The following is a 72,089-nucleotide window of genomic DNA, read 5'->3' as shown; positions in this document are numbered from 1 at the left end:
TGTCGCTAGTCCGCGTGAGTATGCAGACTAGCGACAGCAACATAATAGAAAATGTACGTCGCTTCAGTAATAGAAAATGTTCGTCGCTTCAGTAATCCCTCTTCGGCGTGTGTACGCGGAGGGACATGGCGACGAGCTGTCGCCGAACCTGTCGCGCACACGCTCCCGTGTGCTGGCGACAGGACAAAAAGTAGCCTGTGATTATGGGCCATTAGTTTAGACCATTGTCTGGCAAAGTCCAGCCTGGCAGCCTTGGCCACATGCAGGGCCAGTCGATGATGAGGAAACTTCTACCCCCTGGGTTTATCTCCTAGTAGCAGAAGAAGCGGGTCTGGCGTCATGGATGTTCCTAAAAGGAAATCCATAAGGGAGGAGGAAATGCTAGCCCAAAACAGCTGAGCTACAGGGCTTAACCACTTCACCACTGAGGGGGTTTTACCCCTTGAGCACCAGAGCAATTTTCACCTTTCAGCGCTCCTTTCATTCATTCGCCAATAACTTTATCACTACTTATCACAATTAAATTAACTATACCTTGTTTTTTTCACCACCAATTGGCCTTTCTTTGGTGGTACATTATGCCAAGAAGTATTTCATTCTAAATGTTTTTTAACAGGAAAATAAGAAAAAAATTGGAAAAAAAATATATTTTTTCAGATTTGGGCCATTATAATTTTTAAATAATATATGCTACCATAATAAAAATCCACAAATTTTATTTGTATATTTGTACCGGTTATTACACCATTTAAATTATGTCTCTATACATAATGTCTGGTGCCAATATTTTATTTGGAAATAAAGGTGCATTTTTTCAGTTTTGCGTCCGTCACTATTTACAAGCCCACAATTTAAAAAATAACAGTAATATACCCTCTTGACATGAATATTTAAAAAAAAGTTCAGTCTCAAAGGTAACTATTTATGTTTTTTTTTTATTGTCATTTTTTTTTATTATACAAAAACATTTTTGGGGTACCTTGGGGAGAGTGTGGCAGGGATGGAGTTAATTTTACATGTAATTCTGGGTCTGTGTATAAAAATCAATGTATGTCGGTGTAATTTTATTATTTGGCCTCAAGATGTCCTCAGTAATTTTTTTTCATGCGTCCTGTACGTGTACTAATACACTTAAAGGAAGTGAAGAGTGGATGGGAAACTTTTTTTTCACAATGATCGCAGCTTCTCGTAGAAGCCACCAATCATTGCAACGGGAACTTAGATCAATGAATGGGAACTGTGTTCCCATTCATTGATCTCCAGGAGAGTGGGCAGCCACGTGAACAAGCATGGGAGAGCAGCAGTGAAGGTGGGGATACGTCTATCTACTCCACAGGAGTGGAAGTGAAGTTTGGCGGGGCGTAGATATACTGTCCTCAGGTGCCGAAATGGTTAAGATACCTTTTAACTTTAATAAGATGCTGAGTAGTTATGATGACAATGTTAGCTTGGAGGACTATAGATTTGTAAGCCACTGATTTGCTGATCACAATAATGAGCTTAAGCAGGAAGAGATCACAAAAAAATCAATATCTTGAAAATCTATGCTGATCAAACTGATCACGCGCTTCTTATACAGAGAAGGAGCACCACTAATCTTTACCTATTTATATAACTTGTATTACTTGTTTTACTTTTACAAAATTTGTTCATTCATTGCTATGAAGTACTTTTATTCTGATTTTTTTTTATCTCCTAGATGTCAGCAACCCTGAACACAGATGTTGTCCTCCTGGACTAAGAACGAGAAAAGTTGTCCAATTTGCAATAACAGAATACAATACAACAGAATACAAGGCTTTAGTACTGATTTAAAGTACACTTTAAAGTGTACCTGAAATGAGGATTGATAAAAGTTATACATATCTGGGGCTTCCTCCAGCCCCCTCTGCGCAGACCGCTCCCTCACCTCGGTCTAAAGCCTCCTTGATCCTTCGGTATCAGCTCCGTTCTCCACGGCGCAGGTCGGCCAAGTGCGCTCACCCGTCTTGCTCCCACGGCTGAGAGCATTCTGCGCCTGTGCAATAGTACTGGCAGCAGAGAACAGGGCTGATACCGGATGATCTAGAAGGCTTTAGACCACGTTGAGAAAAGGGGGCAAATTTTTTTTTATCAACCCTCGTCTCAGGGCCACTTTAAGTGAGAAGGATATGGTGATTGTTACTTGCTCTACTTACATAACAGATGTATTGCTCTGTCCACGTTTTAATTTCAGTGATTTTATAAAATGAGTAAAGATAATTCTGTTCCTGGAAGGGGCCATCTTGGGTCCCACAGGCTGAAGCATCCCAACTCGGTGTCTCCCCTCCTTCCCGCTCTATTGCAGAGCACAGTGGGGAGAAATAAAGGCAGTGGGCACAGACTCACCTACTTATGGTTCCAAGCGCTGGAGTGCCTGTCTATACTCTGCACTATCCCCGGCAGTAGCACAGTTTATAGACGGGAACTCCAGCACCTGGAACCATTAGTAGGTGAGTCTGTGTGCACTGCTTTTACCCTTCCCCGCTGTGCTCTGTAATAGTGCGGGGAGGAGAGGAGATGCCGAGGGTAGATGTGGAAGCAGCGGGAGTGTGGAGAGGGGGCACACATGGCACACTACAGAAGGGAGACCAAGGACAGTGAAAGAGGACAGCTTCAGCCCCCCCTCCCTACGCCCTAGCAGCTGCGACCACACAGAGCCATTGAGAAACCAGGTGGCCAATCAAAGAGGAACAGAGGCTTCAGCCAATTAGGTTGAATTAGCATGCCTTGCAACTTCTCTTTTGCTGTAGATGTAGCAAATAGGAGCCAGGGCACCTGGCAAATTATATTCTATAAAGAATAACAGTAAGAGTGAATTTTAATTTTTGGATTGCCTGGTTAGCATCCGTATTACTTGTTTACCAGATAAAAAAGCGATTTTCTAAGCACAAATTGCAGGGAAAAAGCACAGAAAAAAAATGTATGATGTGAACAAAGCTTTACTGAAAGATGCCTCCTAGCAATTAGTCATATGCATTGCTTGGGTGTAGTGATGGTCATGTCTAGGAGACCTTATGGGGAAGCATGTGATCAGTTTGGTCAGGTGATAAGTATGTAAGTCCCTGATTTGCTAGTTACGATCATGTGCTAAAGCAGGGTGAGGTCACAGCAAATCAAAGCTTTGCAAATCGATCAGCTGATCAAACAAATCACAGGCTTCTCTGGGTTCTCCTAAACATGACCATCACTACCCTGGTGTGATTTTGGCCCATTCGTTCACATAATTGTAGTTAAAGCAAATCTGAAGTGAATTTAAAATAATAAAAACAGATACTCACCTATGGAGAGGGAAGGCCCTGGGTCCTATAGAGTCTTCCCATTCCTCTCACAGCCCTGTCACTCCTGTGGAGGTATTTAAGCAATTAGTCGAATACTGTGTCTAATACTTCAGGAACCCGAGTGCTCCAGAAGACAGGCAGCTCTGTACTGCACATGTGTAAGCCCACTCTCTCCCCTATGCGCAGTACAGAGCCACCCGTCTTCAGTAGCCCTCGGGCACCCAAAGCCTTCTAAAGCTTCCTGTAATGGCATATTTGAACAGGGGTGACAGGGCTGTGAAAGGAATGGGAAAGCTCTATAGGACCCAGAGCCTTCCTTCTCCATATGTATCTTTTTTTTTTTTTGTAATTCACTGAAAATTTGCTTTAAGGCTAATCCTCTATAATAAAACCTGTGTCCCTGCGTCACGCTGTCCCTGTGTAGCTGGGTCTGTGCTTTTTGCTACTGCGCATGTGTGCAGCACAGAGCCAGCCTCACAGAGACAGGAGGACAGGGCCAGGAAACCAGGCGGTGTGAGATGGGCGGCCGGGTGTGTGGCGGGTGCGCGCGTGGCGGGTGCGTGCGCATGCGCAGTAACAGGCGGCGGCGAGAAAACATAGACCTAGAGCCCGTTTTTAAACGGGCTTGGGTCTGCTAGTACAGTAATATGAGGATATTGGGCTCTATTCACAAAACTTCTCATAAATGACTTATTTTTCACCTATTTGATAAAAATAACCTTTCAGCACATTTACAAGCAAAATAATTACTCAAAGGATGTTGTTCCAGAGTAACATCATTTCAATATTAGTTTTCTTACCATAATTATATTACATTTTTGCTCTTTGGGAGCTTAAAAAAGTAACATGGATAAGGTGAAAGCAGAGGAAAACAGCTTTGTGATTTATGCCCATTGTGTAAAAAAAATAAACCTATGTCTCTACAAATTGTGTGGTTGTTTTTACCCTAGTTAACATTGTTTGTAATAAATCGTGTTAGCATCTATTTTATACATTTTTTTTACTGCATAAGCGTGCATGTATAGCGTAACAACAAATCAATAAAATTATGTTAATTAGATTTGTTTTATGTGCTTTGCTTGATTGTAATTGTTGACTAAATTGAAATTTGTGATCGTTTTTAAGGGACTCCGAGCTCAAATAAAAAAAGAAAGTTGTACTCACCCGGGGCTTTTTCCAGCCCAGTGCTGGTAGGGAGGTCCCACGACGGCAACCTGGCTCCTCTCCTAGTCCCCGCTCCGGAATGGCTGACCGGCCGCAGCCCGGGCGACACTCTGCTGAGTGTCGGGCTGTTCCTTCCGCGTATGACGCGGCTGACGTCACACGCCGGCCGCCTCGCGTCATCACGGCGGCCGGCGTGGCAGTACGGCGCATACGCGCTTTAATAGCGCATGCGCAGTACTTTCACGCCGGCCGCCGTGATGACGCGAGGCGGCCGGCGTGTGACGTCAGCCGCGTCATACGCGGAAGGAACAGCCCGACACTCAGCAGAGTGTCGCCCGGGCTGCGGCCGGTCCGCCTTTCCGGAGCGGGACTAGGAGAGGAGCCAGGACGCCGTCGTGGGACCTCCCGACCAGCACTGGGCTGGAAAAAGCCCCGGGTGAGTACAACTTTCTTTTTTTACTTGAGCTCGGAGTCCCTTTAAGTTAACAATCTACTAAGTGTGCAGGCGCCCAATGACAATGGTTTCTATGCATAATGAGTTACCGCATGAGGTGTTTTAGGTAGTGATAAATACCGACCAAAATATCTCCATTTTGAAATTCACAATTTCTTTATCCCTAAATTGCCTCTTGTGGTAAAAGTGTGGTAATTACCTCAAAATGTATATCCAATTTGAGATTCTCAATTGAATAGTTGGTGTTAAAGATTGGTAGGTGATAATTTTCACTTCTCTGCTGTTGGCCTTTAGGATGGAGCCTTTTGAGCCTTGTTTTCTTGAGTTTATGTCAATTTTACAGAGAAGCAGAGAAGACGACTGTCTCTAATCTCAAGGCACACTTTCAGACCTCGTATAGTCTTTTAGATGATTTTATAGATGCCAAGGAGGAAATTCCTCTCTGCTCTAAAAGATAAGCAACAGCATATTAACCTTTCAAGAAAAAACATTTCTTTGTTACAGCTGATACAAATCCAGCAAAAAATCTCCAGTGTGTGTACTTCCTGCTCTCATGGAAGCAGACATAGGGTTAACATCCTGTGTTTCCAAATTAACTGCTCTGCTGAGGCAGCCAGCTGGCACAGCTAAGAGCTCAAATTACAGTTGTTATTAATCACAGATGAGGGGGAATTAAACAGACTAAACTATATACATACAGGGTGCATTTTTATATGTTTTCCTTCTGTCCTGCACAAGAGTTGAGGTCCCACTTTAAAGAGAAACTCCAACCAAGAATTTAACTTTATCCCAATCAGTGGCTGATACCCCCTTTTACATGAGAAATCTTTTGCTTTTCACAAACAGACCATCAGGGGGCGCTGTATGACTGATATTGTGGTGAAATCACTCCCACAAGAAGCTCTGAGGACTGCGGTACTTTTGACAGTTTGCCACAATGTAACAAGGTTCAAAGACAGGAAATAGCTGTTTACAGCTGTCTTCAATGACCAAAACAGCTAGGAGCAGCTACATCACCTGCCCACAGTAAAAATGTCACCATGTAATACATGTCAAAATGTAAATCGGGGAGAGGAAAGATTTTACAATGGGCAAACACTGACTAAATCATTTATACATATTTATTGTAAAAATGAAGCACTTTTTTAATTACATTATTTTCACTGGAGTTCCTCTTTAAATGTGACAGGCTTTCCTGGGTTGTCACTGTGTAATGGGTAACAAGCATATGGGCTGCCCTACAGTGGTCAACAAAAGCTTTTTCCATACATATAACCGACCAATTACCGACTGTTTATCACCTGTTTTATCACCCGTTTTACCGCACTTTTATCAAACATTTATCACACTGTAAATTTTTAGTGAATACTCAAAAAAAAAAATTGGTAATTATCACTGGAGTCATTTTTCACCCAAAAAAGGTTTAGTTAGCGCAGATGTTATTGTGAATAGAGCCCAGTATCTTCATCTTTAGTAGTCTGGTGAAGGTAAACCTTCAGGATAGGAACACACTAGGCAGAATCGCATATGCTTTTCCACTATGTGCTATGGAAAACGCATGTGCGATTCTGCCTTGTATGTTCCTATCCTAAAGCAACCACTGCTGTGCAGGAGAGGGCACTGAATGAAGCAGTAGCAATCACAGTGGACTGGAAAGCTACCACTGGGTTTGATGGCATGTTACACAGAAGGGTTTTGCAGTATTTAAGTTAGGATACCGGAGTGCCAGGAAGAAACCCACACAGACACGGGAAGAACATACAAACTCCGTAAAGATAGTGCTATGGCTGGGATTTGAACCAGGGACACAGTGCTGCAAGATGAGTGTTCTAACTATTACGCCTGGTGGCATGCATAACTAAACAGCCTAGGCCATACATGTCAAACTCAGTTTCCCCACCTCGCATTATGTTTGGCCCTTTCTAGACCACCAGGGAAGCTATATTGGAAGTGAAGTCCTAGAACACCAGGGAAGCCATATGAGGGAGTTAGGAGAAAAGCACTTAACACTATGGAACTGTGTAGGGGGAGGGAGGACCACTAACCACCAGGGAACTGCATAGGAGTAGGAGGGGGGCTATTTAGGCACCAGGGAACTTTATAAGGGAGAGAATTGGCCACTAAACATTGAGGTTGACCACCGAATTGGTCCCAGTGTACAATTTTTGCCTACTTTGTATTTGAGTTTGACACCCCTGGCCTAGGCTAAACATCACTGGGAGCGCAGCACTACATACCAACGTACAGCAAAATAAAGATACAAAAAGTGTTTATGCTAAAATCAGGATAATTAACATAAAATTGGGTATCCTGAATAATGTAGTACATTCTGCTATATGCCATTGCAGTGCCATTTAAATATTATCAATATTTCGTGTTAAATCAGAGGAAAGATGAATCCTGAGGTGGAAAGATGGCCATTTCTGTTTTTTTAATGGTCATACAAGAGATATCATATATTGGCTTGCACTGCTAATTTAAGCCAGCTCTGGTTATACGTATTTTTTTTCAGCTACAGTTTTGTTACATTGTCCATATTAAACACTTGCCCTTCTATCCTACAGTCAGCAGTGAAGATGGCAAACTTTATAGACATCATAACCATGGTTATCATTCAAAAAGATAGATATTTTAAAGTGACACTGAAGCAAAAACACCCTATGAGATAATGCATTGTATGTGTGGTACGGATAATTAATAGAACATTTGCAGCAAAGAATAGAGTGTCATATCTTGGAGGAAAACCGTTTTAGCCATTTATTTAGGAAAGGTTTCTTTACAGTAAGAGTGATCAAGATGTGGAATGCTTTGCCACATGAAGTAGTTATGGCAAATTCTATATCTGAATTTAAAGGGGGCTTAGATGCTTTCCTAGCATTGAAAGACATCCATGGCTTTAATTACTAGGTAATGCCAGTGGTGTTGATCCAGGGATTTTATCTGATTGCCATCTGGAGTCGGGAAGGCATTTTTTCCCTTTTGGGACTAATTGGACCATGCCTTGTAAGGGTTTTTCCCCTTCCTCTGGATCAACAGGGATATGTGAGGGAGCAGGCTGGAGTTGTACTTTTTTTTTTTTTTTCTGGTTGAACTCCATTGACGTAGGTCTTTTTTCAACCCAAATAACTATGTAACTATATTTTTATTTTCAGGTATATAGCTTTTTTATTTTTTTTATTTCAACATTGCATCATTCTATAATATTTGCAGTTTATAAATTATGCTCTGTATTTTAAATGATGAAACAGGGCAGAGATAATGACCTTTTGAACTTCCTGGCAGAAATAAACCTTAAATAAACAAGAAACAGTGAGAGGGCTGTTGCACACCAGAGCGGTTCTGAAGCGGTTTTTAAAACACTTGCAGGGGGGGAAACTGCTTGGCTAATGAAAGTGAATGGGATGGTGCACACCAGAGCGGCTCGTTTTTTCCACAAGCGCAAACTCGGGGGCTGCAGAATTTTTTAGATTTCTGAGGAGTTTCTGCCTCAATGTTAAAGTATAGGAAAGTGGAAAACCGCTCTGAAAAATGCTACATCTGAGTGTTTTTCCAGGTGTTTTTGTTACAGAAGCTGTTCAGTAACAGCTTTACTGTAACAATATTTGTAATCTGCTACTTTGTAAAACGCTACAAAAACGCTAGGCATGTTTAGAAAAACTCTCTTCACATGCCTAGAATCACTCTTAAAATCTGCTTCAAAAACCTCTAGAGTTTTGCAGATCTGCTAGAGGTTTTTGTTGTGCACTGGGCCAGACAGGTTGAGATAAGTGCTTCAGAAAACAGCACTGTACAGTACATAGCCGACCCAATTTGCGTCAAAAGAGGTTTGAGAGCTGCAGTCACTAGAGCACGCTCAGTAGGCAGTAGCAGGGTTAGGGAGTCCTGCCCAAGGACTCCTTACTGAATAGGTAACCAATACACTATCCAGCAACTAATTAATTGTAACTAGTATTTTAATGGATTTTCTACTTTAAAAGATTGTAACGAAAGTAATGTTAATTTTGTTGCAATGTGACAATAAAACTTAAAGAGACACTGAAGCGAAAAAAAAATATATGATATAGTAAATTGGTTGTGTACTATGAATAATTACTAGAAGATTAGCAGCAAAGAAAATATTCTCATACTTTTATTTTCAGGTATATAGTGTTTTTTCTAACATTGCATCATTCTATAATATGTGCACATTACACAACACTCAGCATTCAAAATGAGTCTTTCAGAGCAGTCTGTGAAGTAATGACCTCTCCTCTAGCAGAGGAAAAGTAAATAGTCCAGGAACAGTTGAGATAATAAAAGTCAGATAACAGCCCTCTCCACGACTAACTTATGCTGGATACACACCATGCGTTTCCGCGTCGAATGCGTCCGTCGATACGCGTCGATTTGATTATTTCCGAGCATTTCCGAACGAATTTCGATGATTTTTAGGTTGATTGCCATGTAAAGTATGGCAAATCGACCTAACGATCCATCGAAGCTTGAATCGGACATGTCGGAAATAATCGAATCGATGCGTATCGACGGACGCATCGAATGCGGAAACGCATGGTGTGTATCCAGCATTAGTCGGAGAGCTTAATGGCTTGTTTGCATAGAGATAACAACTGGAGTTTCTCAACTCTTCCTGTACTGGAAACAATTACACTGATGTATCTGATCTTAATGTTTTATTTCTTAGCTGTGCTACACATACAAATCATAATATCATCATTTTTTTTTCCGCTTCAGTGTCTCTTTAAGAGAAAAAAAGCTAAACAAGCAGAGTGTTAATGCACCCAAAAAGATGGTTATGAAGGAAACTCAGTCCACTCATCAACATCAGCAAGGACACCATCGGCAAGAATATGGTGGAGAAGATGTAGCTAAAGGCACTTTTCACCTACCAGTGTTTTGCGATCAGATTCCAATCACACAAAACGCTGATGGAAACCACAGCACATTTTTCAATCTGTGTGATCCGTTTGTGATGCAATTTGTAATTTTCTCCCCAGCGCATTTCCTGTCCTGCTGCATTTTTCGTGTGACTGAGTTCCTTAACCACTTAACATCTCAGTCGTTTTCAGCTTATGCATCCGAGCAATGTTCACCTCCCATTCATTAGCCTATAACTTTATCACTACTTATCACAATGAACTGATCTATAGCTTGTTTTTTCCGCCACCAATTAGGCTTTCTTTGGGGGGTACATTTTGCTAAGAGCCACTTTATTGTAAATGCATTTTAACAGGAAGAATAAGAAAAAAAATGAAAAAATTCATTATTTGTCAGTTTTCGGCCATTATAGTTTTAAAATAATACATGCCTCCATAATTAAAACCCACGTATTGTTATTGCCCATTTGTCACGGTTATTTCACCAATTATGTCCCTATCACAATGTATCGCGACAATATTTTATTTGGAAATAAAAGAGCATTTTTTCCGTTTTGCATACATCACTATTTACAAGCTTATAAAAAAAAAATAGAGAGAAATATTTCATCTTTACATAGATATTTAAAAAGTTTAGACCCTTAGGTAAATATTTTTATGTGTTTTTTTTTTTTTTATTAAACATTTTATGTGGGCATTTTTGGGAGGGTGGAATATAAAAGTGTTTTATTTGGGGAAATATTGGTGTAGTGTAATCTTTTTGGGTATTTACTTGTAGTTTTACTTTTTGGCCACAAGATGGCAATCTCGATTTTTTTTACATGACGTCACTCTAAGCGTACAATGTACGCTTAGACGGACACAGCTTCAGAAAGAGCGAAGCTTCCGAGAGAAGCTGTCGCTTTTTCAGCGGGGGAGAGGAATCAATGATCGGGCTCCATAGCCCGACACATTGATTCCGTGGCTACCGACTCCGCGGCCGGGAGTGCGCATGCACGCGCGCGATCGGCCGCGGGAGCGCGCGGGAGCGCGCCTGTCCTCCTTGACGTTTTTATACGTCAAGGAGGACAAAGTGGTTAAAGAGAATCTGTATTGTTAAAATCGCACAAAAGTAAACATACCAGTGTGTTAGGGGACATCTCCTATTACCCTCTGTCACAATTTCACCGCTCCCCGCCGCATTAAAAGTAGTCAAAAACAGTTTTAAAAAGTTTGTTTATAAACAAACAAAATGGCCACCAAAACAGGAAGTAGGTTGATGTACAGCATGTCCACACATAGAAAATACATCCATACACAAGCAGGCTGTATCTGAATCTCAAGAGATCACTTGTGTGTGTTTACCTTCTGTCCCCAGCTTCTCTCATGCACTGAACATTACAGGCTTCCTGCAGTCAGCTCTGCCTATGTCGTTAATTCCTCAGTATGTGACAGACCAGCTCCTTTCACAGCCTCCAGAGGAGGATTTTTATCCAGCTCTCTTCTATCACTGATAAGATAGCAGAGAAGCTGCTGGCTTATGTAAATAAAACACACACTGGAGTGTGCATAGAGGAACAGTTCAACACTAAGGGCCCATTCACACTTGTGCGTTTTCAGAGCGATTTCAGCTTTGCTGAAAATCGCTAGCGATTTGAAAAACGTGTGCACAATGAAAGTGTATGGAAGTGTTCTCATCTAAGCGTTTAGCGATTTGCTGAAACGCAAACGCGTTGCATGCAGCGTTTTCTGAGCGATTCTGGAGCGATTAGCGTTTTAATAAAAGTATTTGAATTGAACTAGAAATCGCAAAACGCTAATCGCTGGAAAAACGCTCTCTATACAGTGAAAAATCGCTAGGAAAAACCGCCAGAAAAACGCTCAGCGTTCTGCGTTAGCGTTTAGCGATTTCTAGTGTGAATGGGACCTGAAGAACTTGGCAGCCTTCCAGACACAGGCCAACAAGTCTGACAGGGGAAAGATACATTGATTTATTACAGAGATGGTTATAGTAAAAGTGCTGCAGTAAGCCAGAACAGATTAGAATAGGTTTAGGAACTTGTAGGATGGTAGAAAAAACGTTGTAATTTTTGTTACAGAGTCACTTTAAAGGAATACAGGAAAATCACATTGCAATCACACCGCTCTGACTTTCCCCATGATATGGCAATATTTTCCCCCTCATTTTTCCTGACACAAATCGCAAAAGCACGTCACGCACTCGACAGATCACAGCGGATATGTGGTAGTGGCAGTTGAGAAAAAGATGCAATCGAAGCAGGATTCTCAGTGGAAGAGGTCCCCAACATAGTAGGAGAAGCCAAAATAAAAAGAGAGAGAATTCATTTTATATGACAGAAGTGAAAGGGCCTTTTTTTACACTACAGTATAATCTTGCTATAGTAAACTCTGATATAGTTAACACTTGGGTAGAGTAAACAACCTCCTCCAGTCCCAGCCAATCTCCATTATAAATCTACTAGCTGGTGGCCCGGCATTGCCCAGGTATTTATTTTTCCGGTGTTGGCTCCACCCACTTTCCTAAACACACAATTACTCAATCACTTAAAGCGGACCCAAACCAAACATTTTTTTTATTAAAAATATTTAGTTGCACCACTCTGACACATACAAAGATAAATAAACACTCCTTCAAACATATGATCATTTCAGTGCATGCGTTTCATCCTTCTCTTTTTATAACTAGGGTTATACTGGGGGCAGCCATTAGCAATTCCTCCATTGCTGGACACCATCTACTCCACCAGTTTGCCGGAAAAATCCCGGCAATTTGAAAAGAAGGGAGGAGTTCCTCCAATAAATGTAAAATATTTTACATGTGTCATCATGCAGCTGAAAAAAGGCTGCTATTTATTATTATAATTTAGAAAATAGGTTTTATTTCTGAAATCTTGTATTTTTAATTTGGGTCCACTTTAATGACCAAGTGTGTGAGCTGTGCATTCTTTGGCATCAATAATTTGCATTTAAATAAAATAAATCTGATTGGCTGTGGCTCCACCCTTTTTCTGAATTTGAACCCCAATCACCCAATGGGCAACTGTACCAGCTACAGGTGATGAATATTGCAAGAGGCTTGTGCCATTAACAGTGCAGGAATGGCAGCAATGAAATATTCCCACTTGAAAATCAATAGGTGGATTTTGATTGGCTTTTGTAGGCTCCACTCACTTTTCCGAATATATTAACCACTTGAGGACCGTGGGCTTTACCCCCCCTTAAGGACCAGGCACTTTTTTTCCATTCAGACCACTGCAGCTTTCACGGTTTATTGCTCGCTCATACAACCTACCACCTAAATGAATTTTGGCTCCTTTTCTTCTCACTAATAAAGCTTTCTTTTGGTGCTATTTGATTGCTGCTGCGATTTTTACTTTTTATTATATGCATCAAAAAAAGACATGAATTTTGGCAAAAAAATGATTTTTTTAACTTTCTGTGCTGACATTTTTCAAATAAAGTAACATTTAAGTATACATGCAGCGCGAAAAATGTGGACAAACATGTTTTTGATTAAAAAAAACCCATTCAGTGTATATTTATTGGTTTGGGTAAAAGTTATAGCGTTTACAAACTATGGTGCAAAAAGTGAATTTTCCCATTTTCAAGCATCTATGACTTTTCTGACCCCCTGTCATGTTTCATGAGGGGCTAGAATTCCAGGATAGTATAAATACCCCCCAAATGACCCCATTTTGGAAAGAAGACATCCCAAAGTATTCACTGAGAGGCATAGTGAGTTCATAGAATATATTATTTTTTTGTCACAAGTAAACGGAAAATGACACTTTGTGACAAAAAAAAAAGTTTCCATTTCTTCTAACTTGCGACAAAAAAAAAAATGAAATCTGCCACGGACTCACCATGCCCCTCTCTGAATACCTTGAAGTGTCTACTTTCCAAAATGGGGTCATTTGTGGGGTGTGTTTACTGTCCTGACATTTTGGGGGGTGCTAAATTCTAAGCACCCCTGTAAAGCCTAAAGGTGCTCATTGGACTTTGGGCCCCTTAGCGCAGTTAGGCTGCAAAAAAGTGCCACACATGTGGTATTGCCGTACTCAGTAGAAGTAGTATAATGTGTTTTGGGGTGTATTTTTACACATACCCATGCTGGGTGGGAAAAATATCTCTGTAAATGACAATTTTTTCATTTTTTTTTACACACAATTGTCCATTTACAGAGAGATTTCTCCCACTCAGCATGCGTATGTGTAAAAATACACCCCAAAACACATTATACTACTTCTCCTGAGTACGGCGGTACCACGTGTGGCACTTTTTTGCACCCTAACTGCGCTAAGGGGCCCAAAGTCCAATGAGTACCTTTAGGATTTCACAGGTCATTTTTGTTTCAAGACTACTCCTCAAGGCTTAGGGCCCCTAAAATGCCAGGGCAGTATAGGAACCCCACTAATGACCCCATTTTAGAAAGAAGACACCCCAAGGTATTCCGTTAGGAGTATGGCGAGTTCATAGAAGATTTTATTTTTTTGTCGCAAGTTATTGGAAATTGATTTTAATTGTTTTTTTTCACAAAGTGTCATTTTCCGCTAATTTGTGACAAAAAATAAAATCTTCTATGAACTCACCATACTCCTAACGGAATACCTTTGGGTGTCTTCTTTCTAAAATGGGGTCATTTGTGGGGTTCCTATACTGCCCTGGCATTTTAGGGGCCCTACCATATGTGTGGCACTTTTTTGCACCCTAACTGCACTAAGGGGCCCAAAGTCCAATGAGTACCTTTAGGATTTCACAGGTCATTTTGAGAAATTTCGTTTCAAGACTACTCCTCACGGTTTAGGGCCCCTAAAATGCCAGGACAGTATAGGAACCCCACTAATGACCCCATTTTAGAAAGAAGACACCCCAAGGTATTCCGTTAGGAGTATGGTGAGTTCATAGAAGATTTTATTTTTTGTCACAAGTTAGCGGAAAAATGACACTTTGTGAAAAAAAAAACAATAAAAATCAATTTCCGCTAACTTGTGACAAAAAATAAAATCTTCTATGAACTCACCGTACCACTAACGGAATACCTTGGGGTGTCTTCTTTCTAAAATGGAGTCATTTGTGGGGTTCCTATACTGTCCTGGCATTTTAGGGGCCCTAAACCGTGAGTAGTCTGGAAACGAAATTTCTCAAAATGACCTGTGAAATCCTAAAGGTACTCATTGGACTTTGGGCCCCTTAGCGCAGTTAGGGTGCAAAAAAGTGCCACACATGTGGTATCGCCGTAGTCGGGAGAAGTAGTACAATGTGTTTTGGGGTGTATTTTACACATACCCATGCTGGGTGGGAGAAATAACTCTGTAAATGGACAATTGTGTGTAAAAAAAAATCAAAAGATTGCCATTTACAGAGGTATTTCTCCCACCCAGCATGGGTATGTGTAAAAATATACCTCAAAATACATTATACCACTTCTCCTGAGTACGGCGATACCAAATGTGTGGCACTTTTTTGCACCCTAACTGCGCTAAGGGGCCCAGAGTCCAATGAGTACCTTTAGGCTTTACAGGGGTGCTCAAAATTTAGCACCCCGCCCACTTGCCAGGACAGTTAACAAACCCCACAAATGACCCCATTTTGGAAAGAATACACAACAAGGTATTCCATGAGGGGAATGGTGAGGTCATTGAAAGTTTTATTTTTTTGTCACAAGTTAACGGAAAATGACACTTTGAAAAAAAAAAAAAATTCTGCTAACTTGTGACAAAAACTAAAATCTTCTATGAACTCACCATGCACCTCACAGAATACTTTAGGGTGTCCTCTTTCCAAAATGGGGTCATTTGTGGAGTCTGTCCTGGCATTTTAGGGTCTCTGCAATCATTACATGTATGGCCAGTATTAGGAGTTTCTGCTATACTCCTTATATTGGGTATACAAGTAATGCACTCTGGGCTGAAAGGAAAAATGAACGGCAAACATACCTTGATCCACATCAATGGCAGATCTTCCTCCACATCAATGGCAGTGATAACCTCAGGAGAGAGACACCCCGTGCCACCCTGCACTCAGGGTGAGCCACCAACTTATGTGACTGGGCCTCAGAACTTTAGTATACAGCATTATGCCTGTAGGATACAGCAATATGCCTGCCAATAGAGATGACTAATACTCTTATAGTGGTATATCAACCTATATATCAATAGAGTCTCACCTAATTTATTATAGCTTGCAAAAATAGGGTGTATAGGGAGCCTCTTAACATTGTAAAAATACACATTTATTAGTTATTGCACATAGTGATATTGTATGTGCAATAACTAATAAATGTGTATTTTTACAATGTCAATAGAGATGACTCTGTGTGGCATTAAAGCATCATCATAGGCCCAAAGTAAATCACATATAAACTGGGGGTGTCCACACTCAAGGGAAATTCAAACATGCCGTCTTATATCACCAACCCAGGACAGATCAGCAATATCAAGCATGGAAACCGATCCTTCTTCCGACTTTTATGCTTACCTGTTTTTTGGGTTCTCAAGCTTACCTCTCCTCCACCTGGGACAATGTGCGAAAGACCACTGAGTGTGTGCCTACTCCTATGTCTGGAGTTCCCTAGGTTCTAATAGTGTACCTGCTTGTGGTACCTCTCAAAGCACTCCCCTACGCATAGGCCAGGCTGGTCAGGACATTTGGGACAATAAAAAACGGTGTCAGTCCTTCTAGCACTGCTGCAGACACGACAACGTTTTCTTCGGATGCGTTGACCTGGGGTACTCGGAATCTGATAGGCGTAATGCCTTCCATGCAGTCGGCTAGTTGCATCTGGGGGGGGGGGGGGGGGGGGGCTGGCACCTCCTGGATACAGGATGTCCAGAATGATCTGTTCCTGAAATTGTAGGAAAGATCCAGTTCTCCCAGCCTTACTGTAGAGAACAAAGCTGTTGTATACTGCCAATTGAATCAGATAAAAAGACACTTTCTTATACCAGCGTCTTGTTTTCCGGGAAACTAAATAGGGTGCTAACCTCTGGTCATTGAAGTCCACCCCTCCCATGTAGACATTATATTCGTGGACGACAAGGGGCTTTTCAATGACCGCAGTTGCCCGTTGAATTTGGACTGTCGTGTCTGTGTGAATGGTGGACAGAAAGTAAATGTCCCTCTTGTCCCTCCATTTCACCGCGAGCAGGTCTTCAGTACGCAAGGCGGCCCTCTGCCCCCGTTCAAGTCTGGTGGTAACGAGCCGTTGGGGGAAGCCCTGGCGACTAGGCCACGCAGTGCCACAGCATCGGATTCCTTCTAACTTTAAGTGCTGATACAGGGCCACACTTGTGTAATAGTTGTCCACATAAAGATGGTACCCCTTCTGGAACAAGGGTGACACTAAGTCCCACACAACCTTTCCACTGCTCCCCAGGTAGTCAGGGCATCCGACCGGCTCCAATTTTGAGTCTTTTCCCTCATAGACCCTAAAACGACATGTATAGCCTGTGGCCCTTTCACAGAGTTTACACAGTTTTACCCCATACCGGGCACGCTTGCTTGGGATGTACTGTTTGATGCCAAGGCGCCCGGTAAAGCGTAAGAGGGACTCGTCTACGCAGATGTTCTGTTCAGGGATATAAGCATCTGCAAATGTTGATGACAGGTGGTCTATGAGGGGCCGAATTTTGTGGAGCCGGTCATAAGCAGGGTGGTCCTTTTCATGACAGGTTTTGACGTTGTTGAAGTGCAGGAAGCGCAGGATGGACTCAAATCGTGTCCTGGACATGGCAGCAGGGTACAAGGGAACATGATGTACTGGGTTCGTAGACCAATACGACCGCAATACATTCTGTTTCATTAGTCCCAAGTGAAGGATAAGGGCCAAAAAGATTTTAATGTCGGAAACTTGGACTGGTTTCCACCGGAAAGGCTGGGCATAGATGCTCTCCGGGTGCTCGGTGATGAATTGTGTGGCTTTACGGTTGGTCTCAACCACAATTAAGTCCAAGAGAACCTGGGTGATGAACAGCTGCAAAAAGTCTAGGGCCATTCCTAGATGAGCTGTCGCCACCTGGACTCTAGACTGGGCGGTGAAAGGGGGCACTACGGGTGCGGCGGAATAAGGGGATTGCCAATCTGGATGTGCCAGCACCTCTGGGAGTCTATGGGTACTACGGGCCCGTCTTCTTCTTGGTGGCTGCGACGGGAGTACTACTGCATTTGCCACCGTACCAGTTTCAACTTCCATGCTGGCGCTCACCACTTCACCAGGGTCTACGGAAGTACTGGTACCAAGTCTAGGAGATGCTGCGCTGCTGGTGCCTGCCTCACCAAGAAAACTCATCAGCGCTAGCACCACCCTGCTGCCCTTGAAGCGGATCCTGCGCCACCTGCAGTCTAACGACATGGGGTCTGGTACGCCTGGCTCTAGCCGGGACCAAAGCCTCGTCATCACTTTCGGTCAGGGAACCACTGCTTTCCACAGGTTCAAATTCGGACCCGGATGATTCGTCGGGTGAGTCTTCCCAAAAGCTCTCATCCGACTGGTCCATGTACCTGTATACCTCCTCATCGGAAATCCCCCTTCTTGCTATTGTGGATTTCTAAATTTATGGGGTTTTCCTCCAAGACTACACAGAAAAAAAGAGCACCTACCTAGCAAAAGGGAGTATTTGAGAGGTATTGGGGTTGGTGGGAAGTGGGGTCTCAGAGGCAATCAAACGATCACGGGACAATCAAATACAATTATAGCACAATCGACTCCAATCACAGCACAAGCAAATCTGATGCACTCGGAAGGTGGTGGTTGGAGGTGGTGGGGGGGAGGGTGGGGTATGGTGTGGCGGGAAGTGGGGTCTCAGAGGCAATCAAACAATCACGGGACAATCGAAGCAGATCACGGGACAATCAAATACAATCGCAGCACAATCGAATACAATCGCAGCACAATCGAATACAATCACAGCACAGTCAAATACAATGCACTCGGACGGTGATTAGGGGGGGGTCTGAGGGCGATTTGAGGGGGTGGGGGGTTGATCAGAGTCCTGATCTGATGAGAGGCAGACATAGGGGGTTACTGATCGCAGATCAGTTAGTGATAAAGATGGCGCTAGGAGGCTGCCTCGGCACACAGGGCTCTCCTGTATTTTCCTTTTTTCTCCTTCGTTTTCTCTCTATTTTTTATTTTACCTGTAGTTGTAGCTTAGTTGTAGCTTTTAGTGTAGTTCTAGTGTAGTTCGCAGTTTTTAGGCATAGTGCTGCCGGTTTTCCGCTCCTCGCAGCAGCCCGGTGGCTTCCCAAACAATTGGCCACACAGTTGCAGTGGCCAGGCGGACGGGCTGTGCGCTCCTCCTCGGAGTGCCAGCCGGCCTCACAGTCCGGAACCCGGGACGTCCCCCGCATCCTCCCGAGAGAGAGAGAGATTCACAGGGCTGCAGCTGCCTGCACCTCCACGCGAGGGACGAGGAGCGGACCACGTGGTGGGCCACCGCCGGCCCCTACCACCGCACGGAGACACAAAGCTCCCGGCACCACACCACGCAGCTGGAAGCCCTCAGCCCGCAGAGGCAGCACGCAGGACACCGCTGGCACCCACTGCCGCTCAGAGGATTGCGGGCAGCCTCACAGCCCTAGCCGATCCCCGCTCCTCCGCTTGGGGAAACACAGGTCCCGGCTCCGCACCAGAAGAAGCCCCCAGCCCGCAGAGTTCCCCCACGGGCTGCACACAACACACAGTCCCAGCACCGCACCGTATTGGAAGAAGCCCCCGGGGGGCGGGCAGCGCACAGTCCCAGCACTGCACAGCAGAAAGCCCTCAGCCAGCAGAGGACCCCTAAGGCAGCTCACAGGCCCGGTCGTGATCCCACGTGGCCAGCCGGCACCACAAGACACCCGCACCGGAACCCCGGCTGCTCCTGCCCCAAAGTGCTGGATGATGCCTGCTGAATGTCCCCAGCCCAACATCCACACAGCTGGCTCCCACTCTGGACCTGGTAAGAGTGCACACACCTTGCTAAACTGCTTTTGCCACTGCCACAGACTGCGACTGCCACAGACACTGCTTAACATTGCCCATTACACACAGCTTGCACTGCTGCTGTCACTGTTTTTTTGCTCCGTACATGCGGCATCCAATGACCTTATACTGCTCTGCAATGCTGCTGGTATGTGCAGATTTATGGTCTGTTCTGCATGGCTACATATATGTTCTGCTATATAAATCATGAACAGATGGACTGTACTGCAGTGCATGTTTAGCAAGTAGCAGCGACCTACAGTCTGTTTCGCACTGCATCTGCTGCTATGCTGCCACGACTGTTACGGACTTACGGACTGTTTTGCAACATATCTGTCGCTATGAACTATTATGGCCTGCTATACTGCGGTTTACGGCTCTGTTGCTGCTGCTTTGCACTGGCATATGGACTGTTCTGCACTGTTTCTGTGGGATCACTGCTGTCGCACTAGCGCGTTAGCTCAGCCCTGCGCTGAGGCCATGTCTCCCAGAACTCCCCTACCCGCACGCACCACCTACACCAGGTCACAGCTACTCATGTGGGAACATGTCACTGCCCTGCACCCAGAGGATAGGCTCCTGGCTGACTCAGTCTGGTGCCAGGTCAGGAAACTGATGGCCTCTACGATACGGCCATGCGCACCTAGGCGGCGGAGGGGCTGCTGGGCAAGTGCCCGCGCGAGGCTGCAGAGGAAAGGCTTGAGGTCAGCTATACCAGCAATCTTCCTGGCGAACGTCCACTCCCTCCCTAACAAGCTAGAGGAACTGGGACTCCTGGGGAAAAAGAGGGATCTCGGCAGCAACACCCCAATCTTCTGTTTCACAGAGACGGGGCTCCATGACAAGATCCCGGACAGTGCCCTTCACCTCCCAGGCTACAACCTCATTCGAGCAGATCGCGACAGCACCCTCTCCGGGAAAAAGAAGGGGGGCGGCTTCTGCTTCTACATTAGCCCAACTTGGTGCTCCAACACCTCTGTCCTGGCCAGAATATGCTCACCAGAGCTTGAACTCCTACTGATCAACTGCAGGCCCTTTTACTCTCCCAGAGAGTTCTCATCCTACGTCTTCGTCGGTGTGTACATCCCACCCGATGCCAAAACCGCCCTGCGCAAACTCAGTGACACGGTCACGCATTGGGAGTCAACCCTGCCAGACTCATTGTTCATCATCCTAGGGGATTTTAACAGAGCCAACCTCCGCCAAGAGCTTCCACGCTTCTACCAACACATCACATGCCCCACTAGGTACGCGAACACCCTTGACCACTGTTACACGGTCCTGAGGGACGCGTACAAAGCCACCTCATGGGCAGCACTGGGCGCATCGGACCACTGCCTCATCCACCTGATTCCCACCTACAGGAGGCGCCTTGAATCTGCAAAACCGGTCCTGAGATCAACCAAAGTGTGGTCAAACGAGGCCAAGCTCCAACTTCAGGCCTGCTTTGACTGCACAGACTGGAAGGCCCTGGAATCACCAAACCTGGATAAGTGGGCAGACAACGTGAGCTCGTACATCAGGTTCTGCGAGGACTCCTGTGTACCCACAAAAACTCACAAAGTCTATCCAAACAACAAGCCTTGGTTCTCCAAGAAACTTCGGCAACTGCGCAGAAACAAGGAAGTCGCACACAAGTCCGGGAACCAGGAGGAATACAGGAGGGCAAGAAACTTGCTTGACAGGGAACTGAGAAGTGCTAAGAAAGGATACGCAGATAAGCTGAAAGAGGACCTCTCCTCAAATGACTCACAAGCCGTTTGGCGAGGGCTTAAAGCCGCCACCGGCTACAAGCCTCCCCCCCAAAGCGCACCTCCCAGCACTGAGCTGGCGGAAGACCTCAGCGACTTCTACTGCAGGTTCGAGGAGAACGACGCTCCTGTGGAGCTTCCAATGCCAGAGGCTCCCCCCACTTCACCACATACCGCAGTACCACCAGGACAAAACTTGCCTCCCCCGGCCCTCAATGAGTCGGACGTGGCGTGCCACCTGTCCAGGCTAAAGGCCAGGAAAGCCCCAGGCCCTGATGGAGTGTCGCCAGCCTGCCTGAAAACATGCGCACAGCAGCTCGCTCCTATCCTTTCCTCCGTCTTCAACAAGTCCCTACAGTGTGGCAAAGTACCGGCATGCTTCAAGAGGTCCACCATCATCCCTGTACCCAAAAAGCAGGGCGCGTCCGATCTCAATAATTTCAGGCCTGTCGCCCTCACATCGGTCATAATGAAAACTTTTGAAAAGGCGGTCCTGCCTCTCCTTAAACACAAAACAGAAACCCAGCTAGACCCGTATCAATTTGCATACAGGGCAAACAGGTCGACCGACGACGCCATAAACATCTGCCTGGAGCTTGTCAACAACCACCTTGACAAACCAAATTCATACGCCAGGGTCCTCCTTCTCGACTTCAGCTCGGCTTTCAACACCATTAGCCCCCATATACTACAGAAGAATCTGGCCGAGCTCGGAGTCCACCCCACACTCCAACTGTGGATCAATGACTTCCTTACAAACAGATCCCAGGTGGTTAAGCTGGGCTCCACCTCCTCGCAACCAAAGACCACCAACACGGGGGCCCCACAAGGCTGCGTCTTGTCGCCATTCCTGTTCTCCCTGTACACGAACAATTGCAGATCCTCGGCAAACTCTGTCAAGGTAATCAAATTTGCAGACGACACCACCATAGTCAGCCTGATCTCCAACAACGACGAGCAGGCATACCGCCAGCAAGTGGACAGAATTTGCGACTGGTGCAGGGAGAACAAGCTGGTCCCCAACAACGCAAAAAACGTGGAGATTATCTTTGACTTTAGGAAACATGCCTCCTCCCCACCCCCACTGCACATTGGAGGTACGACAGTGGAGGAAGTGCCCTGTGTCCTACTCCTGGGCACCACCATCTCCAACACCCTGAAGTGGAAGGCTAACACTGTCTCCACCCAGAGGAAAGCCCAGCAGAGGCTCTACTTCCTCCACCAACTGAAGAAGTTCGGCATGTCACAAAAACTCCTGACGAACTTCTATACCGCAACCATTGAATCCGTCCTCTGCTCTTCCATCCTTGTCTGGTACGCTGGCTCCACCAAAGGCGACAGATGCAAACTACAGAGGGTCATCAGGTTAGCGGAAAGGATCATCGGGAACACACACCCTGCCCTAGACTCCCTCTACAATACCAGACTATGCTCCAGAGCACTGAAGATCGCCAGGGATCCCTCTCATCCTGGCCACCTGTTTTTCAATCAGCTCCCCCTGGGGCGGAGGTATCTGAGGTATCGGTCCATCGCAACAAAGACCACGAGACACAAAAACAGCTTCTTCCCCTCGGCTGTAATTACACTGAACTCAATAAACTCTGCCATGCACTCCCCCCGTTGACTACCCCCCCCCCCCTCCTCACCCTTGACTTTCTGCTTGTAACCCACCTGCCAGATGTGGAAAGTAAAAGTAGAATGTTTATGGTTGGATTCAGTTGTGTTTAGGAACTCTTATGTATATGTCTTTGTTCGATGTAGTGATGCCACTAGGCTCTATGCCATGCTGTTTCTTATGTTTCTATGTACATGCCCTGTACTCATGTGCCAAGCCCAATTCCGGGCACGACCCAGTCATGCTTGGCGAGATAAATGCGATTCTGATTGCTGGGGAGGACAGATGTAAACAATGCGCAGGGGATGTAATCAGGAGGGGGGGTATGAGGGCAATCGAGGGTCTGGGCAGGTGATCGGTTACCCCCGTGGGGCAGTTAGGGTCTGCTCTGATGGGTGGGGATGCTGAGGGGTGATGGACAGGTGATAGAAAGGTGATCAGATGGGGATCAGGTGGTAAGCTAGCTGTATACAGATGTATACAGTATACAGGGGGGCAGTCTGGGATGGGGTCAGGGGGTGATCTAAAGGTAGGGGGGGGGGATCAGGGGTGATTAGGAGGCAGTTAGGGGCCTTATCTATAGGATAGCGTCAAAAGTTAGTGGCAGGTGGGGGGGTGGGGGTTCTAGAGGGGTGCAAGGGTGCTGGGCAGGGGTCTGCTGGGGTGATCAGGGGGGGTATGAAGCCTGGGGTGGGAGATCAGGGGGGCTGTGGGCAAAAAAAGACTGTGTGCAGTATACCTTGCAAATGCTTCCTCCTCGCTGGTGGTCTCTGGAACAATAAAACCACGAGGCAAGGAGGAAACATGTATAAGGCACTTTGTTTACCTAACAAAGTGCCGTATACTCACTGATTGGCCGGATTTTATATATTCCTCCGCTCGCCGGCGCTGCTAAGTGGCCGGCGAGCGGAGACTAAATGCCAGGCTTCCGATCCCCGGCGGCGGATCGCGTCACTGATGACGCGATCGCTCCGCCCATGACCCTACAAGGACCGCCGCCTTTGGGCATGAGCTGGTCCTTGTGGGGTCCACTTCCCGTCCGCCTCTGTGCGTTAGGCGGTCGGGAAGTGGTTAATCCCAGTCACCCAGTGACCAACTGTGCAAAGTTTGAGAACCCTACCATTAACAGTGTAAGAATGGATGCAGTTTACATTTTCCCAATGAAATTTGTATTTTTCTCCGCCCACTGATGTCCCAACATTGCTCGGGTATGTATTTGGCTGGTGTTGGCTCCGCCTACTTTTTCAAACCCTAACACACAATTACTCAATGACCAAGTTTGTGAGCTTTGCAGACTTTGGCATCAATAATTTGCATTGAAATGAAACAAATCTGATTGGCCGTTTGTGGCTGCACCCCTTTTTCTGAATTTGAACCCCAGTCACCCAATGACCAACGGTACCAGGTTTAAGGCTTGTGCCATTAACAGTGCAAAAATGGCAGCAATTACATATTCCCCTCAAAAATCAATAGGTGAATTTTGATTGGCTTTTTTAGGCTCCACCCACTTTTCAGATTAATCCCAGTCACCGAGTGACCAATTATGCAAAGTTTGACAGCCCTGCCATGAACAGTGTAAGAATGGCTGCAGTTTACAGTTTAGCAGTGAAATTTGTATTTGTCCCCACCTACTGATGACCCGGCATTGCCCAATTATGTATTTGGCTGGTGTTGGCTGTGCCCACGTTTCCTAACCCTAACACAGTTGCTCAATAACTCAATGACCAAGTTTGTGAGCTTTGTGGTCTTTGGCATCAATAACTTGCATTAAAATGAAACAAATCAGATTGGCTGTTTGTGGCTCCACCCCCTTTAATTAATGTAAACCCAAGTCACCCAATGACCAACTGTATCAGGTTTGAGGCTTGCGCCATTAACAGTGCAAGAATGGCAGCAATTAAATATTCCCCTTAAAAATCAATAGGTGACTTTTGATTGGCTTTTGAATGCTCCATCAACTTTTCTGAATATTAATCCCAGTCGCCCAGTATTCAACTGTGCAAAGTTTGAGAACCCTACCATTAACAGTGTAAGAATGGCTGCTGTTTACATTTTCCCAGTGAAATTTGTATTTTGTCTCCACCCACTGATGACCCGGTTGTTGCCCGCTTATGTATTTGGCTGCGCCCACTTTTCCTAACCCTAAGACACAATTAATCAATTACCAAGTTTGTTAGCTTTGCAGTGTTTGGCATCAATAATTTGCATTGGAATGAAACAAATATGATTGGCTGCTTGCGGCTCCACCCTCATTTCTGAATTTGAACCCGAGTCACCCAATGATCAACTGTACCAATTTTGAGGCTTGTGCCATAAACAGTGCAAGAAGGGTAGCAATGAAATATTTCCCTTGAAAATCAATAGGTGAATTTCGATTGGCTTTTGTAATCTCCACCCACTTTTCTGAATATTAATCCCAGTCACCCAGTGAGCACTTGTGCAAAGTTTGAGAACCCTACCATTAACAGTGTAAGAATGGCTGCTGTTTACATTTTCCTAGTTAAATTTGTATTTGTCTCCGCCCCCTTTTTAGTTATGGGAATATGAAGTATCCTATACTTTATTCCAGGTAATGTACTATGTGTGTGCCAAATTTCATTCACATCCGTTCAGCCATTTTTGCATGATCGAGTAACAAATATTCAAACATCTGAACTTTCCCATTTATAATATTAGTAGGATGGGAGCAACACCTGGTATAGTAAACGCTCATATAATAAAACTTCTGTTATAGTAAACAGCTTTTCAGCCCCTACGTGAAGTAACTCTGGGTATAGCAAACAGTGGGCGGTGCCATGCATCATATGTCAGTGTGAAAACTATGGTCGGCTGTTCTCTTCAGGCTGATTGCAGGTGAGTTGATACCTGGTAACATTTGTAAGATGAGAAGAATGGTGCTGGATGTACAGTACTGTACAAATACCGTATATACTCGCATATAAGCCGACCTGCATATAAGCCGACCCCCCAACTTTTCCCTGAAAAACAATGGGAAAAATGATTGACCCCCATATAAGCCGGGGGTAGGAAATGCTGGATTGGTGCAGCCCCCAGTGTGTCCCAGTATAGCTAGTATAGTGCCCAGTATAGGTAGGTAGTGTCCAGTATAGCTAGTATAGTGCCCAGTATAGCTAGTAAAGTGCCCAGTATAGCCAGTATAGTGCCTCAGTTTAGCTAGTATAGTGCCCCAGTATGGCCAGTATAGCGCCCAGTATGGGTAGGTAGTGCCTCAGTATAGCTAGTATAGTGCCCCAGTATGGCCAGTAAAGTGCCCAGTTTAGCCAGTATAGTGCCCAGCATAGGTAGGTAGTGCTCCCCCCGCGGCCGCCGCTGCTATTACCTGCTTAGGCAGCGGCCGCTTCCTAATCCGCGTTCCCCTGTGAAGTTTCAGCGTGCATCACAGCAGCGCGCCCGGCACTACTGCTGTGACGATGCAGGGGGCAGGAAAGAGCGCGGCTCCCTATAGCGGCGATCTGTATCGCCGTTACCAGGGGAACCGCTCTTTCCTGCCCCCTGCATCGTCACAGCAGCAGCGCCGGGCTCGCTGCTGTGATACACTCTGAAAGTTCAGAAGGGGAACGCGGATTAGGAAGCGGCCGCTGCCTAAGCAGGTTATAGCAGCGGTGGCCGCATACAAGCCGACCCCCCAACTTTTGACCCCCTTTTTGGGGGTCAAAAATTCGGCTTGTATGCTCCTGGTAGCATGTGGAGTGCAGTACAGGTTGCTTTCACTTGTAGTACAGATTGGAGCGGACCTACTTGCTGCAAAACTAAGGAGAGTGGAGAGTAGAGTGCTAGGCCCCGCCCACAGAGATATCAGAGCCACTCGCATTACAGATACGAGTGGCTTATTATGATTGGTTGCATTTTGAAGAGAGGCTTCATGGTTGGCTGAAGTGTGAGCAGAAAGTTTTGCAGGACACGTGCTGCAAGTCCTGCCCACAGAGGTATCAGAGCCACTCGCAGGAAACGAGTGGCTGCCTCTATTTAGTGACAGCTGTAATTTGTAAAGAGCCCTGGCTACTGTACCATCAATATGTCCAGCCTGGGTACGCAGCCCTAAGGTATACTTAACCTTGTAGTCCACTAAATGAGCAAGTGCTTGTACTGTACCTCCAATGGGAGGACAGAGTTGCTCCTTTGCAGCAGAGAATGTGCCAGGGCATTGAGATATTTCTAGGACAATTTCTGATATAGTAAACCTTTACTATAATAAACCACTTTTTCTGGTCCCTTGGAGTTTACTATAACAAGATTCTACTTTAACCACTTAAGGACTAGCGGTCTCTGGGCACTTAAGGACCAGAGACCGCTAGTCCAATCCCGACGAATCGCCGCACATACCCGCCGCAACCGTCGTCATCGCCTCTTGCTGGGACCCCCAGGACATAGACTCTGCCGTCTCTATGACGGCAGAGTCATGTGAGCCGGTCAGGAGTCGCTTTCTTTGGCTCCTGACCCTGTTTTTCAATGTAAGCCAATGGGTGTTGCTTACATTGAAAGACAGGGCCAGAAGCCAAAGAAATCGGCTCCGGAACCACTCACATGACTCTGCCGTCATAGAGACTGTGATTGAGATCTACGCCCTGCCAGCCAACAGCCCACCAGAACAGGGCGTAGATCTCAATCACTGCGGTCCTTAATGAGTTAAAGGGGAACTTCAGCCTAAACAAAAACAATGACATTAAGTTACATTAGTTATGTTAATTAAAATAGATAGGTAATATAATCTCTTAAGGCCCATACACACGTCGGATTTGCGCGAACGACGGGTCGTTTGAACGTTCCGTCGTTCGCACGTTTCCGCATGAAATCCGGCGTGTGTACAGACTATCGTTCGGGAGATAAGACTGGTTACCAACGATCCGCCGGGCGGATCGCTGGTAACCAGTCTTATCTCCCGAACGATAGTCTGTACACACGCCGGATTTCATGCGGAAACGTGCGAACGACGGAACGTTCAAACGACCCGTCGTTCGCGCAAATCCGACGTGTGTATGGGCCTTTACTCACCCTTTTTAAAAGAACAGGCAAATGTTTGTGATTTCATGGGGACAGCCATCTTTTTGGTTGATAGAAGGTGACAGGGAGCATGAGACACAGTTCCAACTGTCCTGTGTGCTGATCACCCCTCCCAGCTGCATGTGCTAGGCTTCAAAATTTAATAAAACCAGGGGCGTAGCAATAGGGGGTGCAGAGGTAGCGACCGCATCGGGGCCCTTGGGCCAGAGGGGCCCCGAAGGGCCCTCCCTCAACTACAGTATTAGCTCTCTATTGGTCCTGTGCTCATAATTATCACTTCTATAGATACTGTGAATGGTGGTAATCACTAACAAACTGCTCCCCATCCCCTTCTTGCACCTCTGACACTGTAGTTGCCATTGGCAGGTTTTGGTGCGCAGTGGCAATTGTTATGTATAGAGTGCTTGGGGGGCCCCACTGTAAAACTTGCATCAGGGCCCACAGCACCTTAGCTACGCCACTGAATAAAACAAATTTGTGCCAAAACCGCAGAAGGAGAACAACATCAAAAATCCCAGGAGTGAAACCATTCATCTGTAATTGTACAGTACAAACCATTTTATATGAAATACCAGTTTTATAAAAGCTCAGAAGATTTTTTTTTTTTTTTATGAAATCAGAAGAAAAACAAAAAACAAAACCATACCTGCATACAAAACAACAATACAAAACCAGATATAAAAGTTGTCTACAATTCCTTATACACAGCCTGTGTATGAAAAGAATAAAAAGGAATAGCATGGACCTTCCATATACTGGGCTCATGTCTGCTTCATAGGAGCAGGAATATTGGCTGAGGCTTGTTCCAGGTAAGCGAGTGGCCCCTGCGCCATCTCCGTTGTCTTCTTTGGGCCGCTATTGATGTCCTCCAGAACTTGCTGCCAGCTGCGGAGTTTAGTGAGGTGCTTTTGGATGAGTGCTTCTTTTCTCTGCAGCTCCCCTCTAAGCTCCGTCACATCCTGTTATTAGAAAAGGAAAGGTTATAAGACGTTAGAGGTGCCTTGTGAGTGAAACAGAGCTACTGCTCTGGTAGAAGACTGTCAGGTCCCAATTTATTATTTAAAGGAGAGGGGAGCCAAATATATATATAAAAAAAAAAAAAAAAAAGACTTGCCTACGTGGCGCTTCCTCCAGCCCCTAAAAGCCTATGGGTCCCTCACCACAGCTCTGCTCTCTGCCAGGGTCCTGCAGCTAGGTCGGGCAGCCTCCACGGAGGGGACCCCAGGACACTGGCAGAGAGCAAAACTGTGGCGAGGGACCCAGGTAAGTAAATCTGATTTTCTTTTATTTGGCTCATGTGTCCTTTAACCAGTTCAGCCTTCAGTGTTTCACCTTATGCATCTGAGCAACTTTCACCTCCCACTCATTCGCCAATAACTTTATAACTACTTATCACAATGAACTGATCTATATTTTTTTCAGCCACTAATTAGGCTTTCTTTGGGTGGTACATTTTGCTAAGAATTATTTTTTTCTAATTGCATTTTATCAGGAATATTAAAAATGTTTTTGGAAAAATGTATTATTCCTGTTTTCGGTTATTATAGCTTTAAAATAATACATGCTACCATAGTTAAAGCCAATGGGTACCGCTTATCCAAATAAAGTCAGATACTCACCTAAGGAGAGGGAAGGCTCGGTCCTAATGAGCCTTCCCTCTCCTCTCCCGGTGCCTTTGGTGCTGCGCTAGCTCCCCCCTTCCCGTCCGCCGCCGCAGGGACTTCGGAGGTCTTCGGGAGCACTCAGGCTTCCGAAGACGGGCCGCTCCATACTACGCACGCGCAATTGCGTCATATAGGACGCATGCGCATGAGTAGTATGGAGCGGCCCGTCTTCGGAAGCCCGAGTGCTCCCGAAGGCTCCGAAACATCCCTTCGGCAGCGGAAGTGGCAGTATTTGATCGAACTGGTCGAATACTGTTACGGGGGATCCTGCGCGGGACCGGGCACCGGGAGGAGGGAAGGCTCATTAGGACCAAGCCTTCCCTCTCCTTGAGTATCTGACTTTTTTATTTTGAGAACGGTAAACATTCACTTTAAAACCCACACATTTTATTTGCTCTTTTGTTCTGATTATTATACCATTTAAATTTTGTCCTTATAACAATGTAGGACGCCAATATTTTATTTGGAAATAAAGGTAATTTTTTTCAATTTGCGGCCATCACTATTTAAAACCTATGTTAATGCTTAGAAGAAAAGGCCCTCTGCCTGAGAAACAAATGTAAATCTAAACCAATCAGTACTTCCATATGTCAATCTTTATTATTTAATAAAGATTGACATATGGAAGTACTGATTGGTTTAGATTTACATTTGTTTCTCAGGCAGAGGGCCTTTTCTTCTAAGCATTTTACTTCTGCTGAGACAGCTATTTTGGTGTTATAACACAATTTTAGACTTTTTTTGGCTTCTATATTTACAACCTATGATTTAAATAAAATCATAGTAATATACTCTCGTGACATGCATATTAAAAAAGTTCAGAAACTTAGTTAACTATTTATGTTTTTTAATTGTCATTTTTATTTTGTTGTGAACATTTTTATTTGTTTTTTTTGGGGAGTGGGGGGTAAACCGTTAATTTCAAATGCAATGGATTGTGTATATAAGAAAAAAAAGATATAGATGTAGTTTTAGTATTTGGCCACAAGATGGCTTCAGTAATTTTTTTCAACCTGTAAGCGAATGTAAGCGAGTGCTCGCTTACAGGGAGAACGTGAAAACTGAAAAAGAACGCTGCTTTTCAAAAAAAAAACATTGGTCTTTCATAAGGGGACTTGGATCAACTAATGGGAACTGTGTTCCCATTCATTGATCCCCAGGGTAACAGAAGACGGCGGGAGCGGGGCGGTGCGAGGGGCCAGCGGCAGTTGGTGCAGCTTATCTGGACGAGTATATCCGTCCAGATAGGCTGAAGTGGTTAAAGTACAGGTGTATAACTCCAGTTGTCGAGGGCCATATCCATTCCAGTGTTTAGGATGGACTAAGGAGAAATGTGTACTCATTTATAAACTCACCTTTCCTGATTTATGCCGTGCCAAAAAACTTCACCCTTGAGGACTGGAGTTCAACACCTCCAATTTAAAGGGTACCTTAAAAGGGAACCTGAGGTGTGGGACATTTGGAAGCTGCCACATGTGCCGGCCGTCCGCGCACACGCAGAAGATCCCAACTGACGCAACTGAGCCAGCTACTGGGATATAAAATGCTTCCGATTCCCGCTCTCAGGTACACTTTAACTAGTTGCCTGGTAGTCCTGTTGATCTTTCTTGTTAGTAGGGTCTAAACCCCACACCTGAAACAAGCATGCAGCTAATCTTGTCAGACATCTGACATATGCTTGTTCAGGGTCTATGGATTTAAGTATTAACAGCAGAGGATCCAAAGGACAGCCAGGCATACTGTAACAGGAAATATCCCTCTTACCTTGGGTTCCCTTTAAGTGAAACAAATATGTTCAGATTTGTTTCGCTTTAGGCTTCCTGTAAAGACAGAGTCACAAACTACTACTACCTGGTGATTCAAGTATACAGTACCTGTCATTATCTTCACCCTTCTCCAAAGAAAAGCAGATATTTAATCAAACAGAAACCATCTGACCCCTTAGTTTATAGTGTCGCCAGCTCCTCTATTTTCAATATAGTGATGTATTTTCCATGTTGACAAAGAATGTAATATAAAAAACGCATTTAATCACTGCTAAAGCCTTACTTTTAAAGGAAACCTGAGATGGGGCAGGAGAAAAAAAAAATACATAGCTGGGGCTTCCTAAAGCCGCCTCCAGGCTGAATGCTTCGTCGCCACCAACTGCTGCCTTCTGGATGTTCCACAATCAGCCCCAGTAGGTCCTCTGGTCTGGGGCGTACTGCGCATGCGTGGCCTGGCAGCGCACACGCCCCCATCATGTTTACATTGCCGGGAGCGTTCTGCACCCGCTCAGTACTACTGTGCAGGATGCTCCCGGGACGAGATAGCGCGTGTGGCAAGACTGCTACTGAGCCGACTGTACGACTTACCGGGTCCGACTGCAGAAGATCAAGGAGGCAGTGGAGGACAACGAGGGAGCAATCAGCCTAGAGGGGGCTGGAAGATGCCCCAGGTATAATTTTTTTCTCCTGCCCCACCTCAGGTATACTTTAAAATAAAAACAAAGTTCCTCTCCAGGAAGTTGACACACCCTGTAATTGCTAACTTCAATAAGGAGACTGGTAAAGTTTTGGTCTTAAATTGATAGCTAAGCCCATCATTGTAGCCTTTTTATTTTGTTAGTAACAAAGCTGCAAACATTAATTGACCTTGAGTTAAAAATGGGCTATGAAGCAATGGAAAGCATAAAATCAATAACTACTCTTTTGCAGTTCAAAAATATAAACCACAATTCATTCTAAAACAAGATCAAAGTTAAAACTACACAAACCAAAAGACAATTGGAAAACCTTAAATAACTTATGAAATATTTAACTAAAAAAACTTAGAACATAGCTGTAGAATAGCTGGTGATTACAATCTGGCAAGCAGGAGAGAAGAATTCCTCTAAGGACTGAACCTCTGTATTACCGTAAGTCGGGTACCCAAGATACACAAAGGACTAAAAGACAACTTTACTTACGGTAACGTCTTTTCCAGTAGTCAGAAGGACAGCACCCCTGGATGAGACTTGTCTCCCTCCCAATCGTGGACAGGAACTGCAAAAGAAAGATTTGCATAACAAATAGGCAGCCATATATAAGCTACTAGCTTACCCTCAGTACTTCAGTTAATACAAAAGATGACACGGACCGGTATAAATGCCTACTTACATAATTATTATTCCACCCAAAAATAGGGCGGGTTGCAGGGGTGCTGTCCTTCTGACTACTGGAAAAGACGTTACCGTAAGTAAAGTTGTCTTTCCCAGAACGTCATTGGACAGCACCCCTGGATGAGACGATGTACCAGATATGAGATCTAGGGCGGGACCACTGCCTGCAGTACTTTTCTTCCAAAAGATAAATCTGCTGCGGCTGAGATGTTTAGGCGATAATGCCTCACAAAGGTATTGTGACTTGACCAGGTAGCAGCTCTGCATATCTGTTCTATTGATGCCCCTGACCTCTCTGCCCAGGAAGTCGATATTCCTCTTGTAGAATGAGCTCTAATTGAAGACCCTAACTGCTTCCCTTGAGCTTGATATGCCAATGTAATAGCCTGTCTGATCCATCGTGCTAGAGTCGTTTTGGACGCCTTGTTGCCTCTTTGTTTCCCAGCAAATAGAATGAACATTGCGTCAGTTTTTCTCCATGGACCTGTTCTCTCCATATATTGTATAAGACATCTCCTCACATCCAGGCAATGAAGTCTCTTTTCCTTGTCATTGTTAGGATTCTCACAAAAGGAAGGAAGGAAGATTTCTTGATTCCTGTGAAATGAGGAAACAACCTTTGGTAGAAACGCTGCATCCGTGCGTAACGTAATTCTATCTTCAGAAATGACGCAGTAGGGCTCTTTAATAGACAATGCCTGTAATTCACCTATTCTTCTAGCTGAAGTAATAGCTAGCAGGAAAATGGTTTTTAGAGTAAGAAATTTATCCGAAATCTGTGATAATGGTTCAAAAGGGGCTTCACATAACCCCTGTAAGACAGTATTTAAATCCCATGAGGGTATTCTGGACCTGATTGCTGGTTTCAGTCTCTTTAAAGCTTGGAAGAATCTTAAAATTAGATTTTCTTCTGCCAGCCGTCTTTCTAGAAATACGCTTAGAGCAGATACCTGTACCTTCAGAGTGCTTATACTAAGCCCCTTCTTGTATCCACACTGAAGAAATTCTAATACGGATTTAAGTGATGTATTGTCACAAGATCTTTCCGAGCACCATTCGTTAAACACTCTCCAGGCCTTTTGGTATATTACTCGAGTCACCTTCCTCCTACTCTGTATCAAAGTTTCTGATAATTCGTCTGAAAAGCCTTTGGACTTCAGGATGCCCCATTCAGCTTCCAGGCTGAAAGGTGAAGGCTGTTTAAACTCGGATGCCACACTGGACCCTGGGACAACAAGTGAGGTATGGGAGGAAAGACTATCGGATCTGTAACCGCTAGTGTTCTTAGTGACGTGAACCATGGTCTCTTTGGCCATAGTGGAGCTATCAGGATTACTCGAGCCTTGTCCTGAATAATCTTTTTTATTACTCGTGGTAGCAATGGTATTGGAGGAAATGCATACATCAGTAACTCTCCCCAATTGATCGAGAAGGCGTCTACTTTCCAAGGTAGGTCCTCTGGAAACAGGGCACAAAATTGTTGACATTTCGCATTCGCTCTCCTTGCAAATAGGTCTACTTCTGGGCAACCCCATTGTAACGTCACTTGCTGAAAAACTTCCAGATCTAGTGACCACTCGTTCGAGTCTAACTTCCTCCTGCTGAGGTAGTCCGCCAAGTGGTTTGAGGTTCCCTTTAAATGTATTGCAGTTAATGATAAAAGATTTCTCTCCGACCAGAATAGGATCTTTGCCGTCTTTTCCCATAAGGATTGACTCCTCGTGCCCCCTTGCCTGTTCAGGAAAGCTACAACGCTCCTGTTGTCTGTTCTTATTCTGACATGAGAATTCTCTATTAGGGGGCCGAAATGTAGTAAGGCTTGCCATACTGCTTGCAACTCTCTGTTGTTCGATGACTGTGACCTTATTGTCATATTCCATGATCCTTGAGCCGGCAGAGAATTGAAGTGGGCTCCCCAACCCCACAAACTGGCATCGGTTGTGATTGTATTCTGTTGTGGATAATTCCATAGATGACCTGGAGATAGATGATCCAGACGTTGCCACCAGATAAGGGAAGTCTTTACACTTTGTGGAATGATGATCTTCTTGTCTAGAGTCACCAGAGACCTGTTCCAAGATTTCAAAATCCATATTTGTAGAAATCTCGCATGGAACTGTCCCCACTGGATCGCCGGAAAGGCAGAGGTTAGAAGTCCTAGAAGAGCCATGGCTTTTCTTAGCGATATGCTTCTTAATTTCTAAAATGAGAAAATACTATTAAAAATAGCAATGATCTTCCTATCAGGTAACAACAGTTTCTCTTCTCTGGTAGAAATATTGAAACCCAAAAATTCTAGACACTGGGAAGGAATCAGAGCAGACTTTTCCCAATTAATTAACCAACCTAACTCCTGGAGGATGCCCAGAGTTATAAAAAGCTGATCATTAACGGATTTTTCAGAAGAACCCCATAATAAAAAATCATCAAGGTAACCGACAATATTAACGTGTCTTAACCTGAGAAGAGCTAATACTTCAGACATAACCTTAGTAAATAGCCATGGGGCAGACGATAGTCCGAAAGGCAAGGCATTAAATTGAAAATGTCTTACCTCTCCTTCCATCCACACGGCAAACCTCAGGTATTGTTGGCAGGATAAATGGATTGGTAGATGTAGATACGCATCCTTCAGGTCTAGGGATGCCAAAAAATCTTCCTTCTGTAAAAGATGAACCACAGATCGAATATTGTCCATCCTGAATTTCCTGTATTTGACTTTTAGATTCAATTTCTTTAGGTTTAGAATCAATCGATAGGCTCCCTGAGGCTTTTTTACCAGGAAGATTGGGGAGTAGAATCCCTGTTCTCTTTGACATGCTGGAACCTGTCGAATTACTCCTTTCTGAAGAAGAGACTTTACTTCTGACTGGAGGGCTACTAATAAGGCTGGGTCTTTTGGACAAGGTGTTAAGACAAAGTTTTGAGGGGGGAGATGTTCGAACTCTATTCTGTAACCTTCTAATATTATGTTTAGTAACCATTGATTGGTGAATAGTTGTTGCCATATTTCGTAAAAGTTGGTGATTCTCCCCCCCACCGGAATGATGGCGTCATTGTTTGTTTGTCTTTTTAGTATTAGTAGCGGTATTGCGGGGTCCTTGTTGCCTGTAAGGAGCCCATCTTCTACCCCTGGAGGATTTACTATCCGTTTCATTTTTAGCGGGGGCCCGAAATGGCCGTTTATTCTGAAAGGGGCGCTTCTTTGGGAAATTTTTCTTATTATCTGCTGTACGATCTAGTGTATCGTCCAGCTTAGACCCAAACAGAAGATCTCCTTCACAGGGGATACCACAAAGCTTAGATCTGGATGAGTTATCCCCATTCCATGTCTTAACCCATACTCCCCTTCTAGCTGAGTTCACTAGTGCGGTGGTACGGGCTGTTAATTTAACCGTATCGTCTGCTGCATCAACCAAAAAATCTGAGGCATTAGTGATTTTAGGAAAGTCATTAAGGATTTCTTCCCTAGACACCCCATTTGCTATTTTATACTGTAATTCTGCCAACCAAGACTTCAGAGATCGACTCACTGCTGTCGATGCTACTGCCGGTTTAAAAGTTAATGAAGCAGACTCCCAAGCCCTACGCAAAACAGTAACCATTTTCTTGTCTATTGGGTCTTTAAGGTTTCCGAAATCCTCAAACATAAGGTCTGATTTTCTTGAAACCCTGGAAAAGGACGGATCTAGTTTTGGCGGAGGGCCCCAATAAGCCTGGTCATCAGGAGAAAAAGGATAACGCTTAGATAAAGATTTTGGCCAAAAGGCCCTTTTCTCAGGATTTTGCCACTCTTTCTTGATCAAAGTTTTAAGAGTAGAATGGACCGGGATGAACCTGGATTGGGGGTCCGCCAATCCCTCATACATTTGGTCAAGGGGTGACAAGGGTTTTTGCTCTGATTTAATACCCATTGTTTCATGCATGGATGTCAAAAGATCCTTCATTAATTCTGTAGAAAAAGCAAACTTTTGTGGTTTTTTAGTCTTATCCATCTCCTCCCCCTCAGATATTTCATCTAATGCAGAAATTTCTCCCTCAGAAAATTGAGAACCTTCTACCTCACTATCTCTGCTTCTCCTAGCCTGCACAGGAGTACGAGATAAAGGAATTGGAGATAAACCACTGACATTAAGGTTAACAGGAACCTCATTGCTAGGACCAGGCATTTCAGCAGGGCTGGGAGCTACAGTCTGAGAAGAAATGGCAGAATCTTTAATTTCCTTGATGGCTGAAGACATTTCTGACCGCATCCATCCCATCAGATCCTTAAAGATCACTGGTGATTCATCCTTAACCAGTTTGTTTGTACAATCCTGGCACAGCTTTTTTGAGGTAGAGGATGACAAGCGAGAGGAGCAAATGGCACATTTCTTCACAGATTTACTAGATCCACTAGACTGTGTGGAAGATTTGTCAGATTTGTCCTGTTTTCCAGGCTTTTCATGTTTTTCTGGCTAAAAAACATAATAACAAACCAACCATTAGTACCCTCTCTAGTATATATAAAAATACACATATATACACACTGTACAATTTGTACATAAGTACTTGCCAGAGAGGTATCTTGGGCTGGCCTGGCAGACTGCGCAGGAGCTGACCCAGAAGCGTCCTCCATGCTCACTTTAGACAACCAGAGTGAGTCAGGAAACAGATTTAAATAATCATCACATGACACAAAGAAATGCAAACAGCCACCTGAATACTCAGTTCATTAGCATGTTTCTCATTTGCATAAGCCTTTCAAAGGTTAGCCAGCCGCGGCACCTGCCGCTTAATTGCTTAAGCGTATTAGCATAATTATCCCCCTTCTGCGGCACCTGCCGCCTGTAAACCGTTACCTTAGCGGATCAGCTGATGCTGATCCGCAATGACCGCCGCGGCCGCCTGCCGCCTGATCTGAGTCACACTGGACGCTGCGCGTGACGACTTCCGGGAAGACCCGGAAGTACCTTGTCTCCCAAGCGCGCCTGCGCTATATCTCCGCTGCCTTGCACGGAGAAGCCTCCTCCACGCTGCAGGGCTCCCACTGTCACCTGAATCAGCCTAACTGGAGCCCTGAAAGACGTTGCCCCTGAACACCTGTCAAGGATAGCACTCTGGAGACCTCTCCTCTGCATTCCGTCCGGGACAGGAAACTGAACTGAAGTACTGAGGGTAAGCTAGTAGCTTATATATGGCTGCCTATTTGTTATGCAAATCTTTCTTTTGCAGTTCCTGTCCACGATTGGGAGGGAGACAAGTCTCATCCAGGGGTGCTGTCCAATGACGTTCTGGGAAATACTTGATTTAAAAAAAAATAATAATTAACGGGAAAATGTTCTTATTTCATAAATTAAAACCACAGAAAGCTCAGCCGGCCCATACCAATTCACACATGAATGAATAAGTTTAATTTATAGCAGTTGGCTTCAGACAGGGTTGAATAATAACCCTTAAAGGGGTATGACCGGGGTCATATGAAGGTAGAACTGATAGGGTGGCAGGCAGCACGGTGTAGTGGATAGCACTCTGGCCTTGCACCGCTGGTTCCCCGGGTGAATCCCAGATTAGAAACTATCTGCACAGAGTTTGTATGTTCTCCCCATGTCTGACTGCGTTTCCTCTGTGAACGCCGGTTTCTCCCACTCCCAAAAAGATAGCTGGTTTCTGCCTAACAAAAAAAAATATAAAAATAAAAAGCCCTAGACTACAAAGGACTATGGTAGGGATTAGATTGTGAGTTCCTCTGAGGGGACAGTTAGAGACAAGAATACATATACTCTGTAAAGTGCTGTGGAGATTAGAGTGCTATATAAATACTAAATAATAATAAGGTTAATTGCACACCAAACATTTTTTTCTTCCTCTCTTCTCAAACACGATTGAAGGGCATCCAAAACACCCAACCTTTTCCAAATAATCTATTAAGGACAGTAACTTTCCTGTCTCAATTACCACAGATTACAGCACTGTGGGGTTGGTATAAGGGGTTTCTGAGTCAGGCTGTGGGATGGTTATAGTAAGGGGCATAACCAGTCAGTCATTCAATCTCCCTCTCTATCCTCCATTAAAGCGGACCTGAACTCAGAATTTGAAAACAGGGCATAGCAAACCATGTAAAAAAACGGTAGGCAAAAACAGTGCAATTACTGTACAAAAATATGTAAAAAAGACTCTAATTACAATAAATCGATAAACCCCACCCCCTGTAACATAGCTGTCGGCAATGCTCGGCAAGCTCAGCTGCAAAGGTCTCTGGGAGACCTCCTTCTGCTGTCTGAAAATCCGCCTACCAAGACACTGCGTCATCAGGAGGCGCCTCCAGTGCCGATAAACATGACAGCCTCAGCACAGACAGCTGAGGGAGGTGAGAGCCAGCAGAACAGTGGAGAGAAGGGAACAAGGGATATCGGACACTGGAGGAAGCAAGAGAGGTACAGCCAGCAGGGGAGGAGAGATGAGTCAGCAGCGAGGGGCCAGCGATGTCATCACTTCAGCGGAACAGCAGCACTACACAGTAGCCTGAGGAGGCATGTGCCCCCCCTCACAGCAAAAAGCCTCTCAGGACGCAGAACACACAGCTATATAGTCACAGTGAGCACACAGCACCACGCTCTGCTGTGTGAATGGGTGTGCTGCCCTCCCCCCTCTCTCCCGTAGCAGAGTGCAGTCCATCTGAAAAGGGTCTCTGACACATTTCCCCAGCCAACATTCTCCACTGTTCACCGATCAGCAGCCAGCAGGAGAGGGGGAACTGCTGTAACATCTGCTGAGTGAGAAGATCAGGACCTCTGAACTAATGCGAGTCCTGCACACTCCCACTGCTCGTCAGTGCTCTCATTATGTCGCTGCATGCTTCTTGCAGCCTCATCTGTGTCCTGGACATCTAATCGCTACACGATATGCTGATCATAATAACTGATTAGTAGTGCAAGGGCAGTCAGTTGTTGTGGAGTCTGGCATATGGATGAGAATAATAGCTTTATGCTTTACAATGACATGCCTGTCCTCAAAGGAGCTCACAATCTAATCCTACCATAATCCTAGTGTAATGTCCTGCCATATTATTATGTATTTATATAGCACTGACATCTCCTGCAGCACATTACAGAGTACATAGTCATGTCACTGACTGTCCACAGAGGAGCTCACAATCTAATCCTACCATAGTCATAGTCTAATGTCCTACCATATTATTATGTATTTATATAGCACTGACATCTTCTGCAGCACATTACAGAGTACATAGCAATGTCAATGACTGTCCTCAGAGGAGCTCACAATCTAATCCTACCATAGTCATAGTCTAATGTCCTACCATATTATTATTATGTATTTATATAGCACTGACATCTCCTGCAGCACATTACAGAGTACATAGTCATGTCACTGACTGTCCTCAGAGGAGCTCACAATCTAATCCTGCCATAGTCATAGTCTGTGGGAACTAGCTCCACTCAAGTCTTCTTGCTGGCCAGTTCTCCAAACAGCTGTGACCTCTGTAGCCGCAGCAAGTTCTCTACTTCACGAAATATAGACCATGCTGTGTCTACACAGGTCACATTGGTTTGAGAGACTGAAGAAAAGGAGCCTCTGGTAATGGGTGCAGCAGGGGTGCAGAGCTGGGAACTCAGGTACACAGAGATCTCACCACCTGAGCCCCTGAGAGATAGAAGAATCCAGCAGGGGGAGGGGAGCCTCTGGTAATAGCTGCAGCAGGTGTGCACAGAGATGTCACCACCAGAGACCCTGAGAGATAGGAGAATCCAGCAGGGGGAGGGGAGCCTCTGGTAATGGGTGCAGCAGGGGCGCAGAGCTGGGAACCCAGATGCAGAGAGATCTCACCACCAGAGACCCTGAGAGATAGAAGAATCCAGCAGGGGGAGGGGAGCCTCTGGTAATAGCTGCAGCAGGGGTGCAGAGCTGGGAACTCGGATGCACAGAGATCTCACCACCCGAGCCCCTGAGAGATAGAAGAATCCAGCAGGGGAGGAGCCTCTGGTAATGGGTGCAGCAGGGGTGCATAGCTGGGAACTTGGGTGCACAGAGATCTCACCACCAGAGACCCTGAGAGATAGAAGAATCCAGCAGGAGGAGGGGAGTCACTGGTAATGGGTGCAGCAGGTTTGCAGAGCTGGGAACTCGGGCGCACAGAGGTCTCACCACTAGAGACCCTGAGAGATAAACTAATCGGGGGGGGAGGGGGGGGCTGCCTCTGGTAATGGGTGCAGCAGATGGGCAGAGCTGGGATGATCCTCATACACACTAAGAGGTTTGGCACTTCACAGTGTAAAAAAGACTGAACAGGTTTTTTCTAAAAAAAAAAAAAAATTCATAAATATGTTTCACTGTTAATGCTTCACTCTTTATAAAACTGACCAAATGTCCACTAAAAAAATATGACAGGCACGCATATGCTTCACTGATATTACTTCACTCTTGCCAATTTCAGGAAAAATGTTTTTTTGCCAAAAAGCAACCATTTTAGATACACAATCGCCCCCTCTCGTTATCAGTTCACATACACACTAAGGCTCCCTGCACACTGCAAATCCGCTTTCCGATTCCATTTCAGATTCCGATTTTCAATTCCGATTTTCCCTGAATACATTCAACAGAATAAACGGATCAAAAAACGCAGCATGCAGTACAGATTAAAAATCGGAATCGGATGTAAAAACTGATCAAAAATCGGAATCGCATGCAGTGTGCAGAGAGCCTAAGAGAGGTTTGGCGCTTCACAGTGTAAAAAGGACTGAACAAGTTTTTCCCCAAAAAAAACATGAATATATATATGCTTCACTGTTAATGCTTCACTCTATATAAAACTAAACAAATGTCCACTAAAAACATATAACTGTCCTTTTTACACTGTGAAGCGCCAAACCTCTCTTAGTGTGTATGTGAACTGATAACTAAAGGGGGCATTTGTGTATCTAAAAGGGTTGCTTTTCAGCAAAAAACGATTTTCCTGAAATTAGTAATTGAAGTAATATCAGTGAAGCATATGCGTGCCGGTCATATTTTTTAGTGGACATTTGGTCAGTTTTATAAAGAGTGAAGCATTGACAGTGAAGCATATATATTTATGATTTTTTGGGGGAAAAACCTGTTCAGTCTTTTTTATACTGTGAAGTGCCAAACCTCTCAGTGTGTATGAGAGCTCGGATGATCCCCAACCTGAATCACGAGTGATTCAAATGGGGCTTAATTAGTCCATGCGCTATGTACTGGTAGGAGAGGGGGGGCTTGCAGGGGGTGGTGAAATAAGAGGGGATTCCATCTGTCAAGCTACCTACAGGGGACGACAAGGGCGGCTGGATGATGTAAGAGAGGATTCCCCCTGCGTGACACCTACGAGGAGGAGAAGGAGGGTTGGGGGTGTTTGACATAGGAGCGGATTCCCTCTGCAACGTGACACCCCCCTACCTCTGCCGGACAGGATACGAAAGGGGAGAGCTGCATGACTACAGGACATGATATGGGATCTGGCACAAAACGAATGGGAAGAGCTGCAGGACTACAGGATGACAACACAAGATCTCACACTGCAGGAGGCATAGTTAGAGAAAAAAATAATACTTTATCAAGGTGTGTGCCAGTACAGTGCAGGGCAGCAGCAGAAGCCACAGCTGTCAGTTTCCTGTAACAGGGCGACTGATGATGACCTCATGACATTGGGCTGTAAATCTCATTCTGTGGGCGTGAATGGGCATGTCTAACTCCAACTGTAACACCGCCCACAGAATCAGATACTGCACCTCCCATGGAGTGAGAGCTGCAAAATGGAGGGATAGAGCTCTAAGATGGAGCCTGCCATTCCCTTTTATTCATAGTTGTATTGCACAAATATATCTACTTTTATATTGCCCTTCACAAGTGTTTTGTGTCTAATCATTAATTTCAAAGGGATAAGGAGGCTCAATTTAGTGACTTTTTTTCAGTTCAGTTCCTCTTTAAGTATAAATAGGGCCTAAAAACAACAGGATAGGCAAGCTAAATAAGTAATTTCTTTTTTGTTGAGTTTTTTTTTTCATAATTATATGTAACAGTTAACATGGAGTTTCACCCCACTTTAAAAGGATACCTGAGGTGACATGCGACAAGATAGACGTGTATGTACAGTGCCTAGCACACAAATAACTAGGCGGTGTTCCTTTTTTTTCTTTCTCTGCCTGAGAATTAAATATCAGGTATGTAAGTGGCTGACTCAGTCCTGACTCAGACAGGAAGTGACTACAGTGTGACCCTCACTGATAAGAAATTCCAACTATAAAACCCTTTCCTAGCAGAAAATGGCTTCTAAGAGCAGGAAAGAGATAAAAAGGGTAATTAGTTCATACATTTTAGCTGTGGCATACTTCAATGAACGGGTCATTGAGCAAAAACAATAAAACAATTAAAACGTAAAAAGTAGATTTAAACAAAATAAAACCGTGGAATATATTAAATAGTTCATTACTTTATTTTCGCCTCAGGTATCCTGTAAGCTTTGGTGCGGGTAAAGACTGCTGAGCCTTAACAAGCCAGACTTCGCTAAGCAGATTTCTCTATCTTTGGATGAACTGTAAGGGCTCAGCCACACTATTCTGAGCGCTTGTGATTAGCGCTTTTTAAAAAAATCGCTGCCGTTCACTTAAAAATCGCTGTAAAAATCTGTGTTGTGTATGCGATCACATCGATTTTTACAGCGATTTTAATGAAAGTGAATGGGAGCAATGTTTAAAAAACGTTCAGAAAGCGATAATCACAAAGCGCTCATAGTGTGGCTGAGTCCTAAAAGGTGAGGCTTGTGGTGTTATAAATCTAGCTCCCAGATTAGACAAACTACTCAGCCTGGTCCCTGCAGCTGAAAGTCATTGGGAATTTGGATTAAAAGAAAAAGCCAGATACTTACCCAAGGAGAGGGAAGGCTCTGGGTCCTAATGAGTCTTCCCTCTCCTCTCCCAATACAGCGCTGGCTCCCCCCTTTTAAAACCCCCACCACAGGTGACTTCGGAAGTCTTCGGGAGCTGAGTCCTCAGCTCCATACTGTTTCTTTGGCTCCATACTGTGCACATGTGGGTGCGCTAGAGAGGGCGCTTGCACGTGCGCAGTATAAAGCACTCAGGCTCCTGAAGACTTCAGAAGCCTCCCTTCGGGGGAGACAGCAGCATTTGACCGAATTGATCGAATGCTGCTACGTGGGATCCTGCGCTGGAATGGAAACCAGGAGAGGGGAGGGAAGGATCATTAGGACCCAGAGCCTTCCCTCTCCTTAGGTACGTATCTGGCTTTTTTTTAACTTGATTCCAAATGACTAAATGCGGAATACACTATCTGGGATGTAATTTACCGGTAGTTTAAAAATAAATTGCAAAGTGAGGTTCTTACTTTGGACTCTCCACCTGAATTGCACTCACAGCTAATTGCTAATATTTGAACTTTATGATAAAAAGTAAAAACAAAAAAACACTGCATTCTTGCCTCTTTAATGACTTGTTCTGGCTTTTGTACAGAGAGATGTAATCTTTTCTGCAGGAAAAAACATTCTGTTTGTCTTGCAACATCCAGGAACTTCTGAATGCATTGTTCAACACCTGTGGAAGAAAACACATGTAAAACAGATGTTTTAACACAATCTGATGTTCTTCTACATTACAGACCTGGCTCGTTGATAGCTACAGGTTATATATAATTGTACACCACTACGCGCATCTTGCTTGCATATGAACATTTGGTACTTATCCGTTAGCCGGGCGCATCCGGCAGGTGGCGCTGTTGTAGCGAATTTGGATGCGCTGTTGTATCTAATTTGTATCTAATTCCATTCATAGTTACTGAACGTAGTACTGTGTGAATGGAAGCGCCGCAGGTGGCGCTAATTACATTGTTGATACGCACGATACAGTGTGTTAATGGCAAGGAATATACATTGTATTTGAAGTGGCCGGAATGAAAATGAAGGCGGCGGCAATGTAACACATGAAGCCGCCGCCGCCTTCGTCTGTTCTCCCCCTTTGCCCTCTCGCTTGTATACAATGCTGCCAGCCTGCGGGGACATGCGTGTCCCCCCAGAGTCGTTCGTCGCGGCAGGGAAGCCTGCTTGTTTCCTTGCGACGAACGACTGTGGGGGGACACGCGTGTCCCCCCCAGCTGGCAGTGTTGTATAGAAGCGAGAGGGCAAAGGGGGAGAACAGACGAAGGCGGCGGCGGCTTCATGTGTTACATTGCCGCCGCCTTCATTTTCATTCCGGCCACTTCAAATACAATGTATATTCCTTGCCATTAACACACTGTATCGTGCGTATCAACAATGTAATTAGCGCCACCTGCGGCGCTTCCATTCACACAGTACTACGTTCAGTAACTATGAATGGAATTAGATACAAATTAGATACAACAGCGCATCCAAATTCGCTACAACAGCGCCACCTGCCGGATGCGCCCGGCTAACGGATAAGTACCGAACATTTTAATAAGGGCTGTTGCACACCAAGAGCGCTTCTGAGCGGTTTTAAAACCGCTATCGCTTTGAAAAGCGCTTGGCTAATGTATTTGAATGGGATGGATCACACCAGATCGATGTGCTTTTCTCCCAAATGCAAAAGTAGAAAATTGCTCTGAAAATGGCTAAAACAGAGCGATTTTCCAAGCGTTTTTGTTACAGAAGCTGTTCAGTTCCAGGGCTACTTCAACAAAAAATAAACTCTACACCAAAACACTCCAAAATGTGTTAGGCATGATGAGAAAAATCGCTAAGCACATGCCTAGAATCGTTCTGAAAAATCACTTCAAAAAGCGCTGAACGCTTGCAATTATGCTAGCGCTTTATGGTGTGCGCTGGCCCTTAGTCAATGGCAGTGAAACCAGGAATTAGTAAACCTGGTAAGACTATTTTTAGTAACACTCCAGGACAGGTACACTTCGAGACTTGACTCCTCCCAGGAAACATCCATGAGCCTCTCTATATCTTTAATGCCCGGCAGTATGTATCCAAGAAACAAAAACAGGTCTAACCACCTCACATCCTGCTAATAATATACCTTTAATATAGACTTCCATTCATACAGATATCTATATGCATAGCCGTGAACAGAAAAACAAAAAAAGAGGGTGGGTTACCCCCACCTGTCCTGGAGTGTTACTAAAAATAGTCTTACCAGGTTTGCTAATTTCTGGTTTTTCCATAACACTCCAGGACAGGTACACTTCGAGATGATAACAAAGAAAATAAACATCACAAACCTTAGGGTGGGCTGACTGCTTGTAAGACTTTCCTTCCGAAACCTTGATCTGAAGCAGATAACCGATCCAGCCTGTAGTGGCGTGCGAAGGTCCCCAGGTTCTTCCAGGTAGCCGCCTTGCAGATCTCCAGAGGCGAAGCTCCAGCCCTGTAAGCCCAGGTTGTAGCTGTTGCTCTAGTGGAATGTGCATGAAGACTGTCTGGAGGTTGTTGATCCATCACCTTATAAGCTTCCAATATACATAATTTTATCCAATTGGCCAGCGTTTTCTTTGAGGCCTTCTGGCCCACCAGTCTTCCCGTGAAATGAACAAGCAGAGCCTCTGATTTCCTTAATGGCCTGACTCTATCGAGATATGCTAGAACAGTCTTCCCCACGTCCTGCGATTGCCTCTCCCTTTCTCTCTCATTGGAAGGATTAGGAAAGAATGAAGGCAGCACTATTTCCTGCCTTCTGCAAAACATGTCACTTACTTTAGGTAAGAACTCCGCACTTGTCCTTAAAATAATTCTGTCTTCATGTATAGTGCAATATGGCTCTTTACAGGACAGTGCCTCCAGCTCACTGATTCTCCTTGCCGTGGTGATTGAAACCAAAAAAACAGTTTTCAGTGTTAATAACTTAACGTCCATAGCGTCTATGGGATTGAAAGGAGGACGTGTCAGAGCTTTTAATACAACAGAAAGATCCCATTTGGGGAAAGGTTTAACTAAAAATCGGTCTGTTTCTCTCAATAGATTTCACAAACCTAATCACTAAAGGATAAATGGCAAGCTTTTTATCCAAAAAAAAAAAACAGAGAGTGCCGAGATCTGAACCTTGATCGTACTCAAGGCTAGACCCTTGTCTATACCGGCTTGTAAGAACTCAAGAATAGTCGCAATCTCTGTAGACCTATACTGAGATTGCTGTCTCCATAAATTAAACGTTTTCCAGTACTTCAAATAAATAGCTCTGGTATTTATCTTCCTACTTTTAATTAACGTTTCTATTACTTTATCAGAAAGTCCATGTCTCCTAAGTATCAGCTCCTCAGTAACCAGGCCGACATTTTCCATTTCTCCAGACCTGGAATCTCCTTTCCCTGTAAAGTTACCACTTGTTTGTCTACTGATAGACGAAATGGCCCGTCTATTCTCATCTTCAGTAATAGTGGATACCATGATCTTCTGGGCCAGTCGGGTGCTATTAGTATCATGGTCGTTTTGGATTCCGTCAGCTTCCTTAACACAAGAGACATAAGATTCAGCGGCGGGAAGGCATACACCAGACTGTACGTCCATGGTTGTGCTAACGCGTCTACTGCTGCTGGCTTGTCCCTTATATTCAGAGATAAAAAATTCCGGCACTTCGAATTCTCCCTGTTGGCAAAGAGATCTACTACAGGACTCCCCCATTGCTTTACTAACTCTTGGAACCCCTGTTGACTCAATGTCCACTCTGTATTGGAGATCTGGGTGCGGCTCAACAAATCCGCACGGGTATTCAGCGCCCCTTTCAAATGTACCGCTGTTAACGACCCCAAGTTCTGTTCTGCTAGATCCAGAATCTCTAGAGCCAAATGTAAGAGTTTCATCGACCTCGTGCCTCCCTGTCGATTGACATATGCCACCACGGTCGAGTTGTCTGTTCTCAGCTGGATATGGTGTCCTCTGATAACATGCATAGAACCTATCATGGCCAGTTTTACCGCTAATAGTTCCCTGAAATTTGAGGACTGAGCCTTCATATGCCCTGGCCAGAGACCCTGCATCTCGAACTCCTGAACATAAGTGCCCCATCCTGAGTGACTCGCATCCGTCGTGAGGACCATCTCCACCGGATACTGCCATAACCTGCCTTGTGTTAAGTGAGCTGGTGTTATCCACCACTGCAGGTCGTGCTACACTATACCTGTAATTAAAAGAACTTGTTCCAGGGACACCTTCGTCTTGGCCCAGTTTTTCAAAATCCAAGCTTGCAACTTTCTTGTGTGTTTCATGGCCCATTGAATCGCTGGAGTCGTTGAAGTCAATAACCCCAACAATCTCATTGCTTCTCTGACCGTTATCGAGTTCTTTTGCAGAAAACAATTTACTTCCTGAACCACCTTGTCTATCTTTGTTTGTGAAAGATAAATCCTTTGTGCTCTGGAGTCCAACAGGAACCCTAAGAATTGGTTTCATTGTGCCGGTTTTAATTGGGATTTTCCCCAACGCATCATCCAGCCTGCTCGCTGAAGTTGATCCAACACTATCTCTCGATGACTCTCTAAAATCTGCACCGATTCCGCAATAATCAGCAGATCGTCTAAATATGGGATTACCATGATCCCTTGAGCATGAAAGGATGCTACGATCTCTGCAACCACTTTTGTAAATATTCTTGGCGCGGATTTGATTCCAAATGGGAGGCAATTGAATTGATAATGCCGAACTCCTGTCTTTCCTTTTACTGCAAACCTTAGAAAAGTTCTTGATTTCTCCTCGATTGGAACGTGCCAGTATGCGTCCTTCAGATCTATGCTTAACATGAAGCAGTGTTTTAGCAGCAGGTTTCTTATTGAAAAAAATTGACTCCATTTTGAACTTCTGGTATTTGATATATGGGTTCAGGGGTTTGAGATTGAGAATTAGCCGAAACTTCCCTGACTGTTTTTTCACTAGGAAAATTCTGGAATAAAACCCCTCCCCTTGTTCCCAAGCCGGGACCAGGGAGACCACATCTCTGAGTAGCATGTCTCTTAAGATCTCCTGTAGAACTAATTGTTCTTCTGGAGTCAAATTTGAACTGGTTATCACAAATCTCTCCGAAGGAATTCGCTGGAAAGAAATGTGATAACCCTTTTGAATTAGGCTTAAAATGAACGGGCTCGCTACAAACTCTTTCCACTGTGGGAAGAACAGGCCCAGTCTTCCTCCCACTTTCTCTTGACCGTCATTGCTGGGATTTGGGATTGGGAGCAGAATTTCTGAACAGGACGTTCGGCTTATTCTGCTCTCTATTAAATGACCAGGGTCTTCTTCTCGTCTGGGTTCTCGCTTTGGGATCTTGCCTATTTTTCCGAAAAAAACCTTTTCCCCTGGTTTCGAAAGGGTTTTTTCTTAGGAAATGATTTCTTTTTATCCGAAGTTCGTTCCAGAATATTGTCCAATTCTGGCCCAAACAATAAATCGCCTGAAAACGGAATGGTACAGACTTTGTTCTTTGATAAAGAACTACCATCCCAGGTCTTAATCCAGATGTGCCTTCTTGCCACATTGGAAAGATCGGCTACTTTCGCAGTTAATCTAATGGCTTCTGTAGCCGCATCAATAATGTAACAAATAGATTTGAACATGACCGTAAACGAGTTTAAAATAGTTTCCTTGCTAGATCCCATTTTAACATGACTTTCGACCTGACGCATCCACAGGTCCAGTGTTCTAGCTACACAAGTTGTCGCCAACACTGGTCTGAAGATTGCGCAAATAGCCGACCAGGTCTTCTCCTTGATGGAATCAGTCATTTCATTTTTCATAATTCCTAGAAAATCTTTATAAGGCACCGCTGATTCTTCATTAAGCACTCAGAAGGTACACTGCTGACAGAAAGTTTTACTCCATGAAGAAGACAGCTTTATGTTACAGGCTGGGCATCTCCTACTGGGCTTGGGCTTAGAGCTTTCGCCAGCCTCAGGATTAACAGTCTGAAAGACACAAAAAACACCAGCCTAACATCAGTAACCATAGTCACTGAAAAGCCACAATAAACTTCCACCACAGAGTGAGGATAGTAATTAAATTCCATGTGGTGACTAACACTGGCCAGACCACCCAGGGAAAAAGTACAGCCTTTAATTATATAGAGGAACAAAAACACCCAAGTGCATCAAATCCTCTTACTTCATCAGTTAAACATGACAGTAAGGATGAGCCATCCATAAAACAAAATCACAGACACAGTCTGATGTCTCACCCCTCCTGGGACTTGGATTATGCCCTCCGGCTTCCTTGGTCTTTCCTGCGTCCGGCCGTCCGATAATGCTGCGGAGGGGCTCACTGCAGGCACCGCTGTAGACACAGCTACAGGTACCGCCGCAGAGCCGGCAGCCCCGCCAGCCGTTAGGCCGTCCGAGCCGCCAGCCGTTGAGCCGCCCTCCATAATTGCAAGTGCACAGGACGCAAGGACGCCACGGCTCTTCAATCCGGCGCCCGGAAGTGACGTCAGACGGCCGTCGGAAACGTCCACACAGCCATCTTGGATCCTGGTAGGATCAGAGTAGGAGTATTGGCGTCCGCCTCCGCAATAGCCGCCTCCTCTCCGCGTCCACCTCCCGGCCGGCAGCTACCGCCACATTGCGTCTTCGCCGCTCCCATCAGATGCCCATGAGCCCGGACAAGCAGAGGTATGAATAGACTGAGGCGGAGGTTTGTATGCAACCTCCCCACCCTGTCTCAGTGCCACCCAGCCCCTAGCCCCTCAAACTCTCCGGGACAGGTAGCACCCATATAGAGAGACCTGTTCCCAGAACAGGAAACATCCATACTGCCGGGCACCTGTTGTTGGATTAAAGATATAGAGAGGCTCATGGATGTTTCCTGTTTCCTGGGAGGAGTCAAGTCTCAAAGTGTACCTGTCCTGGAGTGTTATGGAAAAAATTTGGTTTAATCCAACAAAATAATTAGGTTCAGTCCATCTAACCTGTATATCGTTTTTTGGAAGATAGCATCAACTTGCAACAGTTGCAAAATCTGTGTCCAGGAATTTGGTTGCTTGTTCCCAGACTCCCTTCTGCTTCCCCTTACCTGAGAGATGTACCTAAACTGCAAAACCTCTTCCCAACTGCCTCAAATCAGTTGCCAACAGCAGAGCATGCAATTGTAGTTGTGCAGCTAAGGAGCTCATGAGTGAGCGGTCTACAAATTGTCAAAGCCTAAAATAAACATGCTACTGATCCTCTTCTCATGAAAAGTTATAAAGGACTTGCTTTTTCCAACAACTCCCTCCCTCCCCCCCACCCCATGTGCCCCAGCTTCTGGCATGTAGACTCCTTCCCTTCCCCCTCCTTACTGAAAAGTGCTATGACACTCTCTATCCCAGGTTGAGTGGACCACAGCACTTCTCTGCAAGGGGGTGGGGATACATGCCAGAGGTCGGCAGAGACGGGGCTCAGGGAGTGAGTTGTTGGAATAAGGCCAGGCAAGCAATTATAACTTTTTATAAGAGGATCTATAGCAGGATTAATTATTATTATCTAACAAATGCCTGCTGCAATGGTTGGGACTGTGGCAAAGAGTCTACTCCTACTCATTAATGCCTGTTCACTGTGTTGCAACCACAATCACAAATGCATGTGAGGTGTAGCATTCTCATGCAGATCTATGACAGATCAGCCCCAGACCGGCTGTTGGACACTGCATGTGGTGTTCATGATTCCTAATCAACAGCTGTAATACAACTATGCACTAGAATGTTTTAACTGGGATTACATGGGATGGCAGTGTAACAACACTTGTCTGTCAACCGCAGCACCAAACCAACATACAACAGATATTTTTTTACTCTACATTTTCCTGTCACTACTACTAAAAGATCACACCCCTTCCCCAACGACAACTGTCATTCAGGCTGGGTGCCCACAAGAAATCACTAATCGTAACCGCTCAGTGTTTTTTCCTAGCGTTTTGTAAAGCTACTTTAGCAGCTATTCTCAAAGTCTTTTGTAACAGTTTTATTTTAGCGCTAGCAATTTCAAATTTTTTTGGGGTGGTTCAGGTAGGAAAATTACTGCTAAAATTGCTTGTGTACAGCGACTGCAAAGTGATTTTACAGAGATCCTATACGTAACATTGAATCGCGATTGCAAAATGGCTGCATGCTGAGCGATTGCAATTACTGTAATCAAATTGCAATTGCCCAGTGGGCTCAACCCAATCTCTCTTCATTAGCATATCGATTTTTGGAATTGCTGGTGATTAACGGTGATTCCAAATCGCTGCTGAAGTTGCTGTAGTGGGCCATTGCCCTAAGGGAAGGGTCACACGCTCCCCCACTGCAACTGTCATTACAGCCTTTCAGTTAAAGGAAACCTGTAGCGAAAAAAAAAAGTACCCCTAGTGGGTACTTAGCTTAGAAGGGGAAGCCTCTGGATCCTAAATTTGCTTCCCTCATCCTCCTCAGCAACCCCGTTCCAGCAGTGAGTCCCCCCAAAAGTCAGCATGCTGGAGCCTGGCGCATGCGGGCTAGCTCCACCCCACTCATCTCTCTTCAGCAATAGCCTGGCCAAATCAAGTCTGCGCTACTGCGATCAGCAAAACTGCCAGGCAACTGGTATTACATATGGCAGTCACCATAGGCCTCTCACTTCAGGTGTGCTTTAAAAATCCAGGAAGTGTAAAAACCTCCCCCCTCCTCTCTACAAAACGAGATTCAATAGCTGTCCAAGAACAATAACTCAGTCGTATTATTGTGGAAATGACCAAACAGATTTAAAGCACCAGCATCATCAAAAATTCCTTATCAATGTACTTATACTGTATATTGTGGCAAACTGCCTCAGGGAGTAATTTCTTTTGCAAACAGTTTTGGTTATATGCTAAGGAGGGACCACATTATACATAATGACAGACCTTTTGCAACAGGACCCTTTTACATTTACCGTGTCGTGTTACTCTTTTCTACCACAGCTTGCCGCAATGGCCATTACAGTCAACTCGACACCCAGCATGCAACGCCACAGAAGAGTAATGCAGAAGCTGCATTGCACAGTACAGAGCCGCCCATCTTCCGAGGGTCCCAAAGGCATATTCAACCAGTTGGTTGAACATTTGTTTTGGGACTGACAGTGTTGGTGGACAGAGAGAGAGGACCGGGAAGGCTCTGTACGACTCAGGGCCTTCCCTCTCCATAGGGATTATCAAACTTATTTTTTTTTACCAGATTAGGTATCACGTAAATTATAGAATTTTTGGGCAAAAACCACATAAGAGGGTTGGGGGCTTGGGTTTCCTACTCTAGCTGTATGAAATTTCTCCTGAGAACTAAATACAACATGAAATTTATCTTGCAGGGCCTAAATATAATTGGGATAATAATCCTATATAATTAGAGATCTCTCTAGTTCTAGTGGAGAAAAAAAAAAAAAGTACCCCGCACAATATCTTTTAGAACAAGAGCCTACATGCAACTCACGTTTTCTCCTAGGTGATATTTTCACACCTTGAGGCCTCATTCGCAGTGGGACATTGCGGAGCTGCGTTATAAACTCATAACACAGCTTACGCACTGCAATAATAATCCTATGGGACGTTCACAGTGCAACGTTAGCGTCGCATTGTAACGTGTAGCATTATGGTAATGCACTGCTTGCAGTGAGTTTCCTCTAAACACACACGTTACCAGGTACAGGAAAGCATACGAACCTACTGTATGCAACGGTAACGCAGCGTTAATGTGTGTTACCTCTTTTTTGCACTGTGTTGTAATGCTGCGTTGTGACTTTAACATCGCATTATAAAGCAACGTCCCACTGTGAATGAGGCCTGAACAATAAAATGCCCTTTAAAGCTTTTACAAACATGAAAATATTCAAAATAATTTTTATAGTACTTTTGCGCCTATTTTATGGTACTTTTTTTTTTTTAACTGCAAAGTGCTGTGAAGTTATTTTAAACAAAAAATGAACAATTATCTCCTAGGAGAAAATTGAGGAAAAAAAAGTGAATTGCATATGGGCCATAGTGTCTTACATCTCCAGCAGTGCTCACCAGCAATAAAAGGATAGGCAGCATTGTGCATGGGATGGGGGAGTCTGAACAGATATAGGTCTGTGCAAAAAAGAAAAAAAAAAAAAAAGCTCTGAGAAAGAACTCAGCTTCTGGGAGGGGTGTGATGATGACTGCATCTCTCACAGAACTCTTGGTGGTGCTACTTGTGCTTAGTCATGTCCAACTTTGGTGCAGTACAGCAACATTTCTTGCTGGTAGGCACCAGGGGAAGTATAAGACACCATGTTCTATTAAAGGACAATTGAAGTGAAATGGATATGGAGGCTGACACACTTATTTCCTCTTAAACAATGCACATTGCCTGGCAGTCTCGCTGATCCTCTGCCTCTAATACTTTAGTCATATACCGTGGGCAGCACGGTGGCGTAGTGGTTAGCTCTCTCGCCTTGCAGCGCTGGGTCCCCGGTTTGAATCCCAGCCAGGGCACTATCTGCAAAGAGTTTGTATGTTCTCTCCGTGTCTGCGTGGGTTTCCTCTGGGCACTCCGGTTTCCTCCCACATTCCAAAAACATACAGATAAGTTAATTGGCTCCCCCTAAAAATTGGCCCTAGACTACAGTACTTACACTACATAATATAGACATATGGCAATGGTAGGGATTAGATTGTGAGCTCCTTTGAGGGACAGTTAGTGACAAGAAAATATATATATATATATATATATATATATATATATATATATATATATATATATATATATATATATATATATATATATATATATATATATATATATATATATATATATATATATATATATATACATATACATATACATACACACTGTACAGCGCTGCGTAATATGTCGGCGCTATATAAATACTAAATAATAATAATAATAATAATAATATACCCCCCAAAAAATCATGCGGATCAGACTGCACTTGCCACATGCTTGTTCAGGTGATTCAGACACCACTGCATCCAAAGAGATCAGCAGGGCTGCCAGGGAACTGGTATCATTTAAAAGGAAATAAATATGACAGCCTCCATATCCCTCTTACTACAGCTGTCCTTTAACAAAGCATGGGAGGGCCTGGCGTTATCGCCTTACAAAGCTGGAATATCTGCATCACCTTCACAAATACCAATGAAAAATAATGGTACAATTTTTATCCATTTTTTTTAAATAAGATCATTTCGTTCGATTATTCCATTAGATCGAATATAAAGATTTTCCAACAGGTCTGATCGGTTGTTAATTGGAAAAAAAATAAAAAAGACCACACAGGATAAATCTGTCTTTTTTTTATAACGAAAAAGGATTGTTTTCGCCTTTCATTCGATTTGCTCGTTTTGGTGGGGGAAAAAAAATAAAAACTGTAAAATCGAACGTTTTTATTGTAACATGTATGGGCGCCATAAGTGAAACTTACCAGTGCGAATTTCCTCCTGATCTGTCCCATTCACATAGTCTTGGCTAACAAGAGAAGCAAAACAGGCCTAAAATAAAAATTAAAGAAAGTAAACAATATAAAAAGGAAGGAAAAAAAAACCATTTTGTTCTGAAAGTAAATATTGAATATGAAAAATAATTTATTGTCCCACGGCCCAACATGGATTTTATCAATTCAATCAGAAAAAACAAATCTTAAAAAGGAGTTATCAAGCAAAACCCTCCCCCCCCCCCCCCTACTTACCTGGAGCTTCCTCCAGCCCCTTGCAGCTGACATGTCCCACACTGACAGCGCCGCACCCAGCCGGGTTCTGCGCCAGTGCAGAGGCCGACCTCCTCTACTGTGACTACATGAGCACCGCTGTCAATCAAGTCCACTTTGTCCGTAATGTACTGCGCAGTAGATTTCCCCCTCAGAGCCTTATTCCCTCATCTCTCGATGCCCCTGATCCAGTGCTTTGCCCTGTTAAAATCTGCAGCCTCCAGGGGCCACCGTGTCCCTGAGAACTTCCGAAGATCCCCAAAGGCGTATTCAACCATTTTGAATACTGCCAGTGGGGGGTAACAGCGCTGGAACGAGCTCACTGAGAGAGGAAAAGGAAGGCCCTACAGGATCCAGAGCCTTCCCTCTCCATAGATGAGTATCTGCCTTTTTTTAATCTAGGTCGCTTCACATTTACGTTAACCTCTTGCTGCAAAGTGGATACATTAAAATGCAGTTTGCAGCTGTTAACTGAGGACGTATCAATGCATAGCTCGAATCTTGTGCTCGCACCTGCCAAGTCTGACACATTTGTATGTGGTGAACGGGAACATGTGTTCCCTGAGCCAAAGTGCTTGTAAGACTAGGTTCACACTTGGTATGTTAACGTATCCATGGCTCCGTTTTTCAGCAGGGATCACAAATGGAGCCACGTATACTAATGTTGAAAATAGAAGCTGCTTTCACTAAAAAAACAAAACAAAAAAACAGATCCGTCTGCGTTCAGGGGATCTGTTTTAAAAACTTGAACGCACGGTCCGGATTTGCTGCATTTTCTCGGACCGTAATCAGTCCTGCATACACGGAGGGGTAGTGGAGGTCAGTGGAAAACCGGATCCCCCTCTACACAGGCATCTTTGGACACAGAATCGGATCAGTTTCTGTGTCACAGCCTGTGGAGGGAGAGGCAGCCGCCATGCTGAAGGGGTATAGCAGGCAGGACGGGGTGGCAGCAGTGTGGGGGGATGACTCCCCCCCCCCCCCTCACCTGGGTCTCCGTCTCCGCTACCCCTCAAGCTAGTTTCCGCAAAACTTGTTAAAATGTATAGCGGCAGCAAGCGGGGAGCTTACCTCCTACTACCTCTGCTCGCCACGTCACTGCCTGCAATGCCGCCCTCCGAAGTATAGAGGGCGGCATTGCAGGCAGTGACCCGGCGAGTGGAGGAAGTGGAGAGAAGGTAAGCTCCCTGCTTGCTGCCACTATACATTTTACCAAGTTTTGAGGAAATTAGCTGGAGGGGTAGCGGGACGGGGACCAGGACGTCCCGCCTCCCCACTGACACCCACATCCTACATGCAATACCCCTCCAGTTGGGGGGCAGGGTGGGAAAAAAAAAAAGTTTAGAAAAACGGACCCATTTAAAACAGATCTGATCTGCAACAGACCAGTGTGGACCCAGCCTAAGGGAAGGATCATGGCGTCTGCAAGAAACCAATGATCATTCCTTTAATAAACTGTCTAATATAAAATTGTGTGGAGATATACTGTATATTGGTAAAAAAAATTACATAAAAAATACATTTAAAGAAAATCTGTAACGAAAAATCCTCCCCTGGGGATACTCACCTCGGGTGAGGGAATCCTCCGGATCCTATTGAGGCTTCCCCCGTACTCCTCGGTCCCACGGCGGTGGCGAAAATCCTCCCGGAACGGCGACGATGTAAATATTTACCTTTTGGCTCCAGCGCAGGCGCAGTATCCGCTCCTTCCCACGGAGATAGGCAAAAATAGCCTGCGCAGTAGAGCGGACCCGACGGACAGGGCTGTGGAGTCGGTCCAAAAATCCACCGACTCCGACTCCGACTCCTCAGTTTAGGATTCCACCGACTCCGACTCCACGACTCCGACTCCTCTAATTTGCATATTACAATTTTGTTGATTAAAAGTATGTAACATGAAATTCGTCTCTTAACTGCCAACGCTTAGGAATTTTACAAGACAACTGAAGTGAGAAGGATATGTAGACTACTATATTTATTCCCTTTAGACTAAAACTAGTACTTGGTAAGAGTACTTGTAAAAGGTACAAACCGGAACAAAGAACATCTATCAGGCCCTAGGCAATGTAAGTGTGGGTACATGTAAGAATGATGTGCAGGTACTCTGCAGGGGAATGAGGAGATTGTAAACAAGACAACACCTCTGTGTTCAATGTGCACAGCATTCTCAGTGGATTCCCTGCAGCTCTGTGGGGAGTGCATATGTAGAGTATAGTACTACTGTGTAACAAAGTAAACCTGAGACAGATGAAATTAAAGTTTTATATATACCTGGGGCTTCCTCCAGCCGCCTTCAGGATAATCAGTCCCTCGTTGTACTCCTCCACCACCTGGATCTTCTGCTATGAGTCCAGGTACTTGAGCCAGTCAGGCGTAGTGCGCATGTACACACTCCGCCGCCAGGAGCATGCTACACCTGTGCAGCACTATTGCGCAGGTGCAGAATGTTCCTGGCTGTGGGAGCGGCATGCGGCTGGACTGCGCTGACTGGCTGAATTACCAGGACTCATAGCAGAAGATTCGGGTGGTGGAGGACAGCGAGGGACTGATTAGCCTGAAGGGGGCTGGAGGAAGCCCCAGGTATGTATAAAACTTTACTTTTCATCCGTCTCAGTTACCCTTTAATTTGTAGTCACCAAACCAAATTTTAATAACATATCAAATTATTTGATTTCATCAGCAAAGGGAGTGCGTACATTTGCATAAATCAACATCAATGCGGAATTATTTCCATCTCGTTGACCATCTCTATTAGTGACATGGCTACACATCAGGCTTTATTCTTACAGCATAGATGTTATTTAGTATATATAAGAGATTCCTGTGTGCACATCATATATACAGTCACAATCAGATATGTATATCTGACCTTAAAAATACGGGGACTGCTTTATTGAAGCAGCACAAGTAACTAATTTTGATTGGTTCATTTCATTTTTGTAGACAAAGCACAGCTTTTACTGTATATATACTGTATATATACATTATTTTTAATGACTATTATCTGAGAAATAGAACATTTTATCATATTTTCTATTTTAATTACAGTTACAAATTCATTAGGAGTCGGAGTCGGAGTCGGTGCATTTTTTCCCGACTCCGACTCCAGGCACCCAAAATTGCCCGACTCCACGACTCCGACTCCACGACTCCGACTCCGACTCCACAGCCCTGCCGACGGAGATCGGCTATTTCCGCCTATCTCTGTCAGAGGAGCCGCAAAATCGCCCCCGCTGGAGCCTGGAAAGGTAAATATTGAACAGGCTGTCGGATTTGTTAGGCCGGCTTTGAAGGGCTGCAGCGAGACCCCCGTTAGATAGAGGAGGACGGGGGAAGCCTTATTAGAATCCGGAGGCTTCCCCCTCCCGAGGTGAGTACCCCCCAGGGGACGTTTTACTTGTTACAGTGTCTCTTTAACACTACGTACCTGAAATAAAATTAAATTAACCCCTTTTTCTCCCTTCCCCAATACATCCCAAAATAAAATACAAATTTATTTCCAAATAATAAATTGTATTAGAAACATTATTTAAATGTTGCAATACCATGACAAAAGGGCAAATAAAATGTGTGGGTTTTATCTATAATAGCATTGCTTATTTTAAAACTATAGTATAGGGGATGGAATTTGTTTTTCCCTTTACAATGCATACAAAATAAAGCAATTAATGAAAACAAATATCGTCCCCAAAAAGCCAAATTTGTGGCGAAAAAAAAAAAAAAAAACCATCTATAGTTCATATAGGTGTGATATGCAGTGATAAAGTTATTGGCAAATAGTTGAAAGGAGCACTGAAAGATTAAAGGATACCACAACTGAAATGTGACATAATGAGATAGACATGTGTATGTACAGTGCCTAGCACACAGATAACTATGCTGTGTTCCTTTTTTTCTTTCTCTGCCTGAAAGAGCTAAATATCAGGTATGTAAGTGGCTGACTCAGTCCTGACTCAGACAGGAAGTGACTACAGTGTGACCCTCACTGATAAGAAATTCCAACTATAAAACACTTTCCTAGCAGAAAATGGCTTCTGAGAGCAATAAAGAGGTAAAAAAGGGGAATTTCTTATCAGTGTTGGTGGGAAGGGTAAAGCAGCCTGTGGAGTCAGGTGGTTATGGTTGTGTATTAAAATGCAACATCAGCAGCAGCAACACAATAAAACTTATCGGGAAACCGTGTGCCTTGAGCGATAAAATGTACCCAGGCGTGTTGCATCTCAAAGCATGGGAACGCACAGCTGTACTGTGGCGTACATTTGAAATCGGTGCCGGTAGACTTGGGCGCAGGATACAGCGGTATATAGCTAATCCTGCTTCTGCACAAGTCCGGGCCGATTTAATTACTATTCCCCCTCCAGGCCGACATGGATAGTGGGGGAATGAAATAATTCGGCTTCCAGCGATTGCTGGAGGCCGAATTATTATGTTTTTAAGCAACTTCGGCTCTGTCTTCTGATGGAGCCGACGTTACTCACTGAGCGCTTCAATAGGAATGATTCCTATTGAAGTCTATGGAGGCGCAGGCTGCGCCCAAATCTAGCAGCGCTGAAAAGCACTGCTCCGGTACTGTGAATGGTAAGTCTATTTCATGTTACCATGTAGATCGCACACAATGTGCCATGCAGCAAAACAAAGCGCAGCACATAGTGAGAATGAGCCCTAAATTGTGATGAACTGTATGTGAGAATGAGCCCTAAATTGTGATGAACTGTATGTGATCACACAAGTTTCTTTTACCCGATTATAGCTTTCCATAAAATTTTCTGAAGAGAATTGTTCCATGTCAATGAAAATTTGTGATTTTCCTATCGATTGCAAAAGTGTTTTACTATGATAAATTGATTGTTCATTTAAAGTAAACCAGAGACTCCACTATGCATTTTTTTTTTGTTTGTTTGTTTGTTTTTACTTACCCAGGGCTTCCTTCAGCCCCATAAGCACAGATGCGTCCTCCGTTTAGCGGCAATCATCTCTGGTAAACGGCTCAGTCGCAATAGTTCAGGTCTACTGCGCATGGGTGGGAGGTCCACGCATGCGCGGAAGACCCAGACTGGACCCGACTAAGCCAGTTACCATGGATGATTGCGGGAGGACGGTGCTTATTGGGCTGGAGGAAGCCCCGGGTAAGTAAAAAACAAAAAAACTTTGCATACCGAAGTCTCTGGTACACTTTAACCTCCTGCCTATGAGAGCCGTTCGCTGGGATTGGTTGCCTGGAGAAGGGGAAAAGAAGATAAATATATTACTAATTTTAAAAATGTTACTATGAAGGAAAATGAACTTGGATAGAAAGGACCAGTGTGGTTTGAATTATAAAACAACATGTTTCTTATGAAATCTTTATGGTATGCGTGACTAGAGGCGTGGTGAGGGCGTGGCCAGGGGTGTTGCAGGGGCATGGCTTAAGTGTCCCTTTTTCTCATCTCAAAAAGTTGGGAGGTATGCTATCCACTTGCTTCAAAACTTTAATAGACATAACCTATCAACCTTACACAAAACTTGTTCCTAGCACCTTTTATCAGATCCCCAAGCCTACCAATGCTGTGTTAAAGGATACATCCCAGCAAAAAAAAAATAATAATAATAAAACAAGATCTACTTACCTAGTGCTTGTGCTTCCTCGAGTCCCTGGCAGCCTCTGTCCCCAGATCCCATCCAGGTGGGCATTTACTGCGCCTGCGTGAGCGCACGGCTGAGCAGAACGCTCCAGGCTACATAAGCACAATCTCGATTGGTGCAGCCAGCAACACGCAATAGATGCCAAGCTGCCAAGTTTGGCATCTGCAACGGAGGGGACCCTGGTACACTGGAGCTGTATCAAGGGACATATAGGCTGCCAGGGGCTGGAGGAAGCCACAGATAAGTAGCCCCCCCCCTCGGATGAGTACATGACAACCAAATGATGAAGTCACTTTACACTGGCCAATGACAATGTAATAGGTCCTTTTTACCGACCATTAAATAGATCTCTAAAGTAGTGACAAGCCTATGGGCACCCAGCAGCCTGTCAGCAGGGACAGAGAAGCATATCCCGGCTATTTACCTCGAAGGAGGCCTCCAGCTCGTCCACCAGCGTGTTGTTGCTGGGGTTCTTCGCCCCGGGCGGAGTGGACATGAGTCCCGCTGCGCCCCCCGGCTGCATAGGAGGAGGAGGACCCGGCGGCTGGCCAGAGAACATTCCGCTCAGGGAAGACGCCATGACACAACACCGACAAAGGCGCGATGTAATGACGTCACCACAGGAAGCAAATCCGCCACCTTGATTGAGGGCACGCCAGTACTCAAAGGCTTCTTTTCCCGACTCTGCAGGGTTGTGTAGCTATGGGCTGATGTTCAAATCATGTGACCTTAGAGATCAGGTCATGTGACTCAGGCAATGCGCTGAATTAGAAGAAGAGCCAAAGGTTTGTAAACGCTTAGGGCCCTTTTCCACTAGCAATCGCTAGCGTTCACGCTGAACGCTAGCGATTGCTGAATCGCAATTACTGGCGATTCCCCGACGTTTGCGGCCGCGATTTTGCTATGCTATGCACTGCATAGCAAAATCGCGGCAAATATCGCTCCGCCGCGCGTTCGCGTTCCCGGCAAAAACGAATCGCGGTAGTGGAAATGACCTACCGCGATTCCTATGTTAAAAAGCAAACCGTAGCGATTGTAAAATCGCTAGCGGTTTGCGTTTTTGCGATTCAGCCAGCGCAAACGAGCCTCTTTGTAGTGCACACAGCAGGGACAGTATAATGGGGGCTTATTTTGTTTGCATGGTCTAAATGCTAAAGGAGTGGCAGTATTGTCTATCGCAGCTTTGCTTTCAAGCCTAACACGAACTACGATATTTTATACCTCCCAACTTTTTGAGATGGGAAAGATGGACCATAGCTCCCTGTCCCTCTTTCGGAGCCCTATCCCTCTTTCCTCCTCATTTGTCCCTCTTTCAGGAGTTCGTCCCTCTTTCTATGTAAAATAAATATATAGATTTCGCTACCAAAAAATGTGTTCATTGTCTCTAAATTTTATTCCCATCCTTTAAATTGATATATTACTAATTTTAAAATGTTAATATGAAGGAAAATGAACCAGGATAGAAAGGACCAGTGTGGTTTGAATTAGAGATCAACATATTTTTCTTATGAAATCGTTATGGTATGTGTGACTAGGGGTGTGGCGGGGTTGTGGCTTAAGTGTCCCACTTTCTCATCTCAAAAAGTTGGGAGGTATGATGGACACTTTAAGCCACGCCCCGGCCACACCCCTGATCACGCACCCATCATACCCCTAGTCAGGCGTAGCATAAGAAAAATATGTTGTTTTGTAATTCAAACCACACTGGTCCTTTTTTATCCTGGTTCATGTTCCTTCATGTTAACATTTAAAATTAGTAATATATCAATTTAAAGGATGGGAATAAAGTTTAAAGTCAAACATTTTTTATTAGAGAAATATATATATTTATATAGAAAGAGGGACAAAGTCTTGAAAAAGGAACAAATGAAGAGGAAAGAGGGACAGGGCTCCCAAAGAGGGACTGTCCCTCCAAAAGAGGGACAGTTGGAAGCTATGATATTTGTATTACACACACAAATAATTCTAGATGGAAATTAAGTGTATTCATAAAGCAACACATGCCAAAACATCCTGTCATAGTTTTGGGCACCGACATCTAGAGAGATTATTACTGGTCTAACTAGGTATGGTTAATGAGATGCAAATGTTATGCTAAATTACACAGTCACAGCTTGAAAATTGTAAAATATTCAGAACAAGGAGATAATTAAAGAAAACCTGTAATGAGAAAAACCTCCCCTGGGGTGGGGGAAGCCTCCGGATCCTATTGAGGCTCCCCCCGTCCTCCTCGGTGCCACCACAGCAGAGATAAAGCTCCCCGAACAGCGGGGTTGTAAATATTTACCTTCCTGGCTCCAGCGCAGGCGCAGTATCAGCTCTCCGCTCGGAGATAGGCAATTGCTGTTGGTCCGCTCTACTGCGCAGGCGAAAGTCTCCTGCGCAGTAGAGTGGACCGGACGGAGATCGGCTATTTTCGCCTATCTCCGTGCGGGGAGCCGCAAAGCGCCCCCGATGGAGCCAGGAAAGATAAATAAATCAGCGCTTATCAACTCTTGTCAGGCTTGTCGAGGGAGGATTCCGGGACACAAGAACAACATATCACAATAACAACATTAGCTCTCAAAAGAGCTGTTGAGGTGTGCTTTTTAGCAATAAGTATCAGCAGGAGCAAGCTAACAAGCCTAACAAGAGCCTAACTAAGATTTCCCTATGTCTCTGCAGAAACTCTCCCTTCTCTAATTACTGCAGCCACATGAATGAGAGAAATGGCCGACGCTGCCTGCCTTTTATAAGGAGGGGGGCCTCCAGGAGGGAGTGTAGCCTGATTGGCTACCATGTGTCTGCTGACTGTGATGTAGAGGGTCAAAGTTGAGCCTAATGATGTTGTATAGGAGGGCGGGTTGAACTCGCATATAGTTTGCGGTTCACCGCAAATGCGAACCACCAATGTTCGCGCATTCGCATTCGAATGCGAACCGTTCGGGCCATCTCTTTTTGCAGGCAACTGGAATTGTTTAAAAGGAAATAAATATGGCAGCCTCCATATACCTCTCACCTCGGGTTTCCTTTAAAACTCCCTTTCCCCCACATCTAACCCTTAAAACCCCCTTTCCAGTCTTACGCTTATTGGGCGCCAATTAAAATATTGCCATTGAGGAAAATTTGGGCTCCCACGGCATGCGATAAAGCCCTGTGCTTACTGCCGCTAACATAATTTCTCCATTATAAGGTGAATGCTGGCGCATACTGTTAAATTTGGCGCAGAATGTCAAAGGTGATGTTCCAGACCAAGTAGGATACCCTGGTCTCTATCTAGCCATAGGCAAGCCACGGCCCCTCAGAATACTTTTTGTACCCACTGTTAGGTAATTGCAGAGTGCTGAAAAGTTGTTTCATACAGAAGATAAAAAAAGAGAAGAACTGAATTGAACAAGGGCCAAGATGTATATTTTATTATCAGCAATTACATAACATGTAACTCTTTTGTTATATTGTATAAAGTAAAAACTTAAAGAATCTTTAACAACAAAAATTAAAACGTGTGCAATGTTTAATGTTAGTGATTATTTTGTTTGATCTGCGTGATAAAAATCTATATGGTTGTCTCAACTTTGGAGTTATATCCTTTTCTGTACCCAATGCAAAAAAAAAATTACCACTGAAGCCAAATGTACACAAAGAAAAGGTCATTCCACTGAGTCAAAGACCTTTTCCATGTCAACAGCCAAAAGTAGCATCATTATGGGTGGCATTTATATTGGTAAAGAACCTTCTGATATTTATGCAACTGCCTTTCCCAGGAATGAAGCCTGACTGATCACAAGAGATTAAAGCGATGTAATCCCTTTGTTTAGGCGAGTCAACAAAATTTTAGCAAATGTTCATTAAAAAAGTAGTGAATCTTTGTCATTATGCATGATGGGAGAAATTTTGGACTCCAAGGTCACATGGTACACTTATAGAAATGGGGGGCAATAGCATTATAGAGGGCGCTATTGCGGCCGGGGACGCGGATAATCAGCCGCGTTCCCAGCCTGTCGGTTGGTGACGGCCAAACCAGAAGTGGCCGCCAGCGAGACCAGGTGCATCGGAGGGACACGGCGAGGGCACCGTTCAGCTGCAGGGGGCTGAGGGGAGCCCCAGGTGAGTAAAAGTCATTTTTTATCTCACACTTAAGTATCCCTTTAAGAGACTCTTTGTCTCCCCTAAAAGTGGGGAGAAAAAGTCATCGAGTCTTATGATCTGAAGGTGTGCTAGGTGTCTCCCCTCCCCCTACAAGCCCTTATCTATCCAGCAGCACGCTCCGAGGTGTCTGTCCATATCCAGCCGGCACGCCGTGTCCTCCGTGCATCACCCAAAACCTCCATGCCTTTTCCTTACATCACTGGTTGGGAGTAGAAGGTCCACAAGATGTCCCTGCACCATGGACGCACCAAGTTTAGTATTTTTTCCCCCTGATTTTTTTCCTCTAAACCTAGGTGCGTCTTATGGTCAGGAGCATCTTATGGTGAAAGAAATTCAGTATATCTGTGCTTGAGAATCAAAAGCTGCCAAACACTGGCATCACAAGGGGGCCCGCACCTGTATGACACTGCTGAAGGGGTGAAAACCCTGTAGGCATTTTCAGCAGCTCGGCGGGTGAGGGGGCGGGGCTACATCCGAAGGGGTAGAGCCATGGGAGAGGGGGCAGAGCCGCGGGTGGGAATGAGGTGCAATTGGCCTGCAGGGCAATGAGGCGGAGCAACAGCAGGGAGGGCCGTTGTGCAGAGTGCAGTGCACATTAGGGATAAGTCATCTCTCCACGATGTCTTCCTCTGCATGATGCACGTGACAGAGAGCCTAGTAGAAGGAAGAGGATTTTGGAGAGGTGAATTCTGCTTCAGCTGAAAACTCTAGGGTTGGGGGCACACTCCTTACTTGGTGGGGGTCACCTTACTACCTATACTTGGGGGAAGGGTCATCTGGTTACCTATACTGGGTCTAGAGGAGGGGTCATTTGGCTAACTATAATGGGGAGGTCAGCGGGCTGCCTATACCAACACTCAGTCAGTGTCACCCACCCCACCCAGTGTCACCCTCCTCCCACTCAGTGTCACCTACCTACCACCCAGTGTCACCCTCCTCTCCTCACCCAGTGTCACCCTCCTCCCACTCAATGTTACCCACCTACCACCCAGTGTCACCCAGCTACCACCCAGTGTCACTCCTTTCCTTTTTTGGGGGGGGGGGGGGGGGGGTGGTGTCTGTAAATGACCTCCACCAGGTGTCAAATACCATAGCTATGCCACTGCTGCCAAGGCAAGGTCCTCAGAGGAGACCTTTCAACATGATGTGGAGTGTTTTTTTTTCAATGGACACTTCAACTTCCTCTATGAAGATAGGAGAATTGAGCACAACTAGAGCTTTTGGAAATAAAGATAGTAGCTCTATCAGTTCCAGGCAGTTCTGGGGCTCCCTGGGAGGGTGGAGAAGGGTTTGCATAACAAGAATGAAATGTTGTATTAATAAGTTTAGGCCCGAGACTATGGCTTCAATTCACTAAGACACATTTGGTAAAAAATAAAGGGTCAGTACAATGCTGCATTTGTTTTGACTTTTTTTTTCCAAATTCACTAAGATTTTCACACATGCGGTAATAGTTTGGTAAATTTCTGAAAAAAATGCATGACAATTCACAAAGATTTTGACCTCATGCAGCATTTAATTTCATATTCTAAGTTACAATGCGGTATTTCATGGGATATTTGATGGATGATTGCAATGCAGGGAAAATGGGTGAAAGATGTGATAAAGACAGCATATTTTTTATGTTGTCAAGTAGAGTGCAAATTCAAGTTGCTAGAGGAGGTCATGGACAAGCAGTCACTTGTGTCCACTGGATACGTTTGTGTCCTCAGTGCTTTGACCATTTAAGGACCAGCGGTCTCTGGGCACTTAAAGACCAGAGACCGCTGGTCCAATCCCGACGAATCGAATCATCGCCGCTCGCCGAGACCCTCAGGACATAGACTCTACCGTCTCTATGACGGCAGAGTCATGTGAGCCGGTCAGGAGCCGCTTTCATTGGCTCCTGACCCTGTTTTTCAATGTAAGCCAATGGGAACGGCTTACATTGAAAGACAGGGCCAGGAGCCAATGAAATCGGCTCCTGACCGGCTCACATGACTCTGCCGTCATAGAGACAGGCAGAGCCTGTGAGATGCGGCGAGAATCGTCGGGTTTGAGCGGCGCGATCGGCGGGTAGCGGTGGAAACGGCGGATGCGCGCTGCGGACAGTGATTGAGATCTACGCCCTGCCAGGCAGGAGCCCACCAAAACAGGGCGTAGATCTCAATCACTGCGGTCCTAAAATGGTTAAAGATTGGGCAACCAATATATAGTGGGGAAACGGAGAAGGGTCAGCACTGCTGTTACAGATCATTTATTGTGCATAAGGTATCAAAAAGATGGCATACCGTAGGTGTATGAAGGCAAAGCCAAACTGCATATAGGGTGCGCATATACCAGTCCAATGCAGTGAAATGTTGCGGTGGGTGCAGGGGCGTAACTATAAATCACTGGGCCCCCTGCAAAACGTTGGATGGGGCCCCATCACTACAGGACACAGCACTTGGTGAGGGGTGGAAAGGCTGGGGATAGAACAGTGCTGTACACAAGACCCTGTTGAACACTGAATAGGGACTGTCCACAAATATTTGTCTGCAATACTTTGTATGATTCCTTATCAGTGGCTGAGCAGATGCAATCATTAGAACAATTGTGCACAGAGCAGAAAGGTGTTTTTTTTCCTCTCTCTCTCTCTCTCCTTGCCCTTAGTTGTCTCTCAGGATGGGCCCCCCTGCGGCTTTTTGGGCCCTCCTGCGGCGGCATCCCTTGTAGGGTCTATTGTTACGCCCAGGGCCGGATTTCTGGCAAGGCCACATAGGCCATGGCCTAGGGCACCAGAAATTTAGGGGCGGCTCAGTGAGGGGCAGTAAAGCTGTTTTATGCAGCCATCCCTATCTACAAGGAAAGCTTTAACCTTTGAACTCTCTGTCCTGTACTTGTGTCATCCCTGCAAGTCCTGTAAGCTCTATCCTGCTGGTACACATCAGCCTAACTCACATGTAGACACAATAGGTCCATCATTAATGAAATGGCAAACATGACATAAGAGTTCTTAAGGAAAACATAACTTATAATCTATACACATATTACTGAAATAGCTATTGTCTGTAACATCCAATGATAGAAAGTAAGTAGATTTCTCATTGGGGCACACAGAGACAACAACCATACAGATGGCATACTGTATTTGGCCTTGGGCGGTAAAAAGTACAAATCCGGCCCTGGTTACGCCCCTGGGTGGGTGCAGGGCACTGAAGCCTTACGACCATTTTGCGCACTCTGTGCTTCTACAGAAGCGGTCAGCCTCCGTAGGTATGTAATCTTTTTGATACCTTAACCAGTTCGCATTCAGTCGTTTTTCGCTTCATGCATCCGAACAATGTTCACCTCCCATTCATTAGCCTATAACTTTATTACTACTTATCACAATGAACTGATCTATATCTTGTTTTTTCCGCCACCAATTAGGCTTTCTTTGGGGGGGTACATTTTACTAAGAGCCACTTTACTGTAAATGCATTTTAAAAGGAAGAATAAGAAGAAAACGGAAACAAATCATTATTTCTCACTTTTCGGCAATTATAGTTTTAAAATAATACATGCCTCCATAATTAAAACCCACGTATTGTATATGCCCATTTGTCCCGTTTATTACACCATTTAAATTATGTCCCTATCACAATGTATGGCGACAATATTTTATTTGGAAATAAAAGTGCTTTTTTTCCGTTTTGCATTCATCACTATTTACAAGCTTATAATAAAAAAAAAAAAAAGAAATATTTCAATCTGACATAGATATTTAAAAAGTTTAGACCCTTTTTGTGTTTTTTTTTTTTTTTTAATTGTAATGTTTTTGTTTTTTTTTAATTAAACATTTTATGTGGGTATTTTTGGGAGGGTGGGATTGAAATTGTATTTTTTTTGTAAATATATGTGTATTTTTATTTTTATTTAACCTTAAGATGTAGTTTACTTTTTGGCCACAAGATGGCAGCCATGAGTTGTTTACAGTGACGTCACTCTAAGCGTACCACGTACGCTTAGAGCGACATAGGAAGCAGAAAAAGCGTAGCTTCCGAGAGAAGCTGTCGCTTTTTCTGCGGGGGAGAGGAATCAGTGATCGGGCACCGTTGCCCGATTCACTGATTCACTGGCTAACAAACCGCCGGCCGGGAGCGCGCGTGCACGCGCGCGATTGGACGCGCAGGAGCGCACATGGCTTCCTGGACGTGAGTTTCACGTCCAGGTATGCACAATAAATGATCCGCAACAGCAGTGCCGACCCTTCTATGTTTCTCCATTAGATATAGATTGAGCGATGCCCAGTGGACGTGTATGTGTGAGAAACATATCTGCACTTACCTTTACTTACATTGGTGTTGAGTGGAGTTTCCTTTAAAGTTAGTAGACATTATCCTGCCATTTCAATTTGCACCTCTTTGCAACCACAGCAATAGTTCATTACTTGGAGCACTCCTTGGAGTATGCATTAGCCCCTCAGTTCCCACCTTCCAGTGCTAGTCCAGTTGAGGGAACCCAGCAAGAAACCTCATAGACCAATGGCCTCTCCCTGTGTCAGAAAATTTGGTTACGACCACTAATCTATAAGAAATTAGGAACCCAGCTGGAAACACTACACATGCATAACCAATGATAAGTTTAGTAAAGCTGCACTGTGTCCAAAGCCCAGGGGCCTGGAGGCCAAGGGTAAGGTTTCCCGCTGGGTGGGTCCTGTTTCTTACAAACTAGTGGTCATGACCAAATTAGTGAGTTTGCCGCAAGTAGGGAGGGGCCATTGGTCTATGAGGTTTCCTGCTGGGTTCCCTCAACTCAACTAGCTTCTAACCAGGGATGCTCAAATTCGGATTCGGGAGATACCAGGATAGTTGCAATCCGGATATCTCCGGGGGGGGGAGGGGGGGATGGGTACGTCTTCTTCGCTCATCCCTCGGCACCTCCCACGATGCGGTCCACGTGGCGGTCACGTGACTAAAAACACTTCCTCCTTCCGGGTTGAAGGAGGAAGTGTTTGTAGTCACGTGATGCGCGTGGACCACATTGTGGGAGGCGCCAAGGGATGAGCAAAGAAGACGTTGGAGAGGTAAGCTTGAACCCCAGCCCGCACAGGTAACTGGGAGATATCCGTATAGCAACTATCTGGGTATCTCCCGAATCCGAATTTGAGCATTATGGCAGCAAGTTGGAAGCAGGTTCCAACTTGCTGCCATAATAATTTTCTGCAGAGTAGGACAGCACAAAAATTAAACTGATTAATTTAAATAGGCATCCTAGTAATTACTTTTGCATTGCATGAACATACATTCTACAGTGTCAAAAACCTGAGCGGTTCTTGTCTTTTTCATGATTGCTAACTCAGTAAAGGACCAGCCCTTAAAGCGTTGCTATCATATAAATCCGGCATAGAGGGGTCTGAACCCTCTATAACAGTAATTATAGATTGACGTTATACCTTGAAATGAATCAGAGCACTCAGTATATAATTTTATATAAAAAAATTGTATTTGCTTATCATACAGCATATACCGTATATACTCGCATACAAGCCGAATTTTTGACCCCAAAAAAGTGGCCTAAAAGTGGGGGTCTCGGCTTGTATGCGAGTCAGCTGGCTGTGCCCCCCGCATGTCCCGCAACAGAGTAAGTGCGGCTGTGAAGAGGCTGATGTACCCCGGAGCGTGCAGCATTGTAAAGAGCAGGAATCCTTTACATGTATCTCCCGCTGTCTCTACTTCCCTCCCTCCCGTCATGCTGCAGCCGGGAAATGTACTCTCACTTACTGTATTCTCAATGCTGCATCCTCCGTGGCAAGGCTGTGCTAATATGTACCGATACTTGTGTTTATGTGACAGGCGGCTACACACTGTGATTATGCTCAGAGATGTACGCGGACATGGCTGCAGCTCGCTATCATGAAGCTCTGATAGTGTGCTGCAGCCACGGCAGTATACATCTCTGAGCATAATCACAGTGTGTGGCCGTCTGTCACATAAACTACGGTGACCAGACGTCCCGGATTGCCCGAGACGCGTCCCGCATTCGGGGTCCACTGTCCCAGGCAGCATGAGGTCCCGGGAAACGTCCCGCTTTCAGCAGCGGGACGTCCCGGCCTCGGGACTCTGGTCACTCTCTCCGCATGAACTGGCAGCGGCGTCTATAGACGCCGTGCCAGTTCATTGCCCGCAGCCCCGCTCCAGCCTCCTCTTCCGGTGTCTGTTCAGACACCGGCAGGCAAGCAGGGCTATGGCAAGATGGCTGCCGAAGCCCTGTACTGGAGACCTATTTGTGTCTCCAGTACAGGGCTTCGGGCGCCATCTTGCCGTAGCCCTGTCAGCGCGGGAGCTATGCAGGGAGAAGGTGGTCCCGGGAGCAGCGCGCAAGAGGCCGGAGACTTCTGCCAGGTAAGTAAATGCTTTTTTTCCAGGTGAACTTTGCATTGCGTTTCTTGTCTGGTGAAATGTTTGCCCGCAGTGCGTTTCTTGTCTGGGGAAATGTTTGCCCGCAGTGCGTTTCTTTTCTGGGGAAATGTTTGCCCGCAGTGCGTTTCTTTTCTGGGGAAATGTTTGCCCGCAGTGCGTTTCTTTTCTGGGGAAATGTTTGCCCGTGTTGCGTTTCTTTTCTGGTGAAATGTTTGCCCGTGTTGCGTTTCTTTTCTGGTGAAATGTTTGCCCGTGTTGCGTTTCTTTTCTGGGGAAATGTTTGCCCGCATTGCGTTTCTTTTCTGGGGAAATGTTTGCCCGCATTGCAGTAATTTTCTGGGGGAATGTTTGCCCGCATTGCAGTAATTTTCTGGGGGAATGTTTGCCCGCATTGCAGTAATTTTCTGGTGAAATGTTTGC

At 44.9% G+C, this 72,089-nt stretch overlaps 2 protein-coding genes across 2 annotated transcripts in view; one reads left to right on the top strand and one right to left on the bottom strand.

Annotated features, from left to right (window-relative positions):
* Positions 1-2,348, top strand: part of LOC137557929 (uncharacterized) — a 259,888-nt gene extending 257,540 nt beyond the window's left edge. Inside the window, exon 23 of the mRNA XM_068271708.1 lies at positions 1,700-2,348. Coding sequence (XP_068127809.1) covers positions 1,700-1,741 — 42 coding nt within the window. The 3' untranslated portion in view covers positions 1,742-2,348. The remainder of the gene's footprint in view (positions 1-1,699) is intronic.
* Positions 2,349-28,669: 26,321 nt separating this feature from the next.
* MED28 (mediator complex subunit 28) lies at positions 28,670-61,824 on the bottom strand. The gene is made up of 4 exons (XM_068267697.1): positions 61,604-61,824; positions 55,276-55,342; positions 44,392-44,504; positions 28,670-29,099 (listed from the first exon to the last, which is right to left on the bottom strand). The coding sequence occupies exons 1-4, from the start codon at positions 61,757-61,759 to the stop codon at positions 28,902-28,904; spliced, it is 534 nt and encodes a 177-aa protein (XP_068123798.1). The 5' UTR covers positions 61,760-61,824; the 3' UTR covers positions 28,670-28,901.
* Between the last annotated feature and the right edge of the window lie 10,265 nt (positions 61,825-72,089).

This window comes from Hyperolius riggenbachi, chromosome 1 (assembly GCF_040937935.1).
Source record: "Hyperolius riggenbachi isolate aHypRig1 chromosome 1, aHypRig1.pri, whole genome shotgun sequence".
Lineage (NCBI taxonomy): Eukaryota > Metazoa > Chordata > Amphibia > Anura > Hyperoliidae > Hyperolius > Hyperolius riggenbachi.
This window is presented reverse-complemented; position numbering and strand designations above follow the sequence as displayed.

Coding starts and splice junctions, on each gene's coding strand:
- MED28 (XM_068267697.1), bottom strand. CDS start 61,759: ATGGCGTCTTCCCTGAGCGGAATGTTCTCTGGCCAGCCGCCGGGTCCT. Junction 44,505..55,275: donor TCAGGAGGAAATTCGCACTG/GTAAGTTTCACT, acceptor TTTCTTCCACAG/GTGTTGAACAATGCATTCAG. Junction 29,100..44,391: donor CAGAACAAGTCATTAAAGAG/GCAAGAATGCAG, acceptor TTCTAATAACAG/GATGTGACGGAGCTTAGAGG.